Genomic DNA, 72,089 nt, shown 5'->3' on the forward strand with positions numbered 1-72,089 from the left:
GTAATTTTCGCCGTGCGGCCACAACCACGTCGGGAACCTATTAACATGAATCACCCGAGAATAAATGACAGCTGCGCCGATGCACTGCCGTTTTATAATTTTTGCCCACGATACCACCGCCGTGTGTATATATGCATGTCGCTATCCCATGACTTTTTTCACCTCAGTGTAAAGCTGTAGTATCCTCTCCTGCGGCCTGCCTGCCCACAACCGTCTAACTGGTCCTTGATATCCGTGATACTGGTACTGCAACGGAGTTGACGTCCGGCATGGTCTCATACATGTTCTATCGGTCTGCACGAGCACTGACCTGCTGAAAAACGGAGCCACTGTACTGTCATATGAGGGGCAATAAATGAGGACGCAGGATGTCCGTGACGTACTGTCGAAGTTCCCTGAGTCACTACCATCCGTAACCGGAGATCATATGGAATGGCTCCCCACACCATGACGCCACGAGTGACATTACTGCGCCTCTCCAAAACATTGGAAGAATGGGACCAGTCACCATATCGCAGCCATACTCGCCGATTACGATGTTCGTGGGTGGAAGAGAACCGCTAGACGTCGCTGACCACTATGCGACGCCGATCACCCGTAGTCTACACTTCCACCAGAAGACAACACATCAGACAGTAATTCCCTTGTCCGACTACCGCTAGTCTCCAACTAATAGTACTGAATGGCACAGTACGTTTCAGGGAGTCCATTGCTGCTATTCCTCGGATGGTAGGAGCATATGTGAAGAGTTTATGAAGTTCTTGGTGTGCATCAAGGCGATCCTCTCGTACGTGGTCGACCGGACCATGACAAGTAGGCCTACTCTCTCATTCCCATGAAGTACAGCACTAGGTCACTGTCACATCCGAATGGCCCACGTATCTGGAAACTGAACGATTCGATCAGCTGGCCAAATGGAGACCCCCAATGAGGCCCATTTGAAACACTGTTAGGTCCTGATAATGCTGTATCACACGAGTACAGGACAACTCCGTGGGCTTCACAGAGATCTCGCAACATCTGACAGTGTTCACGGCCCTTACATACCCTTCTAGACCCGGGAACAACACTAAACATGAACGACACTAATGGACTCCTGCGACCGTTCTACCTGTCACAGAGAATTTCCATTCTAATTATTTATTTAGCCGTCGATGGTGTGTACCTGTACGAAATATAGATATGCGACCATGTCTTGTAGATACTTCACTTCTCTTTGTCAGACAGTGTATTTTTAGAACTAACAAAAGTTTATTTTAGAAGTACACAACGATGACGTACAGATGGTTCGGATTTGTCATCAAACCAAAATCAGTAGTAACGGTGTCTGTCGGTTCATATAAGAACGAAATCTCTCGATCTCACCTGCGTACATACAATCAGCAATTAGACGAAAGCCAAAAGACAACGTAGGCCCGAATTAATGAGATTATATAGCGCTACCAGGGATTAACACCGCAAATGTGCGATTTTAATAACGAACAAGAAATCACAAATCACTGTCTAGCGATTCATTGGGATCGTCAGAAGATGCGTTCAGAAAAACGTGCGAATTCCAGACGGTCACAAGATATCGAGGACATTATATAAAGGTGTCTCTGCCACCTTGTCCATGTGTCAGAGCTCGCCCCGACAGCCGAGTGGTCAGCGTGACGGATTGCCGTCCTACGGGCACGGGTTCGATTCCCGACTGGGTCGGGGATTTTCTCCGCTCAGGGACTGGGTGTTGTGCTGTCTTCATCATCATTTCATCCCCATCTGGCCCGCAGGTCGCCTAATGTGGCGTCGAATATAATAATATCTGCAACAAGGCGGCCGGACCTGCCGCGCAAGGGGCCTCCCGGCCAATGACACCAAACGCTAATTTCCATTTCATCTACGTGTCAGACACATTTTGTTCTGGATTGCCTGTACAAGGAATGGTTGCCAGCTTCCCCGACTCCCAACTCGTGTGTTTGAGTTTGTCATCATCTCTGTACGTACCTGGGTAGTCGCGTCCGACCTGATCTAACCGACAGAGTTTCTTTGTGAGTTGCATATGTCAGTTTTCAGCCAAGTCTGTTGCACATGGAAGGATTTCGCTCTTGAAAACATCTAACATATTTGATTTCAACCTTGTCTGTTTCTGGAAGTTTCTCACCTGCTTCTTTCTTAGTGGCCACGCCGCAACACTTAACGTGACTGAAATTAGTGCTCCGTAGTTTCCGCGGGGAAAACAACAGCAAAGGACATAATATTTAATCATTTATTTTCTCTATTTTCCGTTCGTCGTGAATAGTGTTTGTGTGAGTTACGCGTCATCCCTAACGCTATTATACACTGCAGCCATTAGCATTCCTAGAGGGTGTAGCTACAAATACGCTCGACCGCGCTCCATATTCCCACGTAAGCCCAGCCAGCGCCGTCTGTGGATTTATGTGATCCCTGAATGGGATTCAGCAGCAGCAATACGGCCAGGGTTCGCGTTCTGCGGCCGAGATTCAAATTCTTTGCGCGGCATATCTCTCCAGTCAGGCGGGACGGTATTGAACCCGGGCGGGGCGCGAGCGCCACGAATCTCGCAGGCACCGCACCTCCGCCGCACGAATGCTTTCTGCTCAGGCGTAAGGACCGAGGGCCGAGAGCTACTCCTGGAGATTGCGGCGGTCCGCCCGCTCTCTCATACGAATAAGGCGGGCTGGCTCGCGGGTTATGCTCGCGGCCGCCTTCTCCCGGGGTCGACGCGGAACCGGGGCTTAGCGTGGTCAGCAACGCCTGCGGTGGACGAGGCCGGATTTACACAGGCCGACGCCCTGATCCAGAAACTCTTCAGTGTCGCCTTCCTCCCGCATCAACACGTTTGTTTTCGACTTTCGACGATTTTATTCTTCACACAATTTTTGTGTGGCCCTACAAAACCAAGACAACGAACGACAAAATAAATAAATAAATAAATAAATAAAATAAAAAAAATAAAAAAGAACTTGGCAAAGTGCGAGTAGGACTCACGTACTAAGGGTTCCATACAAACTGAATTACGTATATGTACACTTCCTTCTCCATGGATTTTTAATTCCTACTCCAAATTTTTCTTTTGTTTCCTTTACTGCAAGCAGTGAACGTGTAACCTCCCCCTCACTTATCGATCTTAATGACAGTAAAAAATTAAACCGCGTGCACCTAATGGAAATTTGGGAAAAGCAATCGTCACCGAAGTTAATTTGTCGGTAAAGAGGGAGGAAAGGGTTACATCTTAATGGAACTGGTGGAAAATAATTTTGAAAGTGGCTAAAGTTAATAAAGAAAGTAAATGTGCGGTCGTTACGTTAACAATTAATTGGCGCTAATTAATATTTGAGATTTGGGGAAAATTAGGTCGCCAGTCCTATGGACAACTACTGTAATAACTGAAAAAGAAAGGTTATTGCACATATAATCAGCACTAAAAGCTTGGCAACTGAAGGTTGACACGTGTTGTGTGAAAACTGAATGTTTGTCAGAAGTAATAAATTTCGCTACACTCTGACTTAATTTAGCAAAAGAATTAATAAAACCGGAAAATTGAAAGTTAATTTAGTAACTGAAATTAATATTGAACTTTGTTTCTGAAGCACTACGAAATTCAACAAAATAGGGTTAGTCTTGGGCTACGTCAGCAATCATGCAAGCAGTAAAGGAAACAAAAGAAAAATTTGGAGCAGGAATTAAAACCTATGGAGAAGAAATTAAACTTTGAGGTTCGCCGATGACATTGTAATTCTGTCAGAGACAGCAAATGACCTGGAAGAGCAGCTGCACGGAATTGACAGTGTCTTCAAAGGAGGATACAAGATGAACATCAACAAAAGCAAAACGAGGATAATGGAATGTAGTCGAATTAAGTCGGGTGATGCTGAGGGAATTAGATTAGGAAATGAGACACTTAAAGTAGTAAAGGAGTTTTGCTATTTGGGAAGCAAAATAACTGATGCTGATCGAAGTAGAGAGGATATAAAATGTAGACTGGCAATCGCAAGGTAAGCGTTTCTGAAGAAGAGAAATTTGTTAACATCGAGTATAGATTTAAGTGCCAGGAAGTCGTTTCTGAAAGCATTTGTATGGAGTGTAGCCTTGTATGGAAGTGAAACGTGGACGATATATAGTTTAGACAAAAAGAGAATAGAAGCTTTCGAAATGTGGTCCTACAAAAGAATGCTGAAGATTAGGTGGGTAGATCACGTAACTAATGAGGAGGTATTGAATAGAATTGGAGAGAAATTTGTGGCACAACTTGACTAGAAGAAGGGATCGGTTGGTAGAGCATATTCTGAGGCATCAAGAGATCACCAATTTAGTACTGGAGGGCAGCGTGGAGGGTAAAAATCGTAGAGCAAGAGATGAATACACTAAACAGATTCAGAAGGATGTAGGATGCAGTAGGTACTGGGAGATGAAGAAGCTTGCACAGAATTGAGTAGCACGGAGAGCTGCATGAAACCAGTCTCTAGACTGAAGACCACAGCAACAAACAGTTCATCCATAAATATTTTTATTTATTATCAAAACATGACTACAACTTGCATTTTATGTTTGCCTACAGTAATGTATGTCTGTTACGGTTTTGACGGATGATGAATGCAATGCATGTTCTAATGGCAAAAAGATGTTATTGGTTCACATGGCTCTGAGCCCTATGGGACTTAACATCTATGGTCATCAGTCCCCTAGAACGTAGAACTACTTAAATCTAACCAACCTAAGGGCATCACACAACACCCAGTCATCACGAGGCAGAAAAAATCCCTGACCCCGCCGGGAGTCGAACACGGGAACCAGGGCGCGGGAAGCGAGAACGCTACCGCACGACCACGAGCTGCGGACAAAGATGTTATTATGTGACATAATTACAGTTTGAATTTTTTCGGATTTTTTTTTACTTTACTTGCACTGTGAAACCTCGCAACAAGCCGTATTTCATGATTCTGGGTCAACGGGAAGACCTCTACAGATTTTGATGAGTGAGTTTGCGATTATCAAAATATGTGACATAAATGACCGACGTTTTTGACTGCATTGACTTAGAAGCTTGAAATATTCACACCGCCAAGACCTTAGTGTGTGACATAAATCTGAACTTGATACACAAACCTGTTCCAGAGAAGAAGGGGTCTTACCATACCGACAGACAGACTGATAAAAAATGAGAAATTTATTTTTCGTGTGATACAGATACAAAATTACAATTTTTGGATTTTTCGCTTTGCTTTTAAAGTGAACCTTGCTTCTAGCCAAATTTCATGACACTAGGTCAACGGTAAACACCCTAGAGGTTTTGAAGAGTGAGTTTTCGTGTACCGAAATGTGTGACATAAATAGCTGCATATTTTGATAGTACTGACTTAGAAGCTTCAGTTTGCTACGTCGCCAAGTAACAGTGGGCCTAGTATGTGACAAAAATTTCAACTTGATAGGTCTACCCTTTCCTGAAAAAAAAAAAAAAAAAAGGTTTTTATCAGTCGGACAGAGAGAGAGAGAGAGGGAGAGAGAGAGAGAGAGAGAGTGAGAGAGAGAGAGAGAGAGGCGGACAACAAAGCGATCCTATAATGGTTACATTTTTACAGACTGAAGCGAGCTATCCTAAAACTGTAATCTTTAGTGGAATTACTGAAAAATATAATGGATTCTGCATTTAAAAGTTACCTTTCTTCTTACTGTTATCCTTGTGATGTGCTACCAAGTAAAACCATACCGGAATGGGGAAAGGAACAAGATTGACAGCTTGGGGTTATCAGGTTCGGTGAACAATGCAATGGAGTATCTGACAACAGTCTTTAAAAATAGCTTCAGTTAAATGGAAATGGCCTTCACGTCTCCCAGAGAAGTAGCATCCATCATAAAATCCTTAAAATCTAAGTATTCTAATGGGTATGGTAACACATCAACGAAGGTATCAAAGAGCGATCATGCGAGTTCAGTTCTATCTTAAGTTATTTGTGTAATCAATCTATTATCAGCGAAACATTTCCAGGCTGGCTAAAATATGCCGAAGTTAGGCCTCTTTACAAGAAGGAGGATAAAGAAATACCATCAAACTATCGACCAATTTCACCTTTGCCAGCTTTCTCAAAAATATTTGAAAAGATTGTGTTTAAGCGTCTCCTTAAGCATCTGACTGCAAATAATATATTATCCAAGTCCCAGTTTGGGTTTCATAAGTGTTCTGATATAGACAAAGCTACTGACACTTACAGCGAGAATGTACTTAATTCATTATGTAGAAAATTGTAGGCTACTGGCATTGTCAGTGACCTGTAAAAAGCCTTTGACTGTCTGAACCACAGCATTCTCTTAAGTAAATTAGAATATTATGGTGTCACTGGCAACTCTGCGAAGTGATTTAAGGTTGTCGTTGCGAAAAACCTGTGCAGTGAGCAGTCAGTTTTCATCTAATTCTGAATTAATTACGTGTGGTGTTTCTCAAGGTTCCATCTTGGGTCCTTGCCATCTTGTGTACATTAATGAACTCTCGTCTGTTACATTACCAGATGCTAACTTTGTTTTCTTTGCAGATGATACAGACATTGCAATAAGTAGCAAGTAAAGTACAGATTTAGAAATAGCCGCTATTTCGATTTTCACTGACAATAAATGGTTTAAAGCTAATTCACTCTCACTAAGCTTTGAAAAGACCCACTGTATGAAGTTCAGAACCTTTAAGAGATTTCCTTCCAGCATGTGTCTAACATATGAAGACATGCAGCTCGAAGACGTTGACGGTGTCAAATTTCTGGGATTACAACTCGATAATAAATTCAGTTGAGAAGGGTGTACCACATAATTGCTTAAGCGCCTAAACAAGTCTGTATTTGCAGTGAGAATGATGTCAAACATAGGAGATTTAAACATAAAAAAACTTGCATACTTTGCTTACTTTCATTCTATTATATCATACGGGATCATATTCTGGGGTAACGCATCAAACTGAGCAAAAGTTTTTAGGGTGCAAAAGCGTGTAATAAGAATCATTTGTGATGTAAATTCAAGAACATCAGGTAGATACCTGTTCAATGAACTTTGTATTCTAACCATTGCTTCGCAGTATATCTATTCCTTAATGAAATTTGTTGCAAGTAATACGTCTCTATTTCCAACCAATAGCTCAATACATAGTATCAATACCAGAAATAAGAACAATTTACATAAAGACTTAAAATCACTTGCCTTGTTCCAAAAAGGGGCCCACTATTCAGGAACACATTTTCAATAAATTGCCAGCAACCATTAAAAACGTGGTTTCAGATGAATCACACTTTCAACAGAGTTTGAAAGACTTTTTGATAGGCAAATCCTTCTACGCTATGAATAAATATCTTAACAGAAACTGTTAGACCATCTTAAGTAAAAATGCCTGTTAGATTTCAGTTTTTACAGTACTTGGTCAAAACAGTTAAGATTAGATATTTTGTGTATGATAAATTTTTTAAAAGTGGATAGTAATATTTGTTTTGTAAATAAAACTGCCTTTGCCTGCTGCTAGTTACATTATTTATCCCATACACGTTTCCCCTTCTCCTGTTCTAAGGAATCAACAAATGGCTCTGAGCACTATGGGACTTAACATCTATGGTCATCAGTCCCCTAGAACTTAGAACTACTTACACCTAACTAACCTAAGGACACCACACAAATCCATGCCCGAGGCAGGATTCGAACCTGCGACCGTAGCAGTCGCGCGGTTCCGGACTGAGCGCCTAGAACCGCGAGACTACCGCCGCCGGCTAAGGCATCATCAGCGGGATGATTTGCTGATCTACGTTTCCTCACATCTGGTCTGGAGGTCGCACTACCATTTGTATCACTACCACACAATCACATATTTGTGTTCTCGCCTTCCCCACACTGTTCACCATTTTTATCATTCTTTTTTGTGGTAGTCCACCATTTTTCGGGGTGCACTCAGCCTCGTGATGCCAATTGAGGAGCTACTCGACCGAATAGTAGCGGCTCTGTTCACGGACAACCATCATAACGACCGGCAGAGTGGCGTGCTGCCCACACGCCCCTGCTATCCACATCCTCAGCTGGGGATGACACTGCGGTCGGGTGGTCCCGATGGGCCACTCGCGGCCAGAAGACAAAGTGCTGCTGCTGCTGCTGTGCTGCTAGTAAGCAGGACATACTGGATTCGACTGTCCGTCCGGCACAAGTTTTCACTCATCGCTGCTGATGCTGCACGAAGTCCTGATGCAACTGATATCAACAGTCCCATCCTCCTTCAGTTTGCATAAAAGAAATTCATTTTATTTTCCCCTGGGCAGTAGGCCAGGTCTTGAAATGTATACACCCGAACGGAAAACGGTTAGTGTATACTGACAGGCGTAGTTCACTTAGTGGTGGAGTTATGGCCATGCAGAAAACATCAGGCCGTAACGTTTGCGGCGTGTTCGAGGGAAGACTGCTCGGCACAGAGAAGAAACAATCAACACACGGATGTTTGTACGTATTAACGTACCGCTTGTGAAAATCTGCATTACCTTACACTCTGTGAGTAAGGGAGTTTAATGGGTTACCAAGAGATCATAGACTGAAGAGAAACAAAAGGTAATAGTAATGTATTCATGATCTGGTTAGCGTAATTGTACTTAACCCTTAAAATATTTGTCTTTCTCAAGGAATGTGTTGATCATAGCTTTCGGACAACAAGAACCATAAACGGTTTGGAAAAATTTATAGATTAAAAAGGACAATTCACTACATTACGAAATGTAATTTCTTTAGTTCAACAATGAGAAACCACTGAAATTCTCATCAGCACCACTATTTCGATTCCTATTTTTAGCACGATAGCGAAGATTTTTACAACATTACTGTGTTGCTGTACATGATTTTAGAGACAGTAAGGGATGTCAACAGGATGAGGTCAGTCCAAGTTTGTAACGTAGAAGGACCTCGGGACTGACTTTTACTGGCACGTTCGCAAAACTGTGTTCCTCTTCCCACATTCTTGTGTATTTTCATAGAGAAGCAGCTTCATGCGAATTATACTTCCAGGGAACAGTTTTGGATCGGTAACCGCTGTGTAATTTGCTGCAGTGTGAAGTAATATAGTAAGAAGGAGCTCTATTCATCCACAAATTTAGCTGCTACATTATCCACACTAATTTCTACAAAACTCAGAAGTGGAAACCAGTGCACTAAAATAAATTCGCAGAAGGAAATAAGGTTTCCTTTGTACACACGTTCATTCATCTCTCTTTCGCAGGATCTGCAAGGAAGTCCGAGAACTTAGCGAGAAGTCTGGCAGTCAGGGAACCTTTGCCCCTTGATAACGCCAGAGCCACCTTCGATGTTAATGAATCCATAAAAATATTTGTCTGTAGAAAATATTTCTAATGCCTTGCCTTGTAATGTTAACGACAACTCACGCATGGGTGATAAACTCCTAATCCGGCTGCTGCTGTTTTCCGACCAGTGGTGCGAGTTGAAATACCGCGATCCACCCTTGTGGTGGTCAAACGTGGTCGAACGGGACGTTGATGGCGAGTATGCATGTCGTCACGTTCTCAGGCACTCCAGCGTCGGGCCTCTGTCACTCCCGAATGTCCCACAAATCTGGATACTGCCCTGTTCGATCAGCCGGCCAAATCGAGACCCACAATGAGGTACCTTTCCAACTACGTGAGATGCTGCTAAAAATGTTGCACATAAATGCGAGTCATCTCCCTGGGCCTCACAGTGGTCGCTGAACATCTGCCACAGTTCATGCTCGTTATTTACATTACCAGGACTGGTATCAACACTAAACATAAAATACACTAATGTACTTTGATAGCCTTTCTCGCTGTAACAAGTTATTGCAACTTTAATCATACGAATACCCAGTGATGGCGTGCACATGTCGGAAGCTACATTGCCATCCGAACATGTTTTCTGGATGCTTCACTTTTTTTTTTTTTTTTTTTTTTTTGTCAGACGGTGTATCTGGCACCCTGTGTACTTTCAACTCCTCTACAAAGTAAGTTGCGAATTCCTTCTACAATACTGCTCGCCTGCAGTTAGTAAAATTTCTTTTTTGATATCACTAGTCAACAGCCATTTTGCATTTGGGACGTGATACATCAACAAGTATGTATTTTGGTGTGTAGAATCGGAATATACCTTTCAAAATGTTCTAGCATGTACCATTTTTGAGTTTTTAAAGATTTTTTATTTTTCATATTCAATATTTCGCTTTTTGCTGTTCTTCTATTTTGATGTTTAATTGTTTGTCTCTGATTTGCAGAGGAGAGCTAGAAGATCTACAAATCGTCAGTAAATGGTTAGTGTCGTAATCCAGTGGTGTGAAAGAGATCCTCATGGAGGGAGTGTTTCCTGTGAAAGATAGTGCAAACTTTCTGTGTTTAAAACTTACACTAAGAAAAATGGCAACTAGTAAATCTCGTTGCTGTCTAAACCACGCCAACAACTTTTCTAATGTGTGTGGGAAATTCACTCCAAAAGCCCAAAGAAAACCAATCACTGACTTTGTTAAGAAGGCATAAAAATTGTATTTTGATTGTCCGGTTGGTCATCAAGATAAAAATTTTGCACCTCATATTGCCTGCATAACCTGTACTAAAACTTTAACTGAATGGTTGAAAGGAAAACGCCGAGCCATGTAATTCGCTGTTCCGATGGTGTGGTCTGAGGCTAAAGACCATTATTCAGACTGTAACTTCTGTCTTACCAATATTTTTGGACATTCAAGCAAAACTAGACATAAAGGAAAGTATCCAAATATATCTTCAGTGCCTTTGCCTGTGCCCCATGATGAGGGGTTGCCTGTTCCTGTCTGTAACTTGAAAGCCACGGAACCAGACACTATGCCTACTGAATCAGAAAGTGTTGAACATATAGAAGAGTACTGCCCTCAGTTTCATGACACCTCGTCTCGGCTCTTTAATAAAAAGGAATTGAACGATTCGGTTCGCGATCTAAGACTTTCGAAACAGCAAGCTGAACTCTTGGGATCGAGACTGCAACAACGGAGCCTTCTAGCTCCAGGAACAAAAATTTCCTGTTTCCGATCAAAAGATTCTTCCTTCTCTCAATATTTCGATATGCAGAATTCAATGTGTATATGCAGAGATGTCAATGGTCTGATGATGTACAACATAACCACTGGACTGGCGACTATTTATTGTCTCCAGTAGAACCAGCTTGAAAGCAGTACTACTGCATAATGCCAATTCATTTCCATAGGTACCTTTGGCTTAGGCAATAGACATGGAAGAAACTTATGAAACCGTAGCTTTGTTGCCAGAGGCAAACAAATATATGGATCATGAACGGCAGCTTTGCTGTAATTTAAAAGTTGTTGCACTCCTTACAGATTTACAGGCTGGATTCACAAAATACTGCTGCATTTTGTGCCTTTCGTACAGCCATGACATCAAGAAGCACTATATAGTCAAGGAATGGTCTATAAGGGAGTCATACGTTCCTGGAAATGTAAGTATGAACAATACCCCATTGGTTGAGCCCGATAAAATCATTTTGCCTACCCTTCATATCAAGAACTTTGTAAAAGCTCTGGATAAAGGTGAAAAGTTTCCCAAATTAAGTGAGGCAAAGCTGAAAGTGGATATATTTGTTGGACAACAAATAAGAAAATTCTGAAAGATCCAACCTTTGATACCGAACTCACAGGTATCCAATTAGTTGCTTGGTCTTCTTTTAAAGCAATTGTGAAGGGCTTTTTGGGTAACAGAAAAGACAAAAACTATGTTACCATTGTGAATGATCTGTCGGACAACTATAAGAACATGGAGTGTAGAATGTCGCTTAAAATTCACTTTTCACATTCTCACCTTAATTTCTTCCTGGAAAATTTGGGAGCCGTAAGCGATGAGCATGGTGAACCCTATCACCAAGACATTCTTACCATGGAACACCGTTTCCAAGACCATTGCAACCCTTCGGTGATGGGTGACTACTGGTGGACTCTTGTTAGGGACAGTGATCAAACGGCAAGCAAAAAAAAGAGCTCCATCGTCGCATTTTCCAAAAACCAAAGACGATTAAAGGTGAAACTATCTTCCGAACTAATTTGGATCTTTTATTGGCATCATGGCTGTATATACATCCAAAATAGTATTGATTTCAAACTTTCTGAATGTATATTTTTGTTTAATTTAATTGTGTCAATTTTCGCTACCACCATTTTTTTCTGCTGTGTATCTAGGAAATGTGACGTCACAGAGAAAAACGGATTTCATCAGTGTATATAGGACCCCAAAATTAGGTAAATCTGCACATTTACAAACCAAATGCAGAAGAAAGTTTAAATTTGTTAACCAGTGTATCTTTCCTGATGCTGAAACCAGCGTAATATGTAGAAATGCACCAGAAGAGCGTTGGTCAACTGCTGGAACGTGCCTCCAGGTTACCTTGCGCTACGAATGAATGGCTATTAATAATGTTTAAGACAGATGATGGGAACGGAAATCGGGATACGCGTCGTACATGTACATACAAACAAATGATACAATTTCAGAAAAATTGGTTAGTTTATTCAAGAGAAAGAGGCTAAAAATGGTCAAATGGCTCTAAGCACTATGGGACTTAACATCTCAGGTTATCAGTCCCCTAGACTTAGAACTACTTAAACCTAACTAACCTAATGACATCACACACATGCAAGCCCGAGGCAGGATTCGAACCTGCGACCGTAGCAGCAGCTCGGTTCCGGACTGAAGCGCCTAGAACCGTTCGGCCGGCGATTGAGGTTCACAAACAAAAAAGTCAATTACGCTTTGGTTCATCTCTGGCAGTTATGGAAGTCATTATCTGGCTCGGCAAGGGTTGATAGAGTTGCTAGGTGTCCTCCTGAGGGATATCGCGCCAAATTTTGTCCGATTGGCGCATTAGATCGTCATCAACCCGAGCTGGTGGGAGGGTCCTGCCCACATTGCTCCAAACGTTAACTGCGTAGGTATCAGGCGACCTTGGTGGGCAAGGTAGGGTTTGGCCAGCACGAAGACAAGCAGCAGAAACTCTTGCCGTGTTGAGGTAAGCATTATCTTGCTGGAATCTGAGCTCAGGGTCATTTGCCATGAAGGGCAACAAAATGGAGAGTAGAATATCGTCGGTGTACCACTGACCTGCAGTGGTGCCGCGGATGAAAACCAAAGGGGCCCTGGTATGAAAAGAATTGGCACCCCAGAACATCACCCCTGGACGTCGTTGGCATGCCGCCGCTGTCTGGGGCGTCTCCAAGCATGTCTTCCGCCTGGAATCTCACTGACTCGAAAGAAGAGTTCTTCTTCGAACTGAGCCCAAATGACCAGCGAGACGTGGCTAGAGACGCCCCAGACAGCGTTGTGATATCGACCTGACAGTCACCCGCCGTACGGCCCGACAACCGTGAGTTATGGTCTAGCATACTACCTCATTTCATAGCAAGACCCCTTCGATTGCCGTCCGCGGCACCCTTACAGTACAGCAGTACGTCGACGGTATTCTACGCTCGGTTTTATTGCCCTTCACGGTAAGCCGTCCTGGGCTGACATTTCAGCAAGATAATGCACGTCCACACACTTCTAGTCTTCGTGCTTGCCAAACCCTGAAACATCCCCTTGGAAAAATGTATGAATTACTGTGATGGTAAACCTCTTACGTTATTTGATTTTCAAACAGCTGAGCAAACTGTACTCAGACATTACTATCTTTACTCATTCTGATCTACACTAAACTGACACACAATATTTTTAGCGCAACGCAATCTGACTTTAAATAATCCCTACAAAAGAATGGCCCTGACTAGTAATAACCTATACCTTTCATGAATCACTCACCTCACAAAAATCTTCGTTACTCCAACTACTGCAATACACCGAGCGGCAATACTGCCAGCTAAATAAAAGATTCTAAAATCAGTTCATGACGTCCAGTCTTACAAATTTACTCTTTCTGATGGACATACGTCCAGATCGTCCGCTCTCAAAATTCTGCCATTTCTCTCCCCACATCCACCCCTGCTAGCGGGTCACCTCCAACTGCCCAACGCTACGCGCTGTCCACATCCAACTGCCCAATACTACAATAGCAAATATTTCAACAATGCAAACCAGCCAGAGACTGCACACAGCACAGATAGTGATTTTCATACAGAGCGCTACGTGGCGTTACCGACATAAAAACCTAAACAGACTACTTACAACCCTACCGTGGCCAGGAAGCACTCCAGATCTCTCTCCAATAGAGAACGTTCTGAGCATTACGAGCAGGGACCTCCAACCATCTCGGTATTGGACGATCTACAGCGCCACTTGGACAGAAGTGGCGCGATATTCCTCAAGAGAACATCCCACAATTCTATGAACCGATGCCAAGGCGAATAACTGCTTGTAAGAGGGCCAGAGGTAGACCAAAATGCTTTATTTATTTGCTCAGATTGTGAAGCTCTTTCTCTTTAATAAATCATCCAGTTTATTTGAAATTGTGTGTACATCCACAGATTTCTGTCCCATTCGGGTAATTCCTTCGTGGTATGTGTTTTTTTTTTTTCTTGTTTAGATTGTATTTTGACGTGGCTCGATCCGAATTAGTGCGCGTATTATAATTCGATACCCTTCGCTTTGCAATGCGTTGCACGCTGTACTGAAAAAAAGGCCGACAGACAGGAAATCAATGTGGCCCGTGGAGGCGGCGGCATTACGGCGTGAACGCCTGCTGCCGGCCCTCGAGCTGGCGACCCCTGGAGGGGCGAGGGCCACTCGTCCGTAACGAGCCGGCGCCGGCGCCCCAGCCGGGGTCCCATCTCCCGGGTCAGCGCAACAGCGCCGCGTCGCGCCGCGCGCCGTCTTTTAATTGCGGCCCCGCCACACTGGGAGCAGTCGCAGTCACGGTCGCACCTGTGTCCTGTGGCCCCCCTATCGACCTGGCAGGTAGCAGCGCCGAGGGTCGCCGAACTTCTGCACGCGCCGCGCCGCCGGTCACGTCGATAGACTATTTGCTCCTGCAGTTCGAGTGAACGACAGCAGAAGACGACGCGACCCAGAAGCCTCTGAATGTGGTGCAGCCGGAATTCCCTCACCGGCTGCCCACAGTGCACCCACATTAAAAAGTCACTGTTTGACCTCTACGCCTCACTGTGTAAGATTTGCTATAGAGGGGAGAGAGTAAGGGAGAAGGGGAAATCATGTCAACAACGGGCCAACTACACAAATTAAGTAGTATATATTTTTAAACTGAATTTTTTGAAACACAATTATATTTAAAAGTGTTGAAAATTTGTGTTTTTCTTTTTGAAAAATACTTATTCCCCAGAAATGAACTACATACTGAGTGATCAAAAATCAGTATAAATTTGAAAACTTAATAAACCACGGAATAATGTAGACAGAGAGGTAAAAATTGACATACATGCTTGGAATGACATGAGGTTTTATTAGAACAAAGAAAAAGTTCACAAAATGTTCGACAGATGGCGCTGGACAGCAAAACGTCAGTGACTGCGCATGACAATCGTGTATAAAAGGAGCTGTGATGAGAGAGAGAATCAGATGCGCCAGCAGTCGCTGCATCTTGACGTTACCTGAAAAGGCGCTTTTAGTGAAGCTGTATTATCAGAACGGCGAATGTGCTAGTTCAGCGTTACGATCCTATTGCCATAGGAAGGGGATTCGAACGGGTAAAGGTCCGTTGACAAATGCAGCTGTGGCGAGAATGATTTCGAAGTTCGAAGCCACGGATTGTTTAGACGATAGACCCCGTAGTGGCCGACCGAGCACAGGGTGTAATGCTGCTGAGACAGTTCAGGAAGAAATGGAGACTGTAGCGGGTTCGTCTATGCACGGGGAAGTCAGCGCTCGTGCAGTCGCACGTCGCACCGGCATTCCGTACACTACTGTTTGGTTGGCAATGAGGCGTACCCTCCGACGCTATCCGTACAAAACCCATCGGCATCATGAACTGTTACCTGGCGATTTAGCGAAGCGGAGGGCATTTGCGGTGTGGGCGTATCAAAAGATGGCGGAAGATGACGATTTGTTGAGTAACCTGTTGTGGACCGACGCAGCTCATTTCACGCTCCGAGGGTCTGTCAACGCCCAGAACTGCAGAATTTGGGCTACCGAAAATCCTAAAACTGTCGTGGGAACTCCATTGCACGACGAGAAAATCACAGTATGGGTTGGATTTAGCACATCTACCGTTATCGGGCCTTTTTTCTTCGAGGAAATGCGTGATCCTGGTTTTGTAACTGCTACCGTGACGGGGTTTTTTTTTTTTTTTTTTTTTGTGGTTTTCGGGCGCACAACTTCAATGGTCATTAGCGCCCTGACTACTCTAAGAATGCACCGCGAGGCACAAGTTGACAACAACAACTAAAAGGGAAAACACAATAAAAGACAGACTGACAGGCATAGGATTAAAAAACATCATCAAATGTCCTTAGCGAGGTTTGTCAAATTGATAAAACAAAGAACACGAGCAGCTGCTCGTGGGTCATCCGCTAAAATGGCATCTAAAGTAGTAGGCAGGTTAAGATCGAGGCGCAGTGTTTTAAGATCGGGACAGGACATTAAAATGTGACTAACCGTCAGCAAGTGCCCACATGGGCAGAACGGCGCCGGCGCAGCCGTCAGCAGATGGCGATGGCTGAACCGGCAGTGTCCAATTCTTAACCTTGCTAAAACGACCTCCTCCCGCCGAGAAGGGCGTGAGGAGGACGTCCAAGCCACGGGAAGAGGTTTTAAGGCCCGAAGCTTGTTGTCGGTAAGTGCAGCCCAATCGGCATGCCACAGCGACACAACGCGCCGACAAATGACCCTGCTAAAATCGGACGAAGGGACACAACAAGAAGCTGTCCGAGGCTGGAGGACCGCAGCCTTGGCCGCGGCATCTGCAGCTTCGTTCCCAGGGATACCGACATGGCCAGGAACCCACATAAAGCTAACCGGCGTACCGACGTCCACCAGCTGCTGAAGAGAGCGTTGGATCCGGTGTACGAAAGGGTGAACCGGGTACGGATCACTGAGGCTCTGGATGGCGCTCAGGGAATCTGAGCAGATGACATAAGCAGAATGTCGGTGGCGGCAGATGTACAGAACAGCCTGGTAGAGGGCAAAGAGCTCAGCTGTGAACACCGAACAATGGCCATGGAGCCGGTATTGGAAACTTTGTGCCCCGACAATAAAGGAACACCCGACCCCGTCATTGGTCTTAGAGCCATCTGTATAAATGAAAGTCATGTTGTTGAACTTCGAACGAAGTTCCAAAAAACGGGAGTGGTAGACCGAACCGGGGGTGACCTCTTTTGGGAGCGAGCTGAGGTCGAGGTGAACGCGGACCTGAGCCTGGAGCCAAGGTGGCGTGCGGCTCTCGCCCACTCGAAAGGTTGCAGGGAGTGAAAAATGAAGGTGTTGAAGGAGGCGACGAAAGCGAACTCCAGGGGGTAGCAAGGCAGAGACATACAACCCGTATTGAAAGTCAAGAGAGTCGTCAAAAAAGGAACGATAAGAAGGGTGGTCGGGCATTGACAGTAGCCGACAGGCATACCGACAAAGCAGTATATCGCGCCGGTAGGTGAGTGGCAATTCGCCAGCGTCAGCATGAAGACTCTCTACGGGACTGGTATAAAATGCTCCGATCGCAAGTCGTAAACCCCGATGTTGTATGGAGTTGAGGCGGCGTAAGATGGATGGCCGTGCAGAGGAGTATACGAAGCTCCCATAATCCAGCTTGGAGCGGACGATCGACCGATATAGACGAAGTAGGACGGTTCGATCCGCTCCCCACGACATACCACTGAGAACACGGAGGACATTTAAAGAACGGGTACAACGGGCGGCCAAATATGACACATGTGGAGACCAGCTAAGTTTCCTGTCAAAGGTAAGGCCTAAAAATTTGATTGTCTCCACGAGTGGGAGAGCAACGGGACCGAGTCGTAAGGACGGTGGGAGAAACTCTTTGTAGCGCCAGAAGTTAATACAGACCGTCTTCTCGGCAGAAAAACGGAAGCCATTGGCGACACTCCAAGAGTAAAGACGGTCAAGAGAACGCTGAAGACAGCGCTCCAGGACACGTGGACACTGCGCGCTGCAATAGATGGTAAAATCGTCCACGAAAAGGGAGCCTGATACATCAGCTGGGAGGCAATCCATTATTGGATTGATCGCGATGGCGAAGAGAGCGACGCTCAAAACTGAGCCCTGTGGCACCCCATTCTCCTGGCGAAAGGTGTCGGACAGGACAGAACCCACACGCACCCGAAACTGTCTATCCATTAAAAAGGAACGAATAAAAAGAGGGAGGCGACCGCGAAAGCCCCACGTTTGCATGGTGCGGAGAATGCCCGCCCTCCAACAGGTGTCGTAAGCCTTCTCCAAATCAAAGAACACAGCCGCGGTCGGGCGCTTCCGCAAGAAGTTATTCATGATGAAGGTCGACAAGGTAACCAGATGGTCGACAGCAGAGCGGCGCCTTCGAAATCCACATTGTACATTGGTAAGTAGGCGTCGAGACTCGAGCAGCCAAACCAATCGAGAGTTAACCATTCGCTCCATCACTTTACAGACACAGCTGGTAAGCGAGATAGGTCGATAACTGGAAGGCAAGTGCTTGTCCTTCCCCGGCTTAGGAATCGGGACAACAATAGACTCGCGCCAGCATGCGGGAACATGTCCCTCAATCCAGATGCGATTGTAAGTACGAAGAAGAAAACCTTTACCCGCAGGAGAAAGGTTCTTCAGCATCTGGATATGAATAGAATCAGGCCCTGTAGCGGAGGACCGTGATCGGCCAAGTGCGTGTTCCAGTTCCCGCATGGTGAATGGGGCATTATAACCTTCACGATTCGAGGAGCGGAAGTTAGGTGGCCTCGCCTCCTCTGCCTGTTTGCGGGGGAGGAAGGCAGGGTGGTAATGAGCGGAGCTCGAAACCTCGGCGAAAAAGCGGCCGAAGGCATTGGAGACAGCCTCAGGGGCCACAAGGACTTCATTCGCGACCTTCAAGCCAGAAACTGGGGAGTGGACCTTAGTGCCAGATAGCCGGCGCAGGCTACCCCAGACAACAGAAGAAGGAGTAGAACTGTTGAAGGTGCTGGTGAAAGCAGCCCAGCTGGCTTTCTTGCTTTCTTTAATAATACGACGACACTGAGCACGTAATCGTTTATAATTAATGCAATTCGCCACTGTAGGGTGGCGTTTAAAGGTGCGTAAAGCACGTCGACGAGCACGTAAAGCGTCCCTACATGCTGCGGTCCACCAGGGGACCGGTACGCGACGTGGAGAAGAAGTAGGGTGAGGGATGGAATATTCAGCAGCAGCGAGAATGACTTCCGTGAGGTGTGCGACCTGACGATCGCAGCTTGTGAAGGTTTGATCCTGAAAGGTCGCCCTGGAAGAGAAGAGCCCCCAGTCTGCCTTGGAGATGGTCCAACGAGAGGAGCACGGAGAGGGAGTATGCTGCAGGAGATGGATAACACACGGGAAGTGGTCGCTCGAATATGTATCAGCAAGTGCATACCACTCAAACCGGCGTGCAAGTTGGGGAGTACATATAGAGAGGTCTAAATGGGAATAGGTATGAGATGTGTCCGAAAGAAAAGTAGGGGCGCCAGTATTGAGGCAGACAAGATTGAGCTGGTTGAAAAGGTCTGCTAACAAGGAGCCCCTCGGGCAGGATGCTGGAGAGCCCCAAAGAGGATGGTGGGCATTGAAGTCTCCAGTTAACAAAAATGGTGCAGGTAGCTGAGTAATAAGTTGCGTCATGTCTGCCCTGGTAACGGCAGATGACGATGGAGCGTAAACGGTACAAAAGGAAAACGTGAAAGTGGGGAGAGTAATGCGGATGGCTACTGCCTGCAGGCCGGTGTGCAACGTGATGGGATCGTAGTAAATATCATCCCGGACCAGCAACATAACCCCTCCATGAGCTGGGATACCTACCACAGGGGGTAGGTCAAAACGCACAGAGGTGTAGTGTGCCAAGGCAATTTGATCGCATGGGCGTAGCTTCGTTTCCTGGAGGGCTACGACGAGCGGACGATGCGAGCGGAGCAGCAACGTCAAGTCCTCTCGGTTGGAGCGAATGCTGCGAATATTCCAGTTAATAAGTGCCATCGTAAGAAAAGGAAGATGAGAGAAGGGGTCACCTCGAAGGCCGCTTAGGGCCTGGCTTCGAGCGAGCACTGCCGCCGCTAGCAGGAGGCAGACAGTCATCGTCCATGGGGTCTATAGGGTCATCGGCCATCTCAGGAGGATGGCCGGGAGGGGGAGCTTCCTCCGCCGGTGAACGGCCAGATGTTCGGCGACCAGCGGTGCGGCCAGGCGAAACGGATGACGGCCTGGGGCGGCAACCGCTGGGTGGCGCAGGAGAAGAAAGGCGCCGCGGCGGAGAAGGAGAACTGTGCTTCCTATGCGCCTTTTTAGAAGGACGTTTGGTGGAAGTACCGGTCGAAGGCTGGGAGGTCGAGGAACGGAGGAAGTCTGCACGGGATGGTTCCTTCTTGAAGGCCCGTGCATCTGACTTCGGGGTCTTCGACTGAGCAGAAGCTGAGGAAGTGGCTGGTGTCTGTGGGGTGATGGGAGGAAGAGGAGACGTCGACCGCGCGATCTTAGCACTGGCCGAACGGACGACCGTGGTGCTGAAGGTCAGATCGCATGTCTGGGTTGCTACCTCCCGGGTAGTCCGAGGAGAGGCGAGGACAGTGCTGTATTTCCCCGCTGGGAGCAGCGTGGGCTTCCTACTAGCCAATAGCTTGCGAGCAGCCGAGGTGGACACTTTCTCTTTGACTCGAATTTCCTGGATACAGCGTTCTTCCTTATAGACAGGACAGTCGCGGGAGGATGCGGCATGGTCACCCTGACAGTTCACACAACGAGGAGACGGAGGTGGACAGTCACCCTCATGGGCATCCCTGCCACAAGTGACACATTTAGCCGCATTGGAACAAGATTGTCGAGTGTGATTGAAACGCTGACACTGGTAGCAGCGCGTAGGTGTCGGGACATAGGGGCGAACTGAAATGACCTCGTAGCCCGCCTTGATGCGCGATGGCAGCTTAACACTATCGAAGGTTAAGAAAAGTGTCCGGGTCGGTACAAGGTCATTGTTGACCTTTTTCATGACCCTATGGACAGCCGTCACGCCCTGCTCAGCGAGGAAAGATTGAATCTCCTCGTCAGTCAAGCCGTCGAGGGATCTAGTATAGACCACACCACGAGACGAATTCAAAGTTCGGTGAGCCTCCACCCGGACAGGGAATGTGTAAAGGAGTGTGGCCCGAAGCAGTTTTTGTGCCTGAAAGGCGCTCTCAGTTTCGAGTAATAGGGTACCGTTACGCAATCTGGTACAAGATTTGACAGATCCAGCTATGGCATCGACGCCCTTCTGGATAACGAAAGGGTTGACAGAGGAAAAATCCTTTCCTTCCTCAGATCGAGAAACGACGAGGAACTGTGGGGCAGGCGGTAGTATTTTTGTCACTGTTGGCTGGTCACGTTTCCGTTTGTGGGTCGAAGTCGAAAGCGATGGAGTAGAATCCATTGCGGAGGAATCCCCCATGATTGCCAGCGTCTCCGATGGCGCGCTCCTTCCTTGTGGGGACCCTCTCAGAGGGCACTCCCGCCTTAGGTGAATGTTGACACCTCAGGTCACACCTCCCGAGAAACAGACGGAGGGACCAATCGGCATGGTCAGAAGGTATCAGCTCAGGCAATCACCCCTCCCCGGGCCTGGCCTTTACCAGGGGGTACGCGCGTGCCTTACATGTCTACCCAGGGCGGGGACTTACGCGTTACCCCGTCACCGGCTACGCGTGCGAACGCGTGGGTCGGCCTTCAGACACGCACAGGGAGGAAGGAAGAAGAGGAAAAAGAAGAGAGAGGGAGAAAGAGGACAGACTGTCTCAAACGCCGAGGCGGAGACCAGAGAAGGCAAGGAGAAGAAGGCAATGAGAAAGCAAGGAGAAGGAGGCAAGGAGAAGGCAAGGAGAAGAAGGCAATGAGAAGGCAAGGAGAAAAAGGCAATGAGAAGGCAAGGAGAAAAAGGCAATGAGAAGGCAAGGAGAAGTCAAGGGAAAGAGTAAGGAAGACAGTGAAGTGGAGAAGAGCAAAGAAAGGAACCAACAAAAGGAACGAAGAAACGAGAAGTGAAAAACCAAAAAGACCACGATTACAGGTCGGGAAACCGTCCGTCTCCGGACGCAGGCGCTAACTACCCCCGTGAGGGGGATGGTCTCCTTTTAGTCGCCTCTTACGACAGGCAGGAATACCTCGGGCCTATTCTAATCCCCGGACCCGCAGGGGGTACCGTGACGGGTGAGAGGTACGACGATACGTTACAGAATCGCATCATCCCCAGCTTGTCTGATAAACACCTGCTGGGACGTACGATGTTTATGCAGGATAGCGCTCCACCCCATATTGCTAGACGCGTGAAAGATCTCTTTCGGGCGTCGTTTGGTGACGATCGTGTGCTCAGCCGCCACTTTCGTCAAGCTTGGCCTCCCAGGTCCCCAGACCTCAGTCTGTGCGATTATTGGCTTTGGGGTTACCTGAAGTCGCAAGTGTATCGTGATCGACCGACATCTCTAGGGATGCTGAAAGACAACATCCGACGCCAGTGCCTCACCATAACTCCGGACATGCTTTACAGTGCTGTTCACAACATTATTCCTCGACTACAGCTATTGTTGAGGAATGATGGTGGACATATTGAGCATATCCGGTAAAGAACATCATCTTTGCTTTGTCTTACTATGTTATGGTAATTATTGCTATTCTGATCAGATGAAGCGCCATCTGTCGGACATTTTCTGAACTTTTGTATTTTTTTGATTCTAATAAAACCCCATGTCATTCCAAGCATGTGTGTCAATTTGTACCCCTCTATCTACATTATTCCGTGATTTATTCAGTTTTCAAATTTATACTGACTTTCTGATCACCCGGTATATACGCTGAAGCGCCAAAGAAACTGGTATAGGCATCCGTATCCAAATACAGAGATATGTAAACAGGCAAATACGGCTCTGCGGTTGGCAATGCCTGTATGAGACAACTGTCTGGTGGAGTTGTTAGATCGGTTATTGCTGCTACAATGGCAGGTTATCAAGATTTAAAGAGTTTGAACGTGGCGTTATAGTCGGCGCACGAGCGATAGGACACATCACATGCGAGTTAGCGACGATTTTTTCCATACCACCAGTTCTCGAGTGTACCGTGAACATCAGGAATCCGGTAAGACATCAAATCTCCGACATCGCTCTGGCCGGAAAAAGATACTGCGAGAACGAGACAATGACTGAGGAGAATCGTTCAACGTGACAGAAGGGCAACCTTTCCGCAAATTGCTGCACATTTCGATGGTGTGTCAGTGTGCGAATCATTCAACGAAACACCATCGATATTTGCTTTCGGAGCCGAAGGCTCACTCGTGTACCCTTGATGAGTCTACGACACAAAGTTTTTCGCTTCGCCTGGGCCCGTCAAAAGCGATATCGGAGTTTGATGACTAGAAACATGTTGCCTGATCGGACAAGTCTCGTTTCAAATTGTGTCGAGCGGATGGACGTGAACAGGTATGGTACCAACCTCATTAGTCCATGGACCCTGCGTGTCAGCAGAGGACTGTTCAAGCTGGTCCAGGTTCTGAAATGGGGTAGGCCGTGTGCAGTTGGAGTGATATGGGGCTCCTGATACGTCTAGATACGACTCTGGTAGGGGACATGTACGTAAGCACCCTGTCTGATCACATGCATCCATTCATGTCCATTGTGCATTCCGACAGAGTTGGGTAATTCCAGCTGGACAGTAAGACACCCTAAACGTGCAGAATTGCTCCACAGTGGCTCCAGGAACTCTCTTCTGAGTTTAAGCACTTCCGCTGGCCACCAAACTCCCCAGACATGAATATTATTGAGCATATCTGGGATGCCTGGCAACGTGCTGTTCAGAAGAGATCTCCATCCCCTCGTATTGTTACAGATTTATGGACAGTTCTGCAGGATTCGTGGTGTCAATTTCCTCCAACACTACTTCAGACATTAGTGGAGTCCATGCCACGTCGTTTCGCGACACTTCTTCGTGCCCGCGGGGGCCCTACATGATCTTAGACTTGTGTACCAGTCTCTTTCGCTCTTCAGTGTAGTAGTCCACATACCCTAATCAATCTCTGCACAGAGCCGTTCAACATCTCCTTTAGGCGCCAAAAGTTCATGTCGCGGATTGCGCAGCCACTCCCGCCTGAGGTTCGAGTCCTCCCTCGGGCATGGATGTGTGTGTGTGTGTGTGTGTGTGTGTGTGTGTGTGTGTGTGTGTGTGTTGATCTTAGCATAAGTTAGTTTAAGTAGTTTCTAAGTCTAGGGACCGATGACCTGATCAGTTTGGTCCCTTAGGAATTCATACGTTGGTGTAAGGTTTGTGCATGTCAAGTCACTAGCAACTTTTTCTCTTGAACTTATATTAAAAATAAAATATTATTGCAGAATCATGACTATGACATTAGCAACGACATTTCATTGTTACAGACGAATGCTGAAAATTAGGTCGATTGATAAAATAAGAAATATGGAGATTAAGTTTCTCCATTATGGCTATGCTAGAATCCAGGGCTTGGTGAGTTGAACATAAATGAAGATAAGTGGAACCAGTCGCTTTCTGAAACATATACATATTCCCATAGTCTAGTTTTCGAGCCTCTTCAGGCTCATCTTAAGATGAGTGGCTTGGAAATTACATCTTTCTTACCGTAAGGGGATGATGGGTACTCGCTTTGTGACAGGATTTGCTGCATTTCAGTTGATATCCAAATGGCAGCTTCCATTTTAACTGCCTGTTGGCCACAGATGAATCCCTTTTCGCTACAGACATAAATACTGATTGCCGCCATGCATCCGCCAGCATCCAGCAAGTACTGTACGCCTCAGTTACGTCCTTTGCTATGAACTAGACAACCACTACAGTGCTACTACGTTTCACTTCATGTCTACAGCGGCTTCGTGTTAGAAAATTCACATATATCAGCACTGAGTCACTTGTCTACAAAAATCAGTTCTGATACCTAATTTGAGCCGCAACGTTACACTTGGTGGACGCTGATGTTATACTTCACGAGGATAAGCGGGATTTTTGTTACCGGTGGCCGCAGACACTTCGTTAATGGCAACAGCGTTACGGCTTCTCGTGAACACTGTGTCTTTGTAAAAATGTGAACTTTTCTATTCGGGAAATGAGCGCATCGTGCAATAAGCTTTATTTTTTAAACAACTTCTGAAATCGCTAACTAATTTAACAATGTGTTCTACTGTGTTTGTGTACTAATTCCTTCTGTACATTGCCGGCCGGAGTGGCCGAGCGCTTCTAGGCGCTACGGTCTGGAGCCGCGCGGCCGCTGCGGTCGCAGGTTCGAATCCTGCCTCGGGCATGGATGTGTGTTATGTCCTTAGGTTAGTTAGGTTTAAGTAGTTCTAAGTGCTAGGGGACTGATGACCACAGCAGTTAAGTCCCATAGTGCTCAGAGCCATTTGAACCATTTGAACCTTCTGTACATTAAGGGATGGCAGGGTTCCGAAAAATGCCTATATGAAACTCATGAGCAGGTGCTGGATCGTCATTTTGATCGTTCGTTTGTGAACTAAGAATACTTTTTATGAATGAAGAGAGCTACCCCAGCGTATGATAGCATATGAGATAATAATATGTAAATAAATAAAAGTCTTTCTCCTTTTTTAATGGCAATGGATGTTCTTTGCATAATTTAGACAAAGCATTCTGTTTAGTATAGGTTCTGAACGTCTAATTTCGCTTCTGATCCTGTTATTAGTACCTAAAGTGTTCTACTTGATTTAATATTTGATTATTTTAATAAGGTTCTATACCTCAGTCGAGGTGTACCAGTCCGACGGTTAACGCTATTTCTCAGAAACGAATAGACGTATCGAGTTGACATTTATCTCAAATAGTAAGGTCTATGGTTTCTTGGTGTTGTAAAAACGATAAGCTTCTAAATCAATGCAATAAAAAGATACGTCATTTATGCAACATATTTTGATATTCGCAGAATTGCTCATTCAGACCTATAGTGTACTTCTCGGTGACCTATAATCATGTAATTTGGCAAGAAGCAAGGATTCACAGTACAAATCAAGGGAAAAAAACAGAAAATGGTTAATTTTTAATTGTATCAAAAGAAGGATATTTCTTTTGTCATTTGTTATCCGATTTCAAACTTAAAATTAAAACAGTGTCGGAAGTCTTGAAATTCCCAGGACCGATGTCTTTCCTGTATCAATGTCGATAACAGGCAAAAATCGTCCGGATTCTCGATTCCCGTGATAGGTGAACTGTCTGTATATAAAATTAAGTGTGTACGGAATCCTCAGACCCCGAGTCCTATTCGCACAGGGCCAGTTTATACAATAAAACATCGCTTTTACTTGAAATTTGTAAAAAAAAGCATTTAATAATTTTTTTTAATCAAGCAACATTTTTCTTCCGAAGTCCATGAGCTGGTTTTACCTCCTGGCGTAGTTACTACTCATTTACTGCTTAGTTCCCGTCTGTATCAGTGGCACTTACATCATACGAAACCTTGCAATGGTGCCCAATAGGCCATGGTATCTTAACCAAAGAAGAGACGAATATGTAAGGATATTCTTTAAAACGATCAGATAGCGAGCAGTACAACATATACGTTAACATATGAAAGAGGGTCTGCCGGCCGCTGGTGGCCGAGCGGTTCTGGCGCTACAGTCTGGAACCGCGCGACCGCTACGGTCGCAGGTTCGAATCCTGCCTCGGGCATGGATGTGTGTGTTGTCCTTAGGTTAGTTAGGTTTAAGTAGCTTTAAGTTCTAGGGGACTTATGACCTCAGCAGTTGAGTCCCATAGTGCTCAGAGCCATTTTTTTTTGAAAGAGGGTCTAGGTCAGAATTGCAGTCTGATCCGATTACAGTAGCTGTCACGGAACTTAGAAGTAAAGATGAAAGCGAAGTAGCAGTTGGATCGGAGAGCAGTAAAGTGGAAACTGCCGTACACGTCGGTCAGTCCAGAGTTAGCGGCGTGACCTCGCAGCCAGCCGGTTTTAACTTCCGAATAAATTATTTCACTACCGATACTCAGAGAGACAGCAAGCCGACTGCAGCGACGGCTGAGTTCGGCTGCAGGTACAGTATTGTCTAGTACGTTCTTGTTTCTAGTGACCTTTCCGGAACAACGATAACCACAGATTCTGCCGTCAGGACACATGTAATAACATAGTAACGAATCGTAATTTTTTTCCTTCTTCTGCACCTGCGTTTCCTATATGCAAACTATTTATGATCATTTCTTCACTAGTTCTAAAATTGCTTTTTATCAAGCCGTTAGATAGCCTTTATGCCTACTAATTGGCAGGATATGACTGACTATAACGAGGAGAGAAGAATTTTTGGAGGAGGTACTTTTGTTTCAACACCCATATTTTTATATTAGTATGTGGACTATCGCCAATGTGTGGGAAGCTACATTGCTGTAAGACATAATTTGTCTGTTCAACACAGTTCACAGATAATGTTACAGGAGACACTCTGTGAGAAAAGCGGCACGTGACCAAGGTCCAGTGTTGTAGTTTCACTATATAACACGGCCACAATTGTTAAACAACCGTAGCAACCATAAGTAAGCTTAGACTACGCTTGTTTTCCCAGTACCCTGGTCAGTTAAGACCGTACCTGCATTACCTGCACATTAGGTGTGTTAGATACCTATCAGGCGTTACCTCATTTCGGTTGCTTTGTTTGCTAATGCAATCAGTGTCTTACTAGAGTCCCTGAGAAACCAGAAGTGGTAAACTGTCTAGACACTGAGTGAGGTTATATAAAGGGCTGCATACCCAATGGAAGATTTTTACTCTACATTACCCTGTAGTCTAGAAACTGAATGAGGATTTATTAAGAGCCACGTATCCTACTGAACATTTTTCTTTACATTGCTCTACATTATCCTCCTGAATGTTACTTAAAAATAAGGAATATTTATAGCAATATTTAAACTGTCAATATTTTATTCAGGTTTCATTCGAAAATTGTTGATGTGTAACGTGGAACAGAGGAATATTATGGCAAAAATAAAAAAGCATTAAAGATTTATCATCTAGTAGTAGAAAACAATATTTCCTCAAGGAAAACATAAAATTAAACAAAATGTAAAACAAAAACGTATAAAACTTCGTTGAGTACGAGGCGTGTTTCTTAAGTAAGAACCGTTTTGAAATTAAAATAAGACGTGCTAAGATATCTCAATAATTTTATTTTTACTTGAAAGCCTGCACCTTAATCTACACACTGACGCCATTACAGTCTCATTCTTCTTTGATAACGTTGTGTACTGAGTGTTAAAGATACCTCCGATAATAGTGAGTCCCTCCGACTGTGAAATACGGGCTGTTATAAGGTTTCTTAGTGCTAAAGGCCTAAAAGCGATCGATATTCATCGTGAGATCTGTGCAATTTACGGAGAAAACATAGTGAGTGATGGAATGGTAAGAAAGTGGGTGAGAGCATTTAAAGATGGCCGCACAAATGTGCATGATGAACAACGGAGTGGACGTCCTTCGGTTGTTAATGAAAGTTTGGTGCAGGAAGTGGACAATAAGGTGACAGAAAACGGGCGCTTTACTATTTCCTCCTTGCAGGATGACTTTCCTGATGTTTCTCATAGTGTTTTGTATGGCATTGTGACCGAGCACTTGAATTACCGAAAATTGTGCGCACGTACGGTACCGAAAATGTTAACGGATGTGCACAAATCAAACGTTTAGACAGTGCATTGACTTTCCTTGAGCGATACCACAACGACAGTGATGCTTTCGTAAGCCAAATTGTTACGGGCGATGAAACATGGGTGGCCTACGTCACACTAGAATCAAAGCAACAGTCCACGGAAGTTGAGCAAGGGCATAGTTTTGCTGCAACACAATGCCCGTCCCCATGTGGCGAATCAGACCAAAGATCTCGTCACATCTTTTCGATGGGAAACTCGAAATCATCTTCCGTACAGCCCCGATCTTGCGCCCAGTGACTACCATCTGTTCTTGCACTTGAAGAAACACCTGGGCGGTAGCGTCTTCAAGACGATGACGAAGTCAAAACAGTGGTGATGCAGTGGTTAACAAGTCAGGCGGCAGACTTCTATGAGGAGGGTATTCAAAAACTGGTACACGTTATGACAAGTGCCTCAATATTAACGGAAATGATGTAGAAAAGTAGATTAAGGTACAGGCTTTCATGTAAAAATAAAATTATTGAGATCTTAGCACGTCACTTAAAAAACACGCCTCGTATATGTAAAACAGGTTTCTGTGATTCATAAACAAGTTTCGAACTTATCAGTAACAGCAGCAAACTCTTGCATTTGATCCTGATGAAGAGCGTTCCACTGAGTAGAAAATAACAACAATAACTATACAGAATTTTTATATTTGTGCATGTTAATTGTACCTGCATCAAAAGTAATTACTTTGGTTACATAAAAGCGGAGAAGTTACAAGATCGCTTAATTTTTCTTACTTATAAAATGCAGTTTTTAATTTGTAAGAATATGAAATACTCAATGGACTAACACTGAACGACGTGCGGTTATATTTATGTGCAAAACAAACAAAAAAATAAAGAAAAACCGTCGGCTCCCAGTTTCTCTCTTACCCATTCATTTGTTTCTTTCGCAACTAATGCTACTAATAACAGTGGTAATCCTGCAGTTTACCATACCATAATGCACTGTACCAAAACTACCGAACCGTACTTTTGGTAGATCGCAACTCTACACAAGGCAGATAGTGAGGCTCGTAACAGCAACGCTCCGGCTGCTGGCTACGGTGGTGGAGAGTGCAACACTCTCTTTCGGATGAAATGCGAGATGTGAATTCATCTGTAGTGGCTGCGGCATAACAGCGTCACCTAAATAGCCTAGTCATACTCAAGTTGTATTCTGGTTTTGGCACTAATTTAGTATCCTGTACAAATGAATATTTTGACAAAGTGGTCAAAGTCACTAAACTCACATCCGGAAGGCAAGTGATTCAAGTCACCCCCCTCACCTCTCTCCTCCTCCTTCAAACGCCATTGTATACAACAGCGCTTGTTAATCATTTCGGTAAGTGGAACCCTTTGCATTGTTCGCTTTTATCGCCGAAGCCCTGGTTTGTTTCCATAGCATGTTATTAATTAAGCATTCTGTAAATGGATTATTGGAAACAAAAATGACAGTTATTTCAAATGTTGTTTATTCTTTAAAAGTGTAAATTCGAAATTAGCCCAAAGTTTCTTAAAGTAACTTAACTTCAAAAGAGGGATATTAAAATTCAATTTTAAAGAGGTGAGTCATATTGACTCTATATTTCGAATATATACTTAACAATCGGTTTTATGGATGAAAGTAGAGTTCGCGTGAAAAGTTCGGCAACAAGCCTGTTGATTTTTTTTATTATGAATTTGGCCAGCTATGGACCGCATACAACTTAAGACTTATGGTGTTTCTTTTTCTTCCGTTCTTCCCAGTACTTCTTTTTCTCGCCAACTGCTCGTCTCTGCTCATCTGTCCACACTCTCTTGGATCGAGGTTTTGGCGCATCTTCTTCAAAGTTTGCGTTTTCTATAAGTAGCCTAAAGTTATTCCTGTCACGGATTATTTCTTCTGTAACACCTATTTTGTTGGCGTCTTTCTTTACTGCTTCTATCCATCCTACAGTTTTTTTCAGCTTACTAACGTAATTAAAAATTTTCTTTGTAATCCGTGTTTCGTCCATTCTTTTTAAATGTCCATAAAATTTTAGCCGTCTCTTCCTCATTGTATCTGTGATCTTTTCTGTATTTTTGTATAGGTCTTCATTTCTCCTTTTAATCCACCTATTTTCCTTGTTTTTCTCAGGACCTAGAATTTTTCTTAATATTTTTCTCTCTCTTTCTTCTAGTTCTCTTAATTCGCCTTTCTTATTCAATGTTAGGCACTCTGATCCATATGTTGCTTGTGTCCTAATAACTGAATTATAATGTTTAATCTTTGCTTGTATGGATATTGATTTCTTATTGTAGTAGTTTTGTGTTAATTTATATGCAAACTCCAACTTTTTTATTTTTTCTTTATTTGTTGTGTTATCCAGTCCATTGGCTTGGATCCACTCCGCCAGGTATTTGAATCTATCAACTCTTTTAATTTTTCCATACTTTGTTTTCATAAACTTTTCTGTATTATGTTTGTGTTCTATATACTCGGTTTTTTCGTAGGATATTTTTAGCCCAGTCTTTTCAGCAATCTCGTGTAACATATCAAGCATAACTGTAGCGTCTGTTCGGTTTTCAGTTATCAATGCCATATCATCCGCAAAGGCTAAACATTCTTTATACTGTTGATACATAATATTTTCGACATAAAGCGAGAATCGTGTTACGCACTCGTACGTAATTGCAAATGATAAAATCATCAACACAGCCTTTACAAGAGCTGAAGTTACTGTACCAGAAATCTGCCACCGGTATTGACTTCAATTTTTTTTCCAACAGTGAATCACATGTTAGTTCAGTAAAAGTTTAATATTCTTCTGTTGAGATAGCCGAAGGTACGCGTATAAAATAAATAGGTTTTTGATCCCCCCGTATTTTCTCTGTTAATTATGAAAATACGGAATGAAAAGTTCATTTAAACCTTATCCAATAAATGTTTAACCTATTTCAATTCCTTCGTCCTCTAAAAAGTATTTTATTGTTGGGAAGCAATGAATTGCACTGGAGCGCACACAAATTGCCCAAAATATTTTTTGTGAGCAATAAATATGTTTTCCCATGAGGGATTAAATTAATTGATCTTCGTAGAGGTGTCGCTTAAATAGGCAATTTTAAGCAGCGGATTTCTGTCAAATAATCTACCTTTCACTTCAGAAAATGTGTTCCAAGAAGAAAGCACGCATCTCGTCCCTCAGCTAAAGTACGGGTTAGGATCTTTCCTCGAAATAACCAAGTGACCTCATCATGTAAAAAAAAAAAAAATGCTCTAACATAATATTTTCAGCAAATTTTTTACTGGCAGAAATTTTACGAAGTTTTTGGCGATATTTTAAATAATTTCTACAGTCTTATAATTGTGCCACTTACGGCCTCTGCTCAATCCGATAACAGTGCAGTTGCCGCGTTTTATTTTATTGGCTTCAAGAAAAAAATGTTGGGGACAAAATATTTCAGATCAAGTTATTAGCGTTGGTAGAGATTTGCATAAAAGAAGTCCCTCAAGTAATACTTTTCGTGCTAAGTATTACAATTGAAACAGCGAGTACAGCTACGTCGTTGCGTTAATCCACCTGTAATGAAAATTTGCATGGGACGAAAAGCAAGTTCATTATTTATACTGGCTGCTGAATCTCAAATGTTCTGTTTTAGTAAGGGGATTCAACAGTTGGTTAATATTATATTTTTTAAATTCGTATAGGCGTTAATTTTTACTGCTTTTTTAGATTTATTTTCTTGAATATTACGGAAAAGGCAGAGAAGTTTAGCGGAACCCTTCAGTAATATTCACTAAACCAAAAATTCTGGGAAACACAACATAAGACACACTGGTATAGAGCACCCGATCTCGAACCTACGTACTGAGTGGATTCTGAACATCGCCCGATGAATTAGATTGACTTTAGAGCTCGACATACTACGCTTCTAGAAGGCAACTGGACATACCATGTTTCAGGGCAAAGCTTGTTGAGGAACGTACAAGCCTCCTTTGAAGAACCGTAAGTACAGTGATGGTGATGGTGGTGGGAGGGGGGGGGGGCGGAGAGGGCAAATACATAAAGTGGGTCCCCTTTCTCCTTCTCCATTCCCACTCCCACCGCATCGCTTTCCCAACTCAACAAAACACTGCCTTTCAGAGCCACCCCCAGTCCTCCCCCCGCCCACCACCATTTTCCCATCAAGTACGCACATGTTACATTACTCCAGCCTCTCTCCCACCACTTGAGCCAAAAAATGAAATAAATAATACAGTCTTAAAAAATGGCCAGTTGCGAATAGGTCTACTGCACTGAGGGTTCGTACGAACTTCATTGTGTATGTCGTATAGACATTTCTTCCCTTCTAGCAATCCAGGGTTGTGGAGATTAGTGCCTTTTATCGACAATGATTGACACTGGCAAGATATCCGTCCCAGGGATTCCAACACTTTCGAGAATGTTTTAATTTCAAGTTTCAAGTCGGATAACAAATGACAAAAGAAGTACTTTTTCCTCCGATATAATTACAAATTAACAATGTTCTGATTTATTTTTCCTTTATTTACACCGAGAAGCCTTTCTTCTGGTCAGATTTCATGATTATATGTCAAGAGGGAGTACCTTACATGTTTTAATGCCTGAGTTTGCAAGTATCGAAATGTGGTAAATGTCCGTATGTTTTGATTGCACTGGCTTAGAGGCTTACGGTCTAGGGCGCTGCAGTCATGGAATGTGCGGCTGGTCCCGGCGGAGGTTCGAGTCCTACCTCGGGCATGGGTGTGTGTGTTTGTCCTTAGGATAATTTAGGTTAAGTAGTGTGTAAGCTTAGGGATTGATGACCTTAGCAGTTAAGTCCCATAAGATTTCACACACATTTGAACATTTTTTGCTTAGGGGCTTACATTTATTACAGCGCTAAGTGGTTATAGGGCTTAGCATGTGACATAATTTTCAACTTGGTACGTCTACGCGCTTCTGGGTTCTTTACAGAAGAACAGACAGACAGACGCACGGACAACAAAGTGATGCTGTAACCCTTCCGTTTTTACAGATTTAGGTACGGAACCATAAAAACAGCCTATTTAATTTTAAATACTTTGGTGGAGCGAAATAAAATCTTGACAGTTTTTCATCGGTTTATCCATGCATATACCAGCTATTTTGTCCCTGGTACATTGCACACAACAAGTAATACACACTATCCGAGGTATACTGTAACTAACTGCAAAACGAAACTGATTCTTATGAGAATTTTTATTTTAACTTGTAAAACAATCTTCCTACGTTCAGAATAAAAATTTAACAAACTAATCAATCAAAATACTGAATAATGTCCCAAAAAGTTGTTCACGCGCCTGTCTGCGAGACACAGTTAATGTGCAAATGAATACGCGGAATGAAATTCGCGAAGAAATTATGCTCTGCTGTTTACATTCCTGACCAAGATACGACTGCTAGGAGCAAACATAGGCCCTAATTTGAGGAATAAATTTGTATGATTATACGTTTGGATTACAGCGTTGTATGTTAGTGAAACATGGGAGTGTGGGAAAACCGCAACAAAAGAGAATCGAACCATTTGAGATGTGGGTCTACAGAAGAACGTTGAAAGTTGGGTGGGCTGGTAGGCTAAGGAATGAGGAGGTTCTCCGTAGAATCGGCGAGGGCAGGAATATATGGGAAACACTAACAAGAAAGAGGAACAGGATGATAACATCTGTTAACACATTGGGGAATGACTTCCAAGGTACTAGAGGGAGCTGTAGAGGGTAAAAACTATAGAGGAAGACAGCGATTGGAATACACCCAGCAAATAATTGAGGACGTAGATTGCAATTGCTAGTCTGAGGTAAAAAGGTTGGCATAGGAGAGGAAGTCGTGGCGAACCAGATCAAACTAGCCAGGAAAATAATGACGCAAGAAAAAAATGTTTCCTGTTGACTATGCTTGGCACTTCCTCGATGCCGGCCGGGGTGGCCGAGCGGTTCTAGGCGCTACAGTCTGGAACCGCGAGACCCCTACGGTCGCAGGTTCGAATCCTGCTTTGGGCATGGATGTGTGTGATGTCCTTAGGTTAGTTAGGTTTAAGTAGTTCTAAGTTCTAGGGGACTGATGACCTTAGAAGTTAAGTACCATAGTGTTCAGAGCCATTTGAACCATCTGAACTTCCTCGATCTATAAATATGAATTTGTGACCAATTTGCTTAACTCCTTCATGGTACATCACTTTTTGCCTTAGAGTGTATATCAATCGAGGTAGTGGATTTGGTTATCTACTACAGGGAAGTTCCGTTAAAATCCAGAAAATAAACATAGGTGTTTCTCAAGTTGATATTTTGAGTGTGTCCGTCATGAGTACTCGGATAGCGCAGCTGGATTCGCAGCGTTTGCGAAAGAACGTGAACCAGATTCGAGTACTGGTCTGGCACTGTGTAGTTTTACCATGACACTTGTGCACCATTGCCTGTACCCCTCTAGGAGCAGAAGAACATCACCATAGTTATTGGGTGTCGTGCTGAAATATACGTCTTGATACGTGCTGAAGCTAGGATATAATTTTGTTTCAATGAAGGATGTAAACAGCCAACCGGTTATTGCTACAACATTTGTGCACCCGGTTGGCTGTTTTTTATCCTTCATCAAAATTTAAAAACGGCTGCTAAACGTCAGCCACGTTCAAAATTTTTGTGTATTCGTTTGTGTTGTGTAACGTGCTATATGTACAATTTTCCGTAGGCTAAATTGGAAAATTGTGATGCCAAGGTAGCCGTTTACATCTATTTCACAGTGCTCGATCACACTTGGCACTCATCTGGCCTGGCGCTCCTATATGTACGCTGTTACATACTTCTCAGGTAACTCATTTATAGGAATCATGTTATCATGTTCCAGAATGCATTACTCTGGCTGAAGTTGGAGCCTGAAGATATGAGACGCCAGTGTTTTTGTAACAGCGGCTACTGCAATAAATTGCGGGCATCGACAACACCAGTTTTACAGCTTCGGCACACCGACCGCTGACCGTTCTACATTCCACTAAGACAGCGTTGTTCTACTGTGCGCGAAGTGAGCACGTCTTCTCGACAACACAAGAAGAAAAGCTTCTTCCATAGCCTAAAGGCCTGCCATTCCGATGGATATGCATGGCCATGGGTCACACGACAAATGGCCCACCAGTCTTTTTCGAGTGGTCAGTACCAATGACATACGGACATGGATGCAACTACCCTGTCGACCAGAGGGCCAACGTGCAATACAGAACCGCCTACGCACAAGTTCCTAGATTGGTGATGGAGCTGCGATTTCATGATGGGAAGCAAATAAACTAAGGCCAATCCGATTGGGGCACAAAACTGACAGCTTTTAATGAAGCTGTTGTGGTATTTGATGGAAATCATTTACATAAACGACATCGAAAGCAATTTGGCTGGTTCGAAATCCAAATAACACCCGTTCCGATGGTACGAGGGCAGTTCAATAAGTAATGCAACACATTTTTTTTTCTGAAACAGGGGTTGTTTTATTCAGCATTGAAATACACCAGGTTATTCCCCAATCTTTTAGCTACACAACACTATTTTTCAACGTAATCTCCATTCAATGCTACGGCCTTACGCCACCTTGAAATGAGGGCCTGTATGCCTTCACGGTACCATTCCACTGGTCGATGTCGGAGCCAACGTCGTACTACATCAATAACTTCTTCATCATCCGCGTAGTGCGTCCCACGGATTGCGTCCTTCATTGGGCCAAACATATGGAAATCCGACGGTGCGAGATCGGGGCTGTAGGGTGCATGAGGAAGAACAGTCCACTGAAGTTTTGTGAGCTCCTCTCGGGTGCGAAGACTTGTGTGAGGTCTTGCGTTGTCATGAAGAAGGAGAAGTTCGTTCTGATTTTTGTGCCTACGAACACGCTGAAGTCGTTTCTTCAATTTCTGAAGAGTAGCACAATACACTTCAGAGTTGATCGTTTGACCATGGGGAAGGACATTGAACAGAATAACCCCTTCAACGTCCCAGAAGACTGTAACCATGACTTTACCGGCTGAGGGTATGGCTTTAAACTTTTTCTTGGTAGGCGAGTGGGTGTGGCGCCACTCCATTGATTGCCGTTTTGTTTCAGGTTCGAAGTGATGAACCCATGTTTCATCGCCTGTAACAATCTTCGACAAGAAATTGTCACCCTCAGCCACATGACGAGCAAGCAATTCCGCACAGATGGTTCTCCTTTGTTCTTTATGGTGTTCGGTTAGACAACGAGGGACCCAGCGGGAACAAACCTTTGAATATCCCAACTAGTGAACAATTGTGACAGCACTACCAACAGAGATGTCAAGTTGAGCACTGAGTTGTTTGATGGTGATCCGTCGATCATCTCGAACGAGTGTGTTCGCACGCTCCGCCATTGCAGGAGTCACAGCTGTGCACGGCCGGCCCGCACGCGGGAGATCAGACAGTCTTGCTTGACCTTGCGGCGATGATGACACACGCTTTGTCCAACGACTCACCGTGCTTTTGTCCACTGCCAGATCACCGTAGACATTCTGCAAGCGCCTATGAATATCTGAGATGCCCTGGTTTTCCGCCAAAAGAAACTCGATTACTGCCCGTTGTTTGCAACGCACATCCGTTACAGACGCCATTTTAACAGCTCCGTACAGCGCTGCCACCTGTCGGAAGTCAATGAAACTATACGAGACGAAGCGGGAATGTTTGAAAATATTCCACAAGAAATTTCCGGTTTTTTCAACCAAAATTGGCCGAGAAAAAAAATGTGTTGCATTACTTATTGAACTGCCCTCGTAAAATTAGTCTGTAACGCTGATCTCCACCGTGGTAACAGTTTCACGTTTTTAGCAAGTTTCTTCCTGTAGATCTACGTTGCTCATTTGTCCATTATTAACATGGTTGACTTTAGTATGGTCTGTCCTTATCGACAATACTAAATTTGATTTTTGTTAAAGCTAAGCGCAATGAACGATGTAGTCAATAACAGAGCTCTGTCTCTTGATCTGCAATGATGTTCGACACACTAAATGAATTTCCTCTATACAGACTCAGTTCTTTGTCTGTAACCACCTTACTTTAAACTGTCCATACCATACATTTCTGAGAAATAGTTGGTGAAATCCTCCCTCTCTATTTCTCATTAGTATTCAGTTTAATGAATGTGACAGGGCCATCTGTCGTTCCGATTCATACGTTACATATAGCAGTGAGGGACGGGCTAGAACAGCAGTTGTTATGAACCGACAATTAAGAAAATTACGTTAGTTATCCGTGGCGCGACAAGTCATCCAACTGTTTCTTTAATTCTGAAGCACTGGTGCGGGTTATTCAGTTTGAAAACAGAAGGCAAAGTTACGGAAAATTAATTACCAAATTTAAAAAGGGTAAATATTTATCTACAATTGCTACAATATTTAAATTATCTTGTAGATAATTATTTAAGAAACACCTGGAACAACATCCAAGAAAATTCTTACTTTTTCGTTTTGCGACCAAAAAAGTAACATTGATGACACTATTGTAGGTACTTAGATCTTTCCTATAAGAGAGAGAAATAAATTAAAGTTTTTAACTTGAGTTATCATTTTAAGTGCTTTTCATGATTCCTCATCATTTATTCCATTCTACTATACACCACATCGTAATTGTAAATTTACGTTAACATTTCATCGTGCATGTTCCAGAACTTTGGTGTCTACACGCGAGTGAAATACGGAACTGTGACACTCTGAAGTTAGCACTTAGGAAAGCAGTTCGAAATATACGCGATACGCCTCTTAACCGATAACAAAACGAAAACGCCGCTTGCAGCGACCTCATTAGCATAAAGGTCTCATTTTCACCAGAAACGCAAATGTTCCGGATTGCATTTAGACGCCTCATTTCCATACTCGAATCGTGACTTAAATTGCTAATATGGTATGGCGGTCCGCCAATTAGCTATAGCAAATAATTTTGTTCGTCGATCAAACTGAACAAGGTAAATCCTACCTGAAAAAAAACCACATTGATTCTTTCCTGGAACTAAGTTCCCATGGAAGAATATCAAATGGTTTAAATGGCTCTGAGCACTATGCGACTTAACTTCTGAGGTCATTAGTCGCCTAGAACTTAGAACTAATTAAACCTAACTAACCTAAGGACATCACACAAATCCATGCCCGAGGCAGGATTCGAACCTGCGACCGTAATGGTCACGCGGTTCCAGACTGAAGCGCCTTTAACCGCACGGCCACACCGGCCGGCGGAAGAATATCGTTCAGCATTTTTAATCCCCGACGCAAACAAAAAAAAAATGGCTCTGAGCACTATGGGACTCAACATCTTAGGTCATAAGTCCCCTAGAACTTAGAACTACTTAAACCTAAATAACCTAAGGACATCACACACACCCATGCCCGAGGCAGGATTCGAACCTGCGACCGTAGCAGTCCCGCGGTTCCGGACTGTAGCGCCAGAACCGCACGGCCACCGCGGCCGGCCCGACGCAAACAGAGGGGCGTTATAAGTTTAACGTGTGTACCTGTGTATCTGTCTATGGCATCGTTACTCCCAAATGAAAGTTCCGATTTGAGTACAGGTTTTTAATTAAAAGCTAGATTAATCGGTACGATTTTTAGCTATGTTCCATGAAAGTCTGTTCAGCCGTTTAAATTTCATGAACTAAATTAAGTTGAAGACACCCTTTTCAGCGCCTGCATAACAGAAAAAAAGTGATTGTGACTCAACTGTAAAAGGTAAACATATGTAATGGCAACCCACTTTCTTCGACTTGATTTAGAATTATCTCCACTGCTTATTGCTTGCTACCCAAATTAGCTAAATCTGTATACTAAAATATAGTCAATGTATATATGTGGGAATAAAAAAAACACGTAAATATAAGTGAAAAAGATCCGGGGTTGTAAATTCGTGTTTCGTCCCGTACGGTATTTGTGTAAATGTGGGGATAGTGTCGACCGTATCATGTCTACTAGTGAAATGTGAAGTTTAAAAAGCATAAAATAAAACTTAAATACAAAATTTAAAAATAGAACCGACCCTAAAAACCTATAAAAAGCAAAAAAAGCATAGGTATTGCCCCTTCAATTTTAAAATAAGTAGTAATATTCCGATCCAAGTGTCGTCGCGTCGGGGACTGCTAAGTAAATAAATACAGGATGCATCTACAAATGATAGAACATGAAATTTAAATACAAATAAGCTACCTAGGCATTGTAGATAAATTTAAAAACAACATCAAATCGTTGAATCTAATTCTTAATTAATTTACTCCGAAAAGTTATGAATATAGACACAATCGTCAACGACGCCTACCCTCACGCGACTTCCCGTTCGGGTCGCCGCACTTTGTCACGCCCCGTGGGAATCGCGTTTTAATGAAGTGTGGGTAGTAAGCTATCATCGAAGCACTGTATGACATAGGCTTCGTAAGGCAAATTAATACGTGAAACTAAGGTCGTACGTAATTACGTAAACACATGATAAAAAATATGTAGGTAACTATATTCTTTAAAAATGTCAGCCGGCCGCGGTGGTCTCGCGGTTCTAGGCGCGCAGTCCGGAACCGTGCGACTGCTACGGTCGCAGGTTCGAATCCTGCCTGGGGCATGGATGTGTGTGATGTCCTTAGGTTAGTTAGGTTTAAGTAGTTCTAAGTTCTAGGGGACTTATGACCACAGCAGTTGAGTCCCATAGTGCTCAGAGCCATTTTTTAAAAATGTTAGGCTTATTAAAGACGGTCTGATTTTCATGTTTCATATAATGAGTAATTATAACTTCAGTAGCTATTTTGAGGTGTGGATGTGGGACGCGCAGAGCTGGATGAGATGTCGCCAAACGAAAGAGACCTGTACCCAGCAATGATGAAAGTATGCTGTTCGAGAAAGGATAGCTGCTGTTAATTTCTTATTTTTTTATTTACTTGGCGGTTCCCCGACCCGAGGCACTTGTAGTTGTCTTGGTTTTCACTGAAGCTGTGGCACGCCTAGCTACTTACTAACGCATTTGAGGAACTGCAAGACTTATGAGCATCTCGCTTTTGGAAGTTTTTAGTCATCAAGCTCGGGGTTGCGCTCGCCTTCCTGTTTACTACCAGTGCCACAATAGTGAAGACAGCCGGGCTTAAGTGCGTCTGCCGGTTATTGTACCATGTGATACGCTGAGGAGACGAAAGTCATGTGACAAGCCCTAATATCGTGTCGGACCTGTGTCGGACCTCCTTTTGCCCAGCGTACTTCAGCAACTCGACGTGGCATGGACTCAAAAAATCGTTGGAAGTCCCCAGTAGAAATTATGAGCCATGCTGCCTCTATAGCCATCCATAATTGCGAAAGTGTTGCTGGTGCAGGACTCTGTGCACGAAACAACCTCTCGAATTCGATGAATTTCATGACAGGCGATCTGGCTGCCCAGATCATTCGAACTGTCCAGAATGTTCTTCAAACCAATCGCGAACACTTGTGGCCCACTGACGTGTAGCATCATTGTTTGGGAACGTGGAGTCCAAGTAGTTCAGTTGGATCAGAGGACCCAGTCCATTCGATGCAAACACAGCCCAAACCCACCACGGAGCCACTACCAAGGTGCACAGTGTCTTGTTGACAACCGGGGTCCATTCCATCGTGGGCCCTGAGCCATACTCGAACCATAACACCATCTCTTACCAACTGAAATCTGACGAAGCGACAGTTTTCCAAACGTGTAGGGTCCAACCGATATGGTCACGAGCCCAGGAGGAGCGCTGCAGGTGATGTGCTGTAAGCAAAGGCACTCGCATCGGTCGTGTGATGCCATAGCCCATTAAAGTCAGATTTCGGAACACTGTCGTAACCGATACGTACGTCCCACATTGATTTCTGCAGTAATTTCACAAATGGTTCAAATGGCTCTACACACTATGGGATTTAACAGCTTAGGTCATCAGTCCCCTAGAACTACTTAAACCTAACTAACCTAAGGACATCACACACATCCATGCCCGAGGCGGGATTCGAACCTGCGACCGTTGCGGTCGCGCGGTTCCAGACTGTAGCGCCTAGAACCGCTCGGCCACCCCGGCCAGCAGTAATTTCACGCAGGATTGCTTGTCTGTTAGCCCTAACAACTCTACACAGAGGCCCCTGCTCTCAGTCATCAAGTGAAGGCTGTTGGCCACTGCGTTGCCCGTGCTGAGAGGTGATGCCTGAAATTTGGTATTCTCGGCACACCCTTGACACGGTTATCTCGGAATATTAAATTCCCTAATGATTCCCGAAATGGAATGTTCCATAGTGTAGCTCTAACTGCCATTCCACGTTCAAATCCTGATAATTCCGGTCGTGCGGCCATAATCACATCGGAAACCTTTTCACATGAATCACCTGAGTGTAAATGACTGCTCCGCCAATGCACTGCCCTTTTACATCTTGTGTACGCGATACTACAGCCTTCTGTATACGTCATTCTAGTGTATACTGATAGTGTGTGTGTGTGTGTGTGTGTGTGTGTGTGTGTGTGTGTGTGTGTGTTGTCGGACGCTCTGCACATTAACGTACACGAGTCAAATCTTATCTCTGGTGTAGGTATTACACCAGTGATTTATAGTAAGTAAATAAGACTGAAATTAATTTTCGCTTTGGAGACGTTCCCTTATTATCGTTGTTCAGTGTTAAGATATTTTGTGAGCATGTCTATCTGTTGTTATAAGTTTCAAGTGATGTTTACTTAGTTCGTCTGAAAGAGCACGACTGACTGATCTGCACAAGGTTTATGTACCTGTCGTTTGCCAGAAGTGTGGTAATGTGCAGACGCAATTGCAGTGACTGTTAATTCACTCACGACTTTGTCTGCTGACGTCAGTACTTCGTTGTTACCGTAATTGTACTCTGTCCCTGGAATTCTGGTTCATTTTTGTAATTTGCTGTGTACTCCAGTTTATGTGCGGTAGCAAACTGTGGAGTTAACGTGAGTTAGTTGAGCCGTGGCGCGGTTGGTCTTTGGCTCAGTTTAAAACTTTGTACAGTGTGCGCTTTCTGCCTTGTATAGCGGCGTGTTGTTTCAACACCGGTATTGATAACTATAATTTAAATGCTTGCGTATCGGCTTTTTGAGGTCTAGTCGACCCGGTGAGTAATTTAGTTCCTTTGAACAGCATTATCTTGAGGTTTTAATATCTTGTTTAAGGTAAACTAATATGTTCTCGGCAATAGGCGTTGTTACAACCATAGTTTTAAACTTACACCTTAATCAAACTATGTTACCTGTTATTTCCATACAACACTGGAGTAATTGATATTATGCCTCTATTACTAAGATTTCAATATGGAGCGATGTTTATCGTAAAATATCGATACATTGCTTTTATGTTTGTTCAAATGGTTCAAATGGCTCTGAGCACTATGGGACTTAACATCTGAGGTCATCAGTCCCCTAGAAATTAGAACTACTTAAACCTAACTAACCTAAGGACATCACACACATCCATGCCCGAGGCAGGATTCGAACCTGCGACCGTAGCAGTCGCGCGGTTCCGGACTGAAGCGCCTAGAACCGCTCAACCACAGCGGCCGCCTTCATGTTTGTCTTGTCTTGTATGGTATGGTATGGTATGGTTATTCTTGGCGCGACTTGTAGTCACGTATGTCATTGCTGTTAAAAGTTCCTTATTTCATCCTACAGCGGTGCGGTCGGTGTTATATCGATTTTCATCACTGACTTGGGTGGTAATTTTTCAAACAAAAAAATGATTTCTTCCTTGAAGGTTGCCGCACGTCGTGTCCAGCTAGCGTGTAATCTTGGATTGGTCTAATTAAAGTAGTTGTGTTTGTAATAGCCTGGGGTGACGTACGTCACGTCTAAGCTTTATCATAGCCCTGTATTTTGTTGAAGTAAATTTCTGTTTTATTAAAAGTGCTGTACGTCACGCCTAAACTATATTATTCCTTTGATTCAGTCGAAGGAAAGTCTCGTCTTTCTCCAAGATGACGTACGTCACGTTTTCGTGAACTGTACTTTTTAAAGCTGTTGGAGTAAATGGCCATTTGTCTAAGATGACACAAGTCACGTCTGAACTTTGATATATTCGTGTATGTTAGTCTTTGATGGACTTTAGGGACAATGGTCTGGACCTTTTGTAATTTAGTACCCTTTCCGCAGGTAGTGAGATTGTCTTGTTAAAGGAAGTTTTTGTATTGTTTAATAAGCATTGTTTATACTATGTCGCTGCTATTTATGGGCGAGTGCCCTACCACGCCCCTCATCCGCTACCCTGCACCATGTCAACTGTTACTGTGTACAATGTACGAGGGTCATTTCAAAAGTCCTGCGCACTGCGCTTGGGCCATTGCGACAGTACTGTGAGCAAGTGAAATTGTCAGTTGTGAGCGAGACTTTAGGTGTGACAATCGTATTGCTTCTTCGTGTGGCTGTGTCGTGAGTAATCCAGTTACAAAATGGAGGCTGAAGCCGAGTTAGGTCGGATTATACGTAGTGACCAGCGTTGTTGTTGTTGTGGTGGTCTTCAGTCCTGAGACTGGTTTGATGCAGCTCTCCATGCTACTCTATCCTGTGCAAGCTTCTTCATCTCCCAGTACCTACTGCACCCTACATCCTTCTGAATCTGCTTAGTGTATTCATCTCTTGGTCTCCCTCTACGGTTTTTACCCTCCACGCTGCCCTCCAATACTAAATTGGTGATCCCACGATGCCTGAGAACATGTCCTACCAAACGGTCCCTTCTTCTTGTCAAGTTGTGCCACAAACTCCTCTTCTCCCCAATTCTATTCAATACCTCCTCATTAGTTATGTGTCTACCCATCTAATCTTCAGCATTCTCCTGTAGCACCACATTTCGAAAGCTTCTATTCTCTTCTTGTAAAAACTATTTATCGTCCATGTTTCACTTCCATACATGGCTACACTCCATACTAATACTTTCAGAAACGACTTCCTGACACTTAAATCTATACTCGATGTTAACAAATTTCTCTTCTTCACAAACGCTTTCCTTGACATTGCCAGTTGCTTTGCTCCCCAAATAGCAAAACTCCTTTACTACTGTACTTTAAGTGTCTCATTTCCTAATCTAATTCCCTCAGCATCACCCGACTTAATTCGACTACATTCCATTATCCTCGTTTTGCTTTTGTTGATGTTCATCTTTTATTCTCCTTTCAAGACATTGTCCATTCCGTTCAATTGCTCTTCCAAGTGCTTTGCTGTCTCTGACAGAATTACAATGTCATCGGCGAACCTCAAAGTTTGTATTTCTTCTCCATGGATTTTAATACGAGTACCTACACCGAATTTTTCATTTGTTTCCTTTACTGCCTGCTCAGTATATAGATTGAATAACATCGTGACGAGGCTACAACCCTGTCTAACTCCCTTCCCAACCGCTCCTTCCTTTTCATGCCCCTCCACTTTTATAACTGCCATCTGCTTTCTGTGCAAATTGTAAATAGCCTTTCGCTCCCTGTATTTTACCCCTGCCACCTTTAGAACTTGAAAGAGAGTATTCCATTCAACATTGTCAAAAGCTTTCTCGAAGTCTGCAAATGCTAGAAACGTAGGTTTGCCCTCCCTTAATGTATTTTCAAAGATAAGTCATAGGGTCTGTATTGCCTCACGTGTTCCAACATTTCTACGGAATCGAAACTGATCTTCCCCGAGGTCGGCTTCTACCAGTTTTTCCATTCGTCTGTAAAGAATACGCGTTAGTATTTCGCAACTGTGACTTATCAAACTGATAGTTCGGTAATTTTCACATTTGTCAACACCTGCTTTCTTTGGGATTCGAATTATTATATTCTTCTTGAACTCTGTGGGTATTTTGCCTGTCTCATACATCTTGCTCACCAGATGGTCGAGTTTTGTCAGGACTGGCTCTCCCAAAGCCGTCAGTAGTTCCAATGGAATGTTGTCTACTCCCGGGGCCTTGTTTCGACTCAGGTCTTTTAGTGCTCTGTCAGACTCTTCACGCAGTATCTTATCTCCCATTTCATCTTCATCTACATCCTCTTCCATTTCCATAATAGTGTCCTCAAGTACATCGCCCTTGTATACACCCTCTATATACTCCCTCCACCTTTCTGCTTTCTCTTCTTTGCTTAGAACTGGGTTTCCATCTGAGCTCTTGATATTCATACAAGTGGCTCTCTTTTCTCCAAAGGTCTCTTTAATTTTCCTGTAGGCAGTATCTATCTTACCCCTAGTGAGAGAAGCCTCTACATCCTTACATTTGTCCTCTAGCCATTCCTACTTAGCCATTTTGCACTTCCTGTCGATCTCATTTTTGAGATGTTTGTATTCCTTTTTGCCTGCTTCATTTACTGCGTTTTTATATTTTCTCCTTTCATCAATTAAATGCAATATTTCTTCTGTTACCCAAGGATTTCTACTAGCCCTCGTCTTTTTACCTACTTGATCCTCTGCTGCCTTCACTACTTCATCCCTCAGAGCTACCCATTCGTCTTCTACTGTATTTCTTTCCCCCCATTCCTGTCAATTGTTCCCTTATGCTGTCCCTGAAACTCTGTACAACCTCTGGTTTACTCAGTTTATCCAGGTCCCATCTCCCTAAATTCCCACCTTTTTGCAATTTCTTCAGTTTTAATCTACAGTTCATAACCAATAGATTGTGGTCAGAGTCCACATCTGCCCCTGGAAATGTCTTACAATTTAAAACCTGGTTTCTGAATCTCTGTCTTACCATTATATAATCTATCTGATACCTATTAGTATCTCCAGGATTCTTCCAGGTATACAACCTTCTTTTATGATTCTTGAACCAAGTGTTAGCTATGATTAAGTTGTGCTCTGTGCAAAATTCTACCAGGTGGCTTCCTCTTTCATTTCTTCCCCCCAATCCATATTCACCTACTACGTTTCCTTCTCTTCCTTTTCCTACTAACGAATTGCAGTCACCCATGACTATTAAATTTTCGTCTCCCTTCACTACCTGAATAATTTCTTTTATCTCATCATACAGTTCATCAATTTCTTCGTCATCTGCAGAGCTACTAGGCATATAAGCTTGTACTTCTGTATGCTGTTTGTAGTAGCTTACCCGCACTCCTATTTCTTTATTCATTATTAATCCCACTCCTGCATTACCCCTATTTGATTTTGTATTTATAAACCTGTATTCACCTGACTAAAAGTCTTGTTCCTCCTGCCAGCGAACTTCACTAATTCCCACTATATCTAACTTTAACCTATCCATTTCCCTTTTTAAATTTTCTAAGCTACCTGCCCGTTAAGGGATCTGACATTCCACGCTCCGAGCCGTAGAACGCCAGTTTTCTTTCTCCTGATAACGACGCTCTTCTGAGTAGACCCCGACCGGAGATCCGAATGGGGGACTATTTTACCTCCGGAATATTTTACCCAAGAGGACGCCATCATCATTTAACCATACAGTAAAGCTGCATGCCCTCGCGAAAAATTACGGCTGTAGTTTCCCCTTGCTTTCAGCCGTTCGCAGTACCAGCACAGCCAGGCCGTTTTGGTTATTGTTACAAGGCCAGATCAGTCAAACATCCAGACTGTTGCCCCTGCAATTACTGAATAGGCTGCTGCCCCTCTTCAGGAACCACACGTTTGTCTGGCCTCTCAACAGATACCCCTCCGTTGTGGTTGCACCTATGTTACGGCCATCTGTATCGCTGAGGCACGCAAGCCTCCCCACCAACGGCAAGGTCCATGGTTCATGGAGGGAAGAGTGACCAGCGATCCTACATCAAAATCGAATCCCTGCGTGCACAGAACCCAACGGAAATTTACAACGCTTTGAGAGAAGTGTGTGGAAATATTACAGTGGATCGTAGCACCGTATCGCTGTGGTCTACTCGTTTCCGTGAAGGTCGGTTAAGCACCGAGGAAAACCCAACAAGTGGAAAGCCATCAACGGCAACAGACTACACTTCTCAGGTTATTGTCAATGACATTTTGAGAAACGATCGACGAGAAACATGTGAGGAAATTTCATATGAGGTCGGGCTCTCTGTCACTTCTGTTTACAGAATCATAACTGTAAAGTTAAAGATGAGAAAAGTTGCTGCCACATGGGTTCCGCATGATCTGGGTGATGAGCGGAAAGCAGGTCGCAGAAGAACCACAGAAGAATTCCTTTGACGATATCGAGCAGAAGGAGAACAATTTGTAAAAATGATTGTTACTCTTGATGAGACCTGGATACGAGATTTTCAGCCAGAACTCAAGTGTCAGTAGCCACATTGGAGAAGTTTCAACTTTGCAAAAGTGAAAAAAAATCCGCCGCCAGAAACCAAAAACTGACGATGATCTTTGCGAATGGCATGAATGGGGTCATAGCTCTAAAGAGAGTGTCCTATGGGACGTCTGAAACAGTCGCGTACTACAAGCTGCTTCTGCAAAACGTTTTCGCCCGAAAATTCGGCATTAATAGTCTGAGATTAAGTACTGAAATTTCGAGAGAACACTTTCCAACATATTACTTTATTCCACGACGAAAAAATCAGAGAAATTAGAGCTAATACAGCCGCTTACCGACAATTATTCTTCCACGCACCTTTCGCGAACAGTATAGGGGGTCAGTCAGTGGTAGCGTAAGTACCTTCTGCTACACGCCTTAGGTGGCTTGCGAAGTGTGATGCGGACGTAGATGTAGATCAATTGGTAAGAGCAATGCCCACGAAAAGCTAATACTGGGTCCCGGTTCCCGTCTGGTATAAACTTATAATCTGTTACGAAGTTTTTGAAATCTTTTGTTTAAGTTCTAGTCTTATGGAAATAAGATCTGTTTTTTGGATTAAAGTATTCTCTACGAGTAACTGTCAGTTGCAGTCATAGATCATCTATCTAACTCAAAACGTTACGCTAAAATTACGAAAATTGACCTCATCCACAGTTTCTTCCGACCTTTAGAGTACTCAGTAATTCAAATGCAATTAATCATATCACTCTAGTTCTACACTGTCCTGTAACTGTTCTCTTCGTAGCCGCAGGATCAGTGAATTACCTTTCGCGAAAATTCACTGTACGAGGGTTATTAGGAAAGTAATGAACGAACGGTCACGAAATGGAAAATATAGTGAAAATCTGATGAAGCTTTGCACAGATGCACTGGGCACTGTGTTCTAGTACACCCGTCGAACGCATCATGTCGCTCTTTTCAGTTTTGAGCTCACAGTGAGACAGTAAAGATGGCTATAAATTTGCGTCTCCCAACAAGTATGAGGGCCTGGCGAAGGATTTTGCCTGAAGCTATGTAGTCCACATAACATAACTGTCATGCAGTTCGTTCTAGACGACAATTCTCGGCCGCACCCTGCAAGGGTAATGAAGATGCTCCTGCAGCGTTTTCGACGCGAAGTGTTTGATCACCCACAGTACAGCCCGTAATTGGCTACCCCTGTGGTTCATCTCTGCTCAGATAAACCGCTGGCTATGAAGACAATATTTTGACACAGACGATGAGCTGCAGCCCAGAGTAGAAAATTGTCGAAAAGCACTGGAGTCTGTCTTCTATAACGAGGGAATTGGAAAGTTGGTACAACGCTACGACAGACTTCTAAGACTGAGGGTCGACTGTGTAGAGAAGTACCTGGAAGGTGTAGCTAACCGTTGCAAATAAAACAGTTTTGATTGTCACTGTGCTTTCCATTTCGCGACTATCGTTCCTTACTTTCCGAATAATCCTCGTATTAGTGAAAACTGGTGCTCATCTTACAACATTTCACTGTATGATACTTTCCCCTTAAATTTACCGTCGTGTCTGCAATGAAGCGGTTGGACCACTTCACAACGTGCAAAATTTCCTCTCAAGCAACACTCCTTTGAGAAAATAGCAAACAAATTCTCGACAAAATGAATGCGTTAGAAAGAGTGTTGACATTTCTGTGCCTCCTTTCGCATACAAAATGCTTTGTTACTTGCGGACGTATCTGACTTTTAGTCAGCGAGTCTGCCCACCCCCCCTCTCCCCCCCCCTCCCCCCCCCCCGCCGCACCCCATTCCCCCTTTGTCGGATAAAGAAAAGAATCAGGTATAATATTAGAATGATATTACAACACTTGATGGCAGAGAATGTTTATCTAGTTTAGTTTCTTCAATTTTTTTAGAGTGTAATATGAGACTTCACAGCTGAAGTGAATCAGTTTACCAGGTGAAATAAATTAGAACATAACCAGCATTGCATGAGGTCAGGCGAGCCCTCCATACGTCTTATTCTGCTAAACATTCATATTCTGCAAAAAGTACTTTAATGATATAAGCCTCAGAGAGAGTGGACTTTTAAGACTGTCCGGATAAAGCCAGAATAGGCATTTTCCTTAATATGTGCCACTGTAGGACTATTCTGTGAAGAAATGGCACACACGCATAGTTTCACAACTAAAGAAACCTATTTTCTACAGCTTTTTCTTTCAAACGCAAGTACACTTGCTCTCAGTTTATACGAACATATTGCGTGCCTGGTAGAGCCGGAGCAGCAGACCAGCGGAAAAGTAACCGGATGCTCGAATGCAGTAAGGATAATTTACGACTTGCCTCTTTGCGAGGTGACGTCACGGTAAGTCAACAAGCACTTAGAAGCGCGTACAATTGGCGGAAAGACTGGCACGCTCCGATGATGTTTAGCTTAGCGAAAGACTGTGTGTCAGTAGGAAAACTTGATAACATACGACTATACGGAAGACCTACGGCACCTGGCAATGCTTCGCAATTGCTAAATATGTATGACACTTGGGTATGGTTCAAATGGCTCTGAGCACTATGGAACTCCACTGCTGTGGTCATAAGTCCCCTAGAACTTAGAACTACTTAAACCTAACTAACCTAAGGACAGCACACAACACCCAGCCATCACGAGACAGAGAAAACCCCTGACCCCGCCGGGAATCGAACCCGGGAACCCGGGCGTGGGAAGCGAGAACGCTACCGCACGACCACGAGATGCGGGCCACTTGGGTATACAATACATCATAATCTCCTCCTCCTTTCTCTTTCTATTCATCTCTTCCTTCCACTCTTCCTCCATCTCCTCTTCCCCCACCTCTTTATACCCATTTCATGCCCCCCCCCCCCCCCGGGCCACTTCTATCCATCTCCTCTTCCTCCCTCTCTCTGACATTGAGGCTTGTTTTTGTTATTGAAAATTCAGATCCCATAATAGTATTCTAATTATAAGCCTGTAAGCCATAAACAGAACTTTCTTGTTTTCTGTGAAAACCGATAAGAGGAAGAAAACATTTTACCTTTTTCCAATATCCGTCACAGTTTGCGTTAACAGTCATTTCTTTCTGGCGACCAGTTTCGGACCATCACCTCCATTTTCAAGCCATAGGCTTTAAAGTAAGTGTAATCATACAGTTCACCAATGGACGTATGAGTACCAACATAATTGTCGCTATAAATTATTACATGAACACAAAATATTAACTACATATGAGTGTACGCCTCCCCCCCATGAACCATGGACCTTGCCGTTGGTGGGGAGGCTTGCGTGCCTCAGCGATACAGATGGCCGTACCGTAGGTGCAACCACAACGGAGGGGTATCTGTTGAGGGACCAGACAAACGTGTGGTTCCTGAAGAGGGGCAGCAGCCTTTTCAGTAGTTTCAGGGGCAACAGTCTGGATGATTGACTGATCTGGCCTTGTAACAATAACCAAAACGGCCTTGCTGTGCTGGTACTGCGAACGGCTGAAAGCAAGGGGAAACTACAGCCGTAATTTTTCCCGAGTGCATGCAGTTTTACTGTATGGATAAATGATGATGGCGTCCTCTTGGGTAAAATATTCCGGAGGTAAAATAGTCCCCCATTCGGATCTCCGGGCCGGGACTACTCAAGAGGACGTCGTTATCAGGAGAAAGAAAACTGGCGTTCTACGGATCGGAGCGTGGAATGTCAGATCCCTTAATCGGGCAGGTAGGTTAGAAAATTTAAAAAGGGAAATGGATAGGTTAAAGTTAGATATAGTGGGAATTAGCGAACTTCGCTGGCAGGAGGAACAAGACTTTTGGTCAGGTGAATACAGGGTTATAAATACAAAATCAAATAGGAGTAATGAAGGAGTAGGTTTAATAATGAATAAAAAAATAGGAGTGCGGGTAAGCTACTACAAACGGCATAGTGAACGCATTATTATGGCCAATATAAACACAAAGCCCACACCTACTACAGAAGTACAAGTTTATATGCCTACTAGCTCTGCAGATGACGAAGAAATTGATTAAATGTATGATGAGATAAAAGAAATTATTCAGGTAGTGAAGGGAGATGAAACTTTAATAGACATGGGTGACTGGAATTCGAGATTACGAAAAGGGAGAGAGGGGAACGTAGTAGGTGAATGTGGATTGGGGCTAAGGAATAAAAGAGGAAGCCGCCTGGTAGAATTTTGCAGAGAGCATAACTTAATCATAGCTAACACTTGGTTCAAGAATCATAACAGAAGATTGTATACATGGAAGAATCCTGGAGATACTAAAAGGTATCAGATAGTTTACATAGTGGTAAGACAGAGATTTAGGAACCAGGTTTTAAATTGTAAGACATTTCCAGGGGCAGATGTGGATTCTGACCACAATCTATTGGTTATGAACTGTAGTTTAAAACTGAAGAAACTGCAAAAAGGTGGGAATTTAAGGAGATGGGACCTAGATAAACTAAGTAAACCAGAGGTTGTACAGAGTTTCAGGGACAGCATAAGGGAACAATTGACAGGAATGGGGGGAAAGAAATACAGTAGAGGACGAATGGGTAGCTCTGAGGGATGAAGTAGTGAAGGCATCAGAGGATGAAATAGGTAAAAAGACGAGGGCTAGCAGAAATCCTTGGGTAACAGAAGAAATATTCAATTTAATTGACGAAAGGAAAAAAATATAAAAATGCAGTAAATGAAGCAGGGTAAAAGGAATACAAATATCTCAAAAATGAGATCGACAGGAAGTGCAAAATGGCTAAGCAGGAATGGCTAGAGGACAAATGTATGGATGTAGAGGCTTCTCTCACTAGGGGTAAGATAGATACTGCCTACAGGAAAATTAAAGAGACCTTTGGAGGAAAGAGAGGCACTTGTATGAATATCAAGAGCTCAGATGGAAACCCAGTTCTAAGCAAAGAAGGGAAGCAGAAAGGTGGAAAGAGTATATAGAGGGTTTATACAAGGGCGATGTGCTTGAGGACAATATTATGGAAATGGAAGAGGATGTAGATGAAGATGAAATGGGAGATACGATACTGAGTGAAGAGTTTGACAGAGCACTGAAAGACCTGAGTCGAAACAAGGCCCCGGGAGTAGACAACATTCCATTGGAGCTACTGACGGCTTTAGGAGAGCCAGTCCTGACAAAACTCTACCATCTGGTGAGCAAGATGTATGAGACAGGCAAAATACCCTCAGAGTTCAAGAAGAATATAATAATTCCAATCCCAAAGAAAGCAGGTGTTGACAGAAGTGAAAATTACCGAACTATCAGTTTAATAACTCACAGCTGCGAAATACTAACGCGTATTCTTTACAGACGAATGGAAGAACTGGTAGAAGCCGACCTCGGGGAAGATCAGTTTGGATTCCGTAGAAATGTTGGAACAAGTGAGGCAATATTGACCTTACGACTTATCTTAGAAGAAAGATTAAGGAAAGGCAAACCTACATTTCTAGCATTTGTAGACTTAGAGAAAGCTTTTGACAATGTTGAATGGAATACTCTCTTTCAAATTCTGAAGGTGGCAGGCGTAAAATACAGGGAGCGAAAGGCTATTTACAATTTGTACAGAAACCAGATGGCAGTTATAAGAGTCGAGGGGCCTGAAAGGGAAGCAGTGGTTTGGAAGGGAGTGAGACATGGTTGTAGCCTCTCCCCGATGTTATTCAATCTGTATATTGAGCAAGCAGTAAAGGAAACAAAAGAAAAATTCGGAGTAGGTATTAAAATCCAAGAAGAAGAAATTAAAACTTTGAGTTCCGCAGATGATATTGTAATTCTGTCAGAGACAGCAAAGGACTTGGAAGAGCAATTGAACGGAATGGACAGTGTCTTGAAAGGAGGATATAAGATGAACATCAACAAAAGCAAAACGAGGATAATGGAATGTAGTCGAATTAAGTCGAATGATACTGAGGGAATTAGATTAGGAAATGTGACACTTAAAGTAGTAAAGGAGTTTTGCTACTTGGGGAGCAAAATAACTGATGATGGTCGAAGTAGAGAGGATATAAAATGTAGACTGGCAATCGCAAAGAAAGCGTTTGTGAAGAAGAGAAATTTGTTAACATCGAGTATAGATTTAAGTGTCAGGAAGTCGTTTCTGAAAGTATTTGTATGGAGTGTAGCCATGTATGGAAGTGAAACATGGACAATAAATAGTTTGGACAAAAAGAGAATAGAAGCTTTCGAAATGTGGTGCTACAGAAGAATGTTGAAGATTAGGTGGGTAGATCACGTAACTAATGAGAAGGTATTGAATAGAATTGGGGAGAAGAGAAGTTTGTGGCACAACTTGTCTAGAAGAAGGGATCTGTTGGTAGGACATGTCCTGAGGCATTAAGGGATCACAAATTTAGCATTGGAGGGCAGCGTAGAGGGTAAAAATCGTAGAGGGAGACCAAGAGATGAATACACTAAGCAGATTCAGAAGGATGTAGGTTGCAGTAGGTACTGGGAGATGAAGGAGATTGCACAGGATAGATTAGCATGGAGAGCTGCATCAAACCCGTCTCAGGACTGAAGACCACAACAACAACAACAACAACAACAACAACATGAGTGCACGATATGGTTTCCTTCCAAATTCATCTTCTGGATTTGCATTTTTTGCCTTTTTTTCCGTGTTTGCAGTTAAAATTATTGGATATAGTTTTCACCTTTTACGCAAAACACTGTTTTATTTTAGTTTGTAACTTGTCTAATAAAATTACGCCTAATGACAGTTCTTGTTCGCTTTTGTTATCACCTTGGTTTACATTATATGGTTTTGCAGGACCATCTGTATGCTGTCGTGAACTTTTCATCTACAAACCAAACGACGCAAATATGAATTTTATCAGCGAGTTAACACATCTATTGATTTTTAAAAAACTTGGTTTTGGTACGGAAAAATGTTTTGCATATATATTGTTATTACTCACGGTTCTTTTTGTGTAAGTGAATACTCTACACTCTGTAAAGGCACATTATTTAACACATTAAAGGAACTTCACAGAAAATGAAACACAAACAGCCAAAGGAGCTTACACACACACACACACACACACACACACAAATGAGAGATAAAAGTATGCAAAATTCATATTCCGCCCAGAACTGACTATGGCACAAATAAACGCAGACGGGTTTAGGGCGCTGATCAACATCGTGCACTCCGCGTTTTGCTAATTGAAAATGCCTTTGTAAAATAGAAATTACATAAAATACATTTAATATGCATGTTAAGTGCCCTCAGAATGAGAAAGAAGAAGGACCAGTCACAACAAAACGTGAATAATAACAAATACGAGTATATTCGCAAATCACTTTGCTGCACCGAAACCTTGTTTTTAAAAATGAAGGGATGTGTGTTATGTCGCTAGTAAAATTCACTTTTACATCGTTTGGTTTTCAGATGACAAGCTGTCGGTGCAGGACACCATACAGATGGTCCTGCAAAACCATATAATGTAAAATCAATGTAAGATCAAAAACGAACAAAAACTGTCCTTAGGCCTCAATTTGTTAGATCAGTTACAACCTAAAATATGTTCACATTTTACAGTTTTTCAACAAACAAAACTCGCTGAGGTGCCGAAAGATGTTATGGTAACAAGAAGAAATAGTGTTTTGCATAAAAGGCGAAACCTATATCCAATGGTTTCCTTCCAATCGAAATCAGCACTATGTTGGAACTTCATAAAACAGCACATTGTTGTGTATACAATTTTTGTTTAAAGGTATGTATATGTAATGACAAATAATATATATGGGAGAAACAATTTTTCCAATGGTTTAAATGCCCTGCTATCACAGTGAAAAATTGAATGCCAATAAGAAGAAAAATTGCCCATTTTCATAGCAGATAACAGCACAGCATCCTCTTCCTCGCTGTTGGCTTTAGCAAAAAATATCTACATTGTTCCTTAAAAAAAAATAAAGCGGACTCACTCTTCCTAATGTTGAAAGTTATCAGAAAGTCAACTGCCTGATTATCTGGTTTGTAGAACATCTCGTCTACAGCCCAGTTTTCGACGCCTTGCTTAAGTTTTGCAGCACGTTCTGCAAGTTCCATTTGATCTTGTATATGAAGTACATAAACTTACTTTTTTAGTATGTGCCTCTATGAAGAATAAGTGGCTATCGGACGTTATTCAGGCTCTGCTGTCCACAATATTCTAGATGAGAAGAAAATGCTAATATTTTTACACTTTGTATGATTCTGCGAGAAACGTATCTAAATGAGACATTAACGGCTACGAAACGCGACAAGCAAATGCAATTCACCTACAGAAATATTCTGATTATTTTTTTTATAAATATACTAGTGGTAGTTACCTTAGGTTTTCCATAAACATCTACATACCGAAATGAATAGTTATAAAGCAGTTACCATTCTGACAACTTTTAACGTCGTCTTATGTCAAATATTTTGAAACTGATGATAGTGGTACGAATGTAAGTGTAAGATTGAATCAAGATCAGAAGTACGTGCAAATTTTGAAAATATCACCACTGAAGACGTAGAAAGTTCACATATTAATCTTATGTTTGCCACACGAAACAGTTCACACCATAAAACAGATACGTGTGTACATTAAGCTGTGTAAGTTAACATCAATCGTTTATTAGTCTCATTGTCCTCTTGTATCGTATTCATGGTTTCAGTTAACAGATCTACAACGGTGTCATTCAAGATGGGGAAAATAGGTTGAAAGGGACACCAACATGATTCAAACGATAACAAAATGAAGATGTAATAACGGCTTATCCTGTGTCTTAAAAACCTACAACTTCATTTGGCACTAAATTCTACTACTGTCTTACTATCAGAATGCTAGTAAAATGAGTAAACAGTGCATCCAGGCTGTCGGTAACTTTCTTATGATTTGTGAAGAAGGTAATGTTCTTAATATCTGTTCTCGATGTAAGAGCGTGAAAGATATCCGCAGCCCAACTGGAGGTACGAGGAAACGTAACTGATTGAAGGCCACAACTCAGGAAAGGCAAAACCAAAGCGTTGGATATGAAATCATTCTAGTCAGCATACAAGTTAGTGGCAGTATATCAAGCGATTACTATGCAGAAATAGCAAAATACAGCAGTTTTGTAGAGTATAGCGACAAATAGCATGTCAGAGTGTTATCTCCAAAGAGATGTTGGCTGTATACTAAACTGCCGTCTGATGCAGATGATCGTAGAGCTTTCTCTCTAGTCACTAGCAAATTCAAGGCTGTTCTCTCTGCGGACTACAAAGAATATCTTAATTCCTTTCGTAAATCCATCTACCCGCGTGATAATAAGGATACTGAAAGCTTGATTGATCTCTCAGGACTGGAAAGTGTTTCACATCTACATTTACATCAGCATTCAATAATCTAGATGTTGGCGTATGATGGAGAGCGTCTTGCACAAGTACACTCCTGGAAATTGAAATAAGAACACCGTGAATTCATTGTCCCAGGAAGGGGAAACTTTATTGACACATTCCTGGGGTCAGATACATCACATGATCACACTGACAGAACCACAGGCACATAGACACAGGCAACAGAGCATGCACAATGTCGGCACTAGTACAGTGTATATCCACCTTTCGCAGCAATGCAGGCTGCTATTCTCCCATGGAGACGATCGTAGAGATGCTGGATGTAGTCCTGTGGAACGGCTTGCCATGCCATTTCCACCTGGCGCCTCAGTTGGAGCAGCGTTCGTGCTGGACGTGCAGACCGCGTGAGACGACGCTTCATCCAGTCCCAAACATGCTCAATGGGGGACAGATCCAGAGATCTTGCTGACCAGGGTAGTTGACTTACACCTTCTAGAGCACGTTGGGTGGCACGGGATACATGCGGACGTGCATTGTCCTGTTGGAACAGCAAGTTCCCTTGCCGGTCTAGGAATGGTAGAACGATGGGTTCGATGACGGTTTGGATGTACCGTGCACTATTCAGTGTCCCCTCGACGATCACCAGTGGTGTACGGCCAGTGTAGGAGATCGCTCCCCACACCATGATGCCGGGTGTTGGCCCTGTGTGCCTCGGTCGTATGCAGTCCTGATTGTGGCGCTCACCTGCACGGCGCCAAACACGCATACGACCATCATTGGCACCAAGGCAGAAGCGACTCTCATCGCTGAAGACGACACGTCCCCATTCGTCCCTCCATTCACGCCTGTCGCGACACCACTGGAGGCGGGCTGCACGATGTTGGGGCGTGAGCGGAAGACGGCCTAACGGTGTGCGGGACCGTAGCCCAGCTTCATGGAGACGGTTGCGAATGGTCCTCGCCGATACCCCAGGAGCAACAGTGTCCCTAATTTGCTGGGAAGTGGCGGTGCGGTCCCCTACGGCACTGCGTAGGATCCTACGGTCTTGGCGTGCATCCGTGCGTCGCTGCGGTCCGGTCCCAGGTCGACGGGCACGTGCACCTTCCGCCGACCACTGGCGACAACATCGATGTACTGTGGAGACCTCACGCCCCACGTGTTGAGCAATTCGGCGGTACGTCCACCCGGCCTCCCGCATGCCCACTATACGCCCTCGCTCAAAGTCCGTCAACTGCACATACGGTTCACGTCCACGCTGTCGCGGCATGCTACCAGTGTTAAAGACTGCGATGGAGCTCCGTATGCCACGGCAAACTGGCTGACACTGACGGCGGCGGTGCACAAATGCTGCGCAGCTAGCGCCATTCGACGGCCAACATCGCGGTTCCTGGTGTGTGCGCTGTGCCGTGCGTGTGATCATTGCTTGTACAGCCCTCTCGCAGTGTCCGGAGCAAGTATGGTGGGTCTGACACACCGGTGTCAATGTGTTCTTTTTTCCATTTCCAGGAGTGTATATTCCCTGCATTATTCCACCCGTAAACAATGGTTGGAAAAAACGGTTGGCTGGATTTCTTTGCACTCCCCTTAACTTGTTCCAGAACACAATTCTGTCACAAAATCTCTGTGCCAGCTTATGTAAACCTGTTTCTTTATATAAGGCGTAACGTAATTTCCCATAAAATTAAATGACTTAGTGCACTGTGATTGTCTGTGACGCGATTACTGACTTTGTTTTACCGGTGTTACAATTTTACTCTTCAGGTGTACGAATTTTCTCTTCCTTACCAGCGGGAGCCAGAGGTAGCGAATAGCATGTGCAATGGTTTGTAGATCGTGAATTACCAAAACGCAGTTAACTCTCTTTCTGCATGTTGCCATACAGTTCACTCCAATAATTATTATACCTTGCAAAAGGTGGGTAGATCATTTTATTTTTGTAACTCCGTCATATGGCTGGAAACATGGTAAAACCGAGTATTGTCGACAAAATTTATGTTGGCAAAACTTTCTGTGGTCAAAAAAAGCTTGAAAATTTTGGTCTTTTCTCAATTCTTTTTCTTCAAAATTCTCAGTTTCTTTTCCTCCTAGCACTTTCAAATCTACTGTCTTTTTTTAAAAGAACACAAAATTGTCCAGAAGTTCGTTTACTACAGCTTTTTTTGCGCTGAATACCCAGGGCACTTGTAATGCTACAGGTAATCAGGTGAGTGATGCAGCTGCCTACAAATGCTATGAGGTGAGGTGTATTTGTTGTGCGGCTGAATGCTAGCCGGTTGCCCCAGCACGCGGCTCGCCTGTTCCAGACCGAGCAAACGTGGCTGGTCAGCCCAGGTGCGAAAGTGTGCAGTGCTTGGCCGGAAACAGGTAAAATCCACTGCAAGGAATTTGGACGGTGGTTGCTCACTTAGCCGTAGGACAGACGATGCACTAGCAATGGTGGACTTTCAGATAGTCTGAAATATGACTCCTTACAATCACAGTTACATAATGGAGCATACATTATCTTAGAAAACTGAAGTGCATCCAATGAAACAATAATGTCTTCAGTAACTCAAAAACTACAGAAGTTAATATACATGACTAAATATACAGTGACTAAATATTTTCACAATGAACCTTACAATTAACAACATTTAAACGCTTCATACTGTTTCAAGAAATGGTATCTCATATGATAACATTGCACTGTAGCTGTAATCCCCGAGTGCTAAATTTTATTACATTTTATATCTTTTCATTGTGGAAGTTATCATGAAGGTAGATGTGTGTGGCTCGACCGTACAACATTGTCGAGCTGTTCTTTTTAAATAGGTCTGTACATTGACCAAATTACCTAAGGTGCAAGCAACATCACATAAACTCACAACTGGTTTACGTGTGTGGAATGCTCATTAGAGAAGCCACTACGTAGCAGAATATCAGTCAGGTATCGCTGCGTGCTACAGTTCATCAAAAAAATATAGTCTTTTCAAATTTTCTGCAAAATACCAAAATACTTTTTGAGTACTTACGTCAGTTCTGTTCACACAGAAGAAATATTGTTATATATCGGAACTGAACATCTCAGTTTGTGGCTTTCAGTTACTCCGTGTGCTCCTTGTGTGGTTTCTGGCCATTCATGCCTTGTGATCAGTAAATCGATAGTTGAATTCCAGGCCATTTCAGCCCTGAATCATGCATGTTTATAAAAACTAAATCATTTACTAATTACGTTATATATATATTAAACAAACAGTGATGTAAACTGAACTATTTTTAACAGAAATAGGAAAATCAAAATAGTTTAACTACGCAACACAATTAAAGGATCGTTTTTTCTGTACCTCATAAAAGTGTCCCTTTGCGGTGCATAAATTTGAATTTTGGTTCAAATTTATTGTAAACCTTGCTCAGTAATGATGCAAAAGCCTGGCGCCCTGTGACGTCACCTCGGACTCTGAGACGCTTCAAACACCAAAGTGTCGTCATAGACAAAAAAAGGCCCACAGCTTAGAAGTTCAAGTGAGCTATAACGTGGGTTAATGATGTCGCATTGACACCAAATTGCGGAACAATTTTTCCCAACGCCACTTTGGATGCATCACACGGAGGAAGGTTGTAGTCACCTTTGAACCAAGTTCCAAACTTCTGTGTTCCAGTGGGAGACAATTACGCAGTTTCGAAAAAGTTACTCTTTAATTGTTTTTTCACGGTATATTACATTTTATGTAGGGACACTTTTGGCTGTAATAGTCTGAAGTAGCATACAAGTCACTGTCAGAGATTCGGAGCTCTGATGTAAAGGCATCAAGAAGGGTCTACTAGAATCTCGTACAGCTGCTACAAGAGATAGAATGGCAGTAGTATACGTACACAATATTGCTTAGATTCGAACAGATTTTCACATTAAGATGCAATGGGTAATTTCCGATCTGCAGTACATGTATTGGAAAGCCGCTTCTATGCGAGCAGTGAGGGGTTGCTATGAAGTTTATATGAAAAGTTACGACACGGAAACTTGTCACAACCACGATTATTGTAACCATTAACATATTATTTGTCAAACAATAATATTATGGTAACATAAATGAAGGAAATACTAGATTTGTGAGTGCGGCCTCACGCAAATCACTTCATTTACTCCAACTACGTTTTGCGAGATTTTGACACCATCACTGGAATTCTAATGCAGGAAAACATACGAAATATAGAAATATACACAACTGGCCATTAAAATTGCTACACCACGAAGATGACGTGCTACAGACTCGAAATTTAACCGACAGGAAGAAGATGCTGTTATATGCAAGTAATTAGCTTTTCAGAGCATTCACACAAGGTTGGCGCCGGTGGCGACACCTACAACGTACTGACAAGAGGAAATTTTCCAACCGATTTCTCATACAAAAGCAGCAGTTGACCGGCGTTGCCTGGTGAAACGTTGTTGTGATGCCTCGTGTAAAGAGGAGAAATGCGTACCATCACGTTTCCGACTTTGATAAAGGTCGGATTGTAGCCAATCGCGTTTTGCTGTTTATCGTATCGCGACATTGCTGCTCGCGTTGGTCGAGATCCAATGACTGTTAGCAGAAAACGGAATCGGTGGGTTCAGGAATGTAATACGGAACGCCATGCTGGATCCCAACGGCCTCGTTTCACTAGCAGTCGAGATGACAGGCATCTTATCCGCATGTCAAAGCGGTAGGTGGATCAAAACAAAATGTCCAGACACTCTGTGACCAACATGGTACTGAAACAGAGGATGACAAACTAAAGGCTGAAATACTAAATGTCTTTTTCCAAAGCTGTTTAAAAGAGGAAGACTGCACTGTAGTTCCTTCTCTACAGGGCTATTACAAATGATTGAAGCGATTTCATAAATTCACTGTAGCTCCATTCATTGACATATGGTCACGACACACTACAGATACGTAGAAAAACTCAAAGTTTTGTTCGGCTGAAGCCGCACTTCAGGTTTCTGCCGCCAGAGCGCTTGAGAGCGCAGTGAGACAAAATGTCGACAGGAGCCGAGATGCGTATGTCGTGCTTGAAATACACTCACATCAGTCAGTCATAACAGTGCAACGACACTTCCGGACGAAGTTCAACAAAGATCCACCAACTGCTAACTCCATTCGGCGATGGTATGCGCATTTTAAAGCTTCTGGATGCCTCTGTAAGGGGAAATCAACGGGTCGGCCTGCAGTGAGCGAAGAAACGGTTGAACGCGTGCGGGCAAGCTTCACGCGTAGCCCACGGAAGTCGACGAATAAAGCAAGCAGAGAGCTAAACGTACCACAGCCGACGGTTTGGAAAACCTTACGGAAAAGGCTAAAGCAGAAGCCTTACCGTTTACAATTGCTACAAACCCTGACACACGATGACAAAGTCAAACGCTTTGAATTTTCGGCGTGGTTGCAACAGCTCATGGAAGAGGATGCGTTTAGTGCGAAACTTGATTTCAGTGATAAAGCAACATTATTTCTTAATGGTGAAGTGAACAGACACAATGTGCGAATCTGGGCGGTAGAGAATCCTCACGCATTCGTGCAGCAAATTCGCAATTCACCAAAAGTTAAAATGTTTTGTGCAATCTCACGGTTTAAAGTTTACGGCCCCTTTTTCTTCTGCGAAAAAAACGTTACAGGACACGTGTATCTGGACATGCTGGAAAATTTGCTCATGCCACAACTGGAGACCGACAGCGCCGACTTCATCTTTCAACAGCATGGTGCTCCACCGCACTTCCATCATGATGTTCGGCATATCTTAAACAGGAGATCGGAAAACCGATGGATCGGTCGTGGTGGAGATCATGATCAGCAATTCATGTCATGGCCTCCACGCTCTCCCGACTTAACCCCATGCGATTTCTTTCTGTGGGGTTATGTGAAAGATTCAGTGTTTAAACCTCCTCTACCAAGAAACGTGCCAGAACTGCGAGCTCGCATCAACGACGCTTTCGAACTCATTGATGGGGACATGCTGCGCCGAGTGTGGGAGGAACTTGATTATCGGCTTGATGTCTGCCGAATCACTAAAGGGGCACATAGCGAACATTTTTGAGTGCCTAAAAAAACTTTTTGAGTTTTTGTATGTGTGTGCAAAGCACTGTGAAAATATCTCAAATAATAAAGTTACTGTAGAGCTGTGAAATCGCTTCAATCATTTGTAATAACCCTGTAGATTGTCGCACAGATGACAAAATGGCAGATATCGAAAGAGACGACAGAGGGATAGAGAAACAATTAAAATCACTCAAAAGAGGAAAGGCCGCTGGACCTGATGGGATACCAGTTCGATTCTACATAGAGTACGTGAAGTAACTTGCCCTCCTTCTTGCAGCGGTGTACCGTAGGTCTCTAGAAGAGCATAGCGTTCCAAAGGATTGGAAAAGGGCACAGGTCATCCCCGTTTTCAAGAAGGGACGTCAAACAGATGTGCAGAACTATAGACCTATATCTCTAACGTCGATCAGTTGTAGAATTTTGGAACACGTATTATGTTCGAGTATAATGACTTTTCTGGAGACTAGAAATCTACTCCGTAGGAATCAGCATGGGTTTCGAAAAAGACGATCGTGTGAAACCCAGCTCGCGCTGTTCGTCCACGAGACTCAGAGGACCATAAACACGGGTTCCCAGGTAGAGCATATGGACTATCAGACCAATTGTGTGATTGGACTGAAGAGTTCCTAGATAACAGAACACAGCATGTGACTCTTGAAATTTTCCCGGCGTATCGAATATTCCACAAGATTTCGGGACTGCAGCCGGATCTCATCGACTTCTTTCCACGATATTTCGGCTGACAACCTTACAGCCATCTTCAGGCGAGTGTTTGACACTGGAGATTGCTAGTGCAAGTCGCTCTATTTATACGTAAAAGTGCCGCAAGACGCGCATGCGCAAGTTACCGTTGCATGCGCGCCACCTGTCGATTCCAAGGCCCTCTACAATATTACTGCATCTATGGAGCGCAAACGAATGCGTGAAACAAGTAAAACATTCACGCAGACGTGTCCAAAACAATAAAATGCAAAATTTCAATATTAAAATTAAAATTACTTGTCGCTCGACATGTCAGAAGCCATAAAAAGTTTTCTTTTGGTTGATATTAAAGAAATCAACGGGTCCCAGGCCTTATTCAATTGAAAGCCGTCATCACGATTAATGAGATTTTCCGCCAAACGTATTTCCACGGATTCCTTAACAACTGAATCCCAGAAGGATCTCGATCGGGCCAAGATTTTCGTGGCAGAATAATCCATAGTATGTCCTGTGGAAATACAATGTTCGGCTATGGCCGACTTACTGGGCTGCAAAAGGCGAGTGTGGCGCTCATGTTCAACGCAGCGGTCATGTACCGTGCGTGTGGTTTGACCAATGTAGGCTTTCCCACACTCGCAAGGTATTTTATAAATTCCAGCCTTCCGTAATCCCAGATCATCCTTGGCTGAGCCCAGAAGAGCACGAGTCTTTGTAGGTGGCCGGAAGACTGCTTTCACACGATGTTTCTTTAAAATTCTGCCTACTTTCGATGAAATGTTCCCGACATATGGGAGAAATGCTCTGGACTTAAACACCTCCCTATCCTCTTGATCTTGTGGGTGGTCACGATTTTTCCTCCTTAAAGCAGTACTGACCTGATGTGCAGAGTATCCATTATGTTGAAATACCGATTTCAAGTGCTCTAATTCGTCTGCAAGGCTGTCTTTATCAGACACGACATGTGCTCTATGCACCAACATTCGAAGGACGCCCATAGTTCGTGACGGGTGATGACAGCTTGACGCCTGCAGGTACAGGTCCGTATGCGTGGGTTTTCGATAGACAGAATGCCCCAATGACCCATCCACCCTGCGATTAACCATAACGTCCAGAAATGGTAGGCAACCATCCTTTTCAACTTCCATCGCAAACTGAATGTTTGTGTGGATGGAATTCAGATGTTGTAAAAACCATGAAAGCTCTTCTTCACCGTGAGGCCACACTACAAAAGTATCGTCTACGTAGCGCCAGAAAACTGTTGGTTTAAACATCGCCGAATCGAGAGCCCTCTCCTCAAAGTCTTCCATATAGAAGTTTGCTACCAGAGGGGACAGAGGACCACCCATGGCAACACCGTCAAGCTGCTCAAAATATTCATTATTAAATAGAAAGTAAGTAGAGGAAAGGGCATGGTGAAACAGCGCCGTTATATCGGCCGTAAACGTATTGCCGATAAGTGACAATGAATCCAAAAGAGGGACCCTCGTGAAGAGTGAAACGACATCGAAACTTACTAACAAGTCCGAATCCTTCAGCTGTAGTGTTCTCAGTCTGTTGATAAAGTCCGCAGAGTTGCGAATATGGTGCGTACATTTGCCAACAAAAGGTCTCAGTAGCGAAGCCAGATGACTAGATAAATCATATGTCGGAGCACCGACATTGCTCACTATGGGGCGTAAGGGCACATAGTCCTTATGGATCTTTGGAAGACCATATAACCTCGGTGGAACAGAACTGTGAGGTCTCAAACTTTTCACAACTTCTTTCGGCAGAGAAGAGGAGTTTAGCAACTCTGACGTTTTCCTGCTTGAATACTGCTCAGCAGTGTGGCATCCGTACCAGATAGGGTTGTTAGAAGAGATAGAGAAGATCCAACGGAGAGCAGCGCGCTTCGTTACAGGATCATTTAGTAATCCCGAAAGCGTTAAAGAGATGATAGATAAACCCCAGTGGAAGACTCTGCAGGAGATACACTCAGTAGCTCGGTACGGGCTTTTGTTGAAGTTTCAAGAACATACCTTCACCGAGGAGTCACGCAGTATATTGCTCCCTCCTACGTACATCTCGCGAAGATACCATGAGGATAAAATCAGAGAGATTAGAGCCCACATAGAGGCATACCGTCAATGCTTCTTTCCACGAACAATACGATACTGGAATAGAATGGAGAACAGACAGAGGTACTCAAGGTACCCTCCGCCATACACCGTCAGGTGGCTTGCGGAGTATGGATGTAGATGTAGATCGTGCAGCCACGTCTCGATCCCTTAGTCAACAGATGGCAACGTTTGCCAGACAACAACCATCTGCACGAACAGTTCGACGACGTTTGCAGCAGCATGGACTATCAGCTCGGAGACCACGGCTGCGGTTACCCCTGACGCTGCATCGCAGACAGGAGCGCCTGCGATGGTGTACTCAACGACGAACCTGGGTGCACGAATGGCAAAACGTCATTTTTTCGGATGAATCCAGGCTCTATTTCCAGCATCATCATGGTCGCATCCGTATTTGGCGACATCACGGTGAACGCACATTGGACGCGTGTATTTGTCATCGCCATACTGGCGTATCACCCGGCGTGATGGTATGGGGTGCCATTGGTTACACGTCTCGGTCACCTCTTTTTCGCATTGACGGCACTTTGAACATTGGACGTTACATTTCAGATGTGTTACGACCCGCGGCTCTACCCTTCATTCGATCCCTGCGAAACTCTACATTTCAGCAGGATAATGCACGACCGCATGTTGCAGGTCCTGTACGGGCCTTTCTGGACACAGAAAATGTTCGACTGCTGCCCTGGTCTGCACACTGTCCAGATCTCTCACCAACTGAAAACGTCTGGTCAATTGTGGCCGAGCAACTGGCTCGTCACAATACGCCAGTCACTACTCTTGATGAACTGTGGTATCGTGTTGAAGCTGCATGGGCAGCTATACCTCTACACGCCATCCAAGATCTGTTTGACTCAATGCCCAAGCGTATCAAGGTCGCTATTTCGGCCAGAGGTGGTGGTTGTGGGTACTGATTTCTCAGGATCTATGCACGCAAATTGCGTAAAAATGTAATCACATGTCAGTCCTAGTATAATATATTTGTCCAATGAATACCCGTTTATCATCTGCATTTCTTCTTGGTGTTGCAATTTTAATGACCAGTAGTGTACATTTGTTTCAATTTTACTTTCTATTGTTCCTTATTAATTTTTTATGCTGAATTGTTTCATTTTTTTAATTTTCTTTCAAGCTATTATTTACAAAACTGAATGTGTTAAATTTATGTCTAATCTTTGAGTCCTCCCTGGGGCATTGGTACGGGTGTATGCGTTGTCCTTAGCGTAAGTTAGTTTAAGTTAGGTTAAGTAGCGTGTAAGCCTAGGGACCGATGACCTCAGCAGTTTGGTCCCATAGGAACTTACCACCAAATCCATTTCTCACAAATAACTGCAAGCCGAACTGTATGTTGCTTGCTCGTGTCACCTGCAATCTACCTATTTCCTTCTGATAATTGATATGACTGCTGTGAAACGCTAGTAGGCAATGAAGTAACAGCGGAAGACGGATTCCGAACCGTCTTTACACTTGTAGGTATATCTCGCTTACAGTGAGGAACACCCCCTCCCCGCTACTCCTGTGGTCGTGAAAGGTTCTCGCAGCGATCTCTGAGCGAGTAGCCGCGAGTTCAGGTTCGTTAACATTCAGCAGCTTCGGCGAGTTGCCAATTTTCCGCGGCGCTGAGGCGAAGCAACCGCAGCTCGAGATCCTTTCCCCGCATAAGAATCGATGTTATGACTAACGAGGCGCGGCGAGCATAATACCGCCGTATCCGCCATAAGGATCTGGGCGGCAGAGTCTCCGACTCACCAGCTCAGTATCTCTGAACGTTCTGCAAATGAGCGAGCGATTTTGTGCTTTGCTTTTGAATTAAATGTAACACAGCAACCACTTCTATTAAAATTAACCTTATTTAAGTCTCCTACTGTTCTTCCACGTTAGTTCCTCGTATTAAAAATGTATTTCTTGTAGCGCAACGGCCTCTGAACCAGCCCCTTGACGGCCAATACTTTTGCTCGATCTTCCCGCTGAGCAATAATACTGAAAGTGTTGGGTGAGGTTGACAGGCTGCCGAATAACATTCAACAGAACAAATCATTTGGAAACTTACTGCTCAATCTAAGAAATATTGAGTCGTCCATAGGCGGTATTGATAATATCCCTGCCAGTCGCTCATGTGCGTCGTTGAAGTACAGTGGAGTACGGTCTCACGGTTTCTTCGTGTTCGCTATTGCGTTCATTTACTGAAATGAGTTCAACACAAGAAGAAAGACCATTCATATCTGAGTGCATCGACATGTGCTAATCACTGTCGACATTGTGAGCCATTAGGGCAGATCAATAAAAAATCCGGAAAATTAACAGTGGTTCTTATGAGTTTTTGCTCACCCACCAAACACAGATTTCTCTACAGCTACAAGGGAACATTTTTTATTTGTAAAGAAAAAAAAACAGGCCAAGTACGAGTACGGTTCACGCTCTAAAGGTTCCATACAAACTTAATTATGTACATAGATAGTTCATCTATAGATTTTGATGAGTGTATTTGCGAGTATCAAAATACGTGACATAAACGGCCGTATCCTTTGAAGCTTAAATTTTTTACACCGCCAAGGGACCATATACATCATATACCTCAGTATTATTCCTTCCCATTCCTGAGAAAAAAAAGTGTCTTGTCGGACGGACGGACGGACAGACAGAAGAACAAAATATTGATCGTATAAGGGTTCCGTTTTTACCGACTGAGTTACGGAATCCTATAAAGAAAGACTATTTTAAGAAAAAACATAGTGACAACCATTTCCAGTAACTCATCAAATGTTGGGCATCAACGCATAATAAAATCTGACAACGATCATTTGTCTCATTCGAACTCAATTTTCTTAATAAGTTATCGCGAGTAAATTTGGACATCTCTCATACTAATTTTTCGTCCGACATTCTTTCTTCTGCCTGAAAGAAAGTAGAGCAATTCGAACAACAGAAGCGCCTTGAGCGTCCAAAATTTCGAACAAAACTAAATATCGCACGATTTTATTGAGCAGTCTAAGGAGAACTTCAGTAATATTGGACAGTATTATCGTACAGGAATACCATCGACGTACTGGCCGCTGTATAGGTGTCTCTAGTAAATGGATTAATAGAAGAGATAGACATGATCCAGCGAAAAGCAGCGCGATTCGTCATGGGGACATTTAGTCAGCGCGAGAGCGTTACGGAGATGCTGAACAAGCTCCAGTGGCGGACACTTCAAGAAAGGCGTTACGCAATACGGAGAGGTTTATTATCGAAATTACGAGAGAGCACATTCCGGGAAGAGATGGGCAACATATTACTACCGCCCACATATATCTCGCGTAATGATCACAACGAAAAGATCCGAGAAATTAGAGCAAATACGGAGACTTACAAGCAGTCGTTCTTCCCACGCACAATTCGTGAATGGAACAGGGAAGGGGGGATCAGATAGTGGTACAATAAGTACCCTCCGCCACACACCGTAAGGTGGCTCGCGGAGTATAGATGTAGATGTAGATGTAGAATGTACCTCAGAAGGATTCACGTTTTAAAATGTGCATATTTAAAAATGTTACAGCGTTACTAATGTTACCTGTATGCTGATGGAATGTACCCTCAGAAGGCTATTGAAACGAGTAGCACTTACTTTGGGAAAGGACGGCGTTGCTTCGATATACCTGTGCGCACGATACGGTCGTTGTGTGGCCGGCAGTGGGCAAGCGACATGCGTTTGCCTCCATACGCGGCGAATTCGCTGCACTTCGTCACATTTTTAACACGATTCAGCAATAGCGGAAGCTGACGTTTAAACAGATGTATGCATCTTGAGCTCTGTTATTGTAGAGTTTGAAAATTTTGGCGTACCAACAGCCAACAGATTAAAACTGACTTTGCAATCCTCAATAAACGATTGCTTTAACCTAGAAACTTACGTTCGTCTATGGCATTTGGTAGCTCTGCACGCCTCTTTCACCGATATTGTATTACACACAGTAGAAGATTCCAGATGAGGATATGGGACTTGGTGCGAGGATTACTGCTAAACTGTAGACAGCAGGATTATCTCGTTCTGAATATAATATCGCGTGCTTTCCACCCATTCTTGATTATTTTCAGTGCTGCGCATGTTTTAAAATGTTACAGCGTTACTCATGGTAAGCTTTAAGAAAAACCAGAGTAAAGCTTTTCCTGTACGCTTAACTGTATCTTATCATCTTTAGACATAAATAGTTTTTACTTTGTCTTCTGAATTTTTTTAAACGCACTTCTTCCTGTAAAAGCTGAAATAACCAGAAAAACACTTGTTTTAAGATTCATTAAAGAAGGTTGTACAAGTGGAAGAGATTCGGAGACACCGGAAGATGCTGCCCGTTTGTAACAAACAATTATAGGAAATGAATCTATCATCGGTGACAACTTTTCATACGTCTAACTATCTTTTCGACTCGTTTATGCCCTTTTCCAGGTGCAGTGCATGAAGGGATCGCACTCATTAGTATAACAACTGCCCAAGTTGGATGGTCACATGCCATACACGTCTCCACTTTGTCATTTCACCTTACAACTGGAGAGAAAATTACGTACGAATGTACAATAGCGTCGATAATTGCAAACTTTGTTTCATATGAAAATATCCACTCCCTGGTCTTGTGAGCATCTTGTTTGGCTGTTTCTGTAGTAGATGGGTTTGAATCTCTCTCGGCGAAGGATCTTGCCTTTCCTATCAGTAAATCCTCGTACGTATGGGAGGCGAGCGATTTTCATTGATTGTTCTTTCTGGGGGTTCTTTAGCTTGCCTCTTGTTGACACAGCTTTATGGTACTCTCGCTATACCCATTTTCTCTGAAAATAGTTGTTAGTTAGCGAGGTTCACGCTGAAAAATGTCACACCAGGTTGCCCAACCATTTGCAGGTAAAACATACGAAGCCACAAAATACGTATAATCACTCAGATAAACATTGCCTGCGATAGTAGTCGAAACGTCGGAGGATTTATTACACATGAAGCATTTTACTGAAACGTATTTCGACCCCGAAAGTCAACGCTCATATGTCCAATGCACATCCTTCTGGAACGCCGGCACCTTGCAGCAGTCTCTTTCGTTACCTCTGTTTTGGAGGCGCTCTCCCGCTAACTACCCGCAACCCGCACCGCACCCAGATGTCGTCCCCCCCCCCCCCCCCCCCCGCATGCTCCGAGGCCACCAGCGCAGTCGGCAGGGAGTGCTGTCACGACGGACACCACAGACAGACAGCGCGCCGTTTGTCATTGACAACCGAGAGGTCGATAAGGCAGCCGCTGACGGCCCATGTGCAGAGAACGCGCCTCCACGCTTACAAACTAACGGGCTGCCTCAGCGCTGAATGCAGTCGCTTGTAGCTACTCACGCAGAGTGGTCACTTTTCGAAAGTGAGAACCAGTTTCCCTTTAATTGCAGTTTGTTTAGTTTATGCGTGGTTCAATGCCAGCTGAAGACCTTACACTGGACACCACTCCACCGCCTTTGGAGTTCAAGAAAGGAAGGAAGGTTAGTTTTTAAAATCTCATCTACGGAGAGGTCTACACTGAGGTGACAAAAGTCACGGGGCAGCGATATGTACGTGTACAGATGGCGATAGTATCGCGTATACAAGGCATAAAAGGGAAGTGCATTGGCGGAGCCGTCATTTGTACTCATGCGATCCTCGTGAAAAGGTTATCGACGTTGTTGTGGGTGCACGACGGGAACTATCAGACTTTGAACGCGGAATGGCAGTTGGAGCTAGACGCATGGGACATTTCATTTCTGAAATCGTTAGGGAATTCAGTATTCCGGGAGCCACCACGTCGGGAGTGGACAGAGAATAGCAAATTTCAGGCATTACCTCTTACCAAGAATAACGCAGTGGCCGACGGCCTTCACTTAACAACCGACAGCAGCGGCGTTTGCATTTAGTTGTCAGAGCTAACAGGCGAGCACACTGCGTGAAATAACCGCAGAAATCAATGTGCGACGTTCGATGACCGTATCCCTCAGGACAGTGCGGCGAAATTCTGCGTTAATGGGCTGTGGCAGCAGACGATCGAAGCGAGTGCGTTTGCTAACCG

Source organism: Schistocerca nitens, chromosome 6 (assembly GCF_023898315.1).
Source record: "Schistocerca nitens isolate TAMUIC-IGC-003100 chromosome 6, iqSchNite1.1, whole genome shotgun sequence".
NCBI classification, from domain to species: domain Eukaryota; kingdom Metazoa; phylum Arthropoda; class Insecta; order Orthoptera; family Acrididae; genus Schistocerca; species Schistocerca nitens.